General features: G+C 39.5%; 1 protein-coding gene across 1 annotated transcript; it reads left to right on the top strand.

The window, feature by feature from the left end:
* Positions 1 to 27,396: 27,396 nt before the first annotated feature.
* Positions 27,397 to 60,189, top strand: LOC309393036 (uncharacterized protein). The gene is made up of 4 exons (XM_081954766.1): positions 27,397 to 27,439; positions 59,222 to 59,261; positions 59,350 to 59,466; positions 59,621 to 60,189. Exons 3-4 carry the CDS (start codon positions 59,418 to 59,420, stop codon positions 59,896 to 59,898), a joined length of 327 nt encoding a protein of 108 aa, XP_081810892.1. The 5' UTR covers positions 27,397 to 27,439; positions 59,222 to 59,261; positions 59,350 to 59,417; the 3' UTR covers positions 59,899 to 60,189.
* The last annotated feature ends 11,900 nt before the right edge of the window (positions 60,190 to 72,089 follow it).

Below are 72,089 nucleotides of genomic sequence, written 5' to 3'. Positions count from 1 at the left end.
TTAATTGGTACTTTTCGGTGGCAGTGACCAATTATGAGTCATTTTCCTCATAACTTTTTAAAAGACATTGGGAGGATCATGTAAAAATATTTATCATGAAATTTATCCATTATTTCCCAAGGCATTCACATTGCACAACTAAGAAACTGGTTTAATTTCTATAATTAACTGCCTAACTATAAAAAGTATATAGAAATATAGTTATTACAAAACATTGCAAAATGCAAATAAAAAATTCATTAGCCCAGGGTATTTAAATATGTGGAGAAATTGTTCCAACAGAAAAAATAAGGAAAGAAAAACCTGCACGAAAGGATTTATTTGTATTTTTTTCACAATTTACTGCTCGTATGAACACTGTTTTTTTCAAGTAGTTTACATTCATCTGTATATATGTCGCTCTGGATAAAACTATAGAATGAATAAACTATTGAATTTATTTAAAAATAGTGTGTCTTTTCCTAAGATCATGCATTATTATATAGCTATATTAATATTTATCCATATGGGAGAATCAGTTTGGTGTAGTGGCTAAGGCACTAAGCTAGAAACTGGAAGACTGTGAGTTCTAGTTCTGCCTTATGCACAAAGCCCGCTAGATGACCTTGGGCCAGCCGCTTTCTCTCAGCCCTAGAAAGAAGGCAGTGGCAAATTGCTTCTAAACAACTTTTCCAAAAAAACTTCCAGGAACTTGAAAGGGGAAAATATTCACAATAGATATAGTTCTATTATTTGTTTTTTACCTGTTTCTTTTTAACTCTGTACTTTTAAAGTTTTTTTTTCAATAAAAAAGACAAAAAAGAAGGAAAAGAGAAGCCTTTGAAAGCAAATGTTAAAGGCTACAAATTACTCAGAATGCAAGTTGTCTGTTTATCAGAAAATAAGGTATTGAAAGTGACATGAGGCAACCTCTTATTGATTGTCTCCCAGCAGTCATTATGAAGTCTGCAGTGTGCTACTTCAACTATTTTAGGCTATGATGGTGCAAGCAAGGATTCCGTGCATGCAATCTCAAAGGGTAGACATTTGCCCTTTCTGCAACTATGATAGAGCTTGACATGGGGTTTTAACAGTTTAACTCCATATTATCTACAATGGGTTCCTGGTGTATGCCAGAGGAAAAGAAAATGTTCACTGTGGGCAAAAATATCCAGTCACAAAATGGTTTTTCTATATTTTGTCCTAAGATTTTCTGTATTGTGGATCATCATTGCATAATTGTATATATGACATGAATATTGCCGCTGATGGATGATCTAGTAACTTTTTGTAGAACTTCCCTTTTCCCAGGTGAACGACATTAAATGGAAACTGAACTTAAATTGTGGGAGATTAAAAAGATGAAATCAATAAAAATGGTCAAAGAATGGCAATGATAAGGGAGAAAGTTAAAACAGAGGGAAATTGAAATAAGGAATAGACACTCCATGGAATACAGATGCAATGTATCTTCTTATGTCTTCTTGAAAAATGTGTATTCTTATGTCTTGACTTTAGACTTTCTCCATTATGAGGAACTGAGGAACAGTTGGTAATTATAAACTGGACTGCACTATCATCACCACAATTTTTAAAGAGTAATACATATATCTGTTGTGAACAAATCCTGCTGGATCTGAGGGCCTTTCTGTTCATTTTCTTGAGGAGAAAGCTATTACTGGTATCTATCCTGTCAGGATGAAACCACTAAAGCAAAAAAAATATTTTAATCATAAATATCTTTTATTACAACTAAGCAGAATCTCTGAGCATCTGGGCTTTTGGAATTACTTAATTTTTAATTACATTCCAATTAAACATTGTCTTTTATTAATATTAAGCCTTATTTTTTTCTAACATTAAACCTTTCATTAAGCATACAGATCCCTGAAAGACCAAAAAAGTGATGCCAGAAGGTGAGTAAAAAGAATAATAATCTTCTTCTCCTTTTCCTTTTTCCCTTCTCTCTTTCCTTCTCCTTCTTCCTCTTCCTCTCTAAATAGCTATTTGATTTAGTATATCTTCATGAATGCTTGTGTTTATAATTATAGAATATAAACAAATTCAAAAAACTCAAGTCGAAATATTTCTCTAAGGGCATAGTAATATCTATTGGATATTATTGGCATCTAGTATTTTAATCATTTGGATACCTCAGGCTTAAGAATGCGAATAAAATGCTTGTGATTGTTTAGCCTAGTATATACTTTCTTGATCCCTACCCAAATTCTTCTTTGGGGGGCAAGGTGTGGGTGAGAGTATTGTTCACATTTGGTATATTACTGCAATGGCTCTCACTATCAATTTAATACCAAGCCATGTTCAGGTTTTGCTCATGATGTGTAATGCTCCCCACAATTTCAAGCTGGAATAACTGATAGATGACAGGTGCAGGCTACGAACCTATTGTTACCACCAGGGAAGCTCTCAGTGTTGATTCCTTCAGTTGGGCATGTTTTCCCTCCCAAAATTCACAACATATAATTGCATATCATTTAGCATAACTTAAAGTCCTGTTTTTTCAATCAGGCTTTCCCACTTTGAATACTATATATTTTGTTTATATTTATGTTAATTTTGTTTCCCCCTTTTAAAATATATATTGTTTTTTCACATGGTTTTGTATTGCTTCATTTGTATTATTTATATTTTGTACTGTGAATGAATTTGAACTGCTTTCAGCTGTGTAACAATAGGAAGAACTATAAAATATTAAAGAATGAGTGAATGAATACATAATTTAGCTGACAGAAGTCAGTGGCTTGACATCATCTTCAAAATATATCATGAGCTGAGCAAAATCTAAAATCAAAATCTACAAAAAAAGAAAGAATAGCTTTAAGAAACTTTGCTTTAAAGACTTTTGGAGTACTGAAAATAACACTGGTCCCAAATTATATGTTGAATATGCTTATTCAAAAAGTAAATTGTTAGTGGAGTGCAACAACTTTAGATATCCAGCTTTAGAAAATTAGATCATTGGAATATTGCACTTCTTTCTGATGACTGAATTAGACACTTGACAGCTAACAAGAGTCCAGGAATTTATGTCAACACCAAGAAGCTGAAAAGCAGCAGGGAAAAGAGAACATTGGAGATGAACAGGTTTTAATTTCTTTCTGCTCTTCTCTTGCAAAGACCCTCAAAGTCTAATTTGGAAGAATAAGTAACAGGTGTGGAAGTAGCAACGAACATAGGAATACGTGTCCCTATCCTTTCCCCCACTGTTTGAGAAAGAGCTATCTCCTAGTTGCACCAACCAGTGAAGACATTTTATAAATGAAAGGATTTTCTCAAAAAAAAAAGCCCCTCACATGTGCTCTCAGTATGTTATTTTTGTAGCGGTGTTATAATTTCCCAATGATCTTCAAAGGAAATTTATATATGTTGCTTAGTCACAATTTTCAGGCCAGAAGACCTTTATTAACTGTCCTTGAGAAGCAGGAGGACAATTATAGTAGTAGTGTTGTAAAATCATCCCAGAAGATAATTCCTTCACATATCACAGTTAAGGCTTGACCAGGACCAATCGAAATGCTTAGCATGAAGAAGACACCAGTTTTGATTCTTGGTATCTCTAGATAGGGCTAAAAAATCCACACAACTGGAGTAGAAGTGTTTAATAATCTGATTCCAGATTTCTAGAAGAGAATATTTGATTATTTAGATTTCATATCTCTCAGTTTTATAGACAGTTATGATTGGAAGACAACGGATACCCTCTCTTGGCTTTGATCTAAGCCACATTTGACCTGCCTGTCTCAATATTCATGACAAAATCCCCCACAGTGTTATTCTGAGCACCTGACACTGTGGTCTAATGACAAATGATCTTTATTTAGAAGACATGTGTGTCCCTAAATGTTATAAAACAATGCTAGAGACCTAGAAGAAGGAGAAACCTCAGAAAAAAATAACATGCAATGTTAGAATCAGACAGCATGAAAAAATGAGATGGCAAGCATTGCAGATGAGTTGCTTATATATCTATATCTTTTGAGGGCACTGGGTCACTCACTTCCCCAAATCACTAGCAACTGCTCCTAAACATGAGTCACTTAGTGGTGCCTTTTGAAGCATTTCACTTTTAGGAAACATGATAAGTTGGCAAAGTGTCACATTCCTCTCATCAGCTGAGTATGTCTGCCTGTTGGGATGACTCAGGGCAAAGGTCTCCATTGCTCCAATTTAAGGACTTACATGCAATGCTTCAGCATTGTCATCAAGAAGTATCCAGATGTGCCCATGCTGATCTTGGTCCATTCCATATAATTGTTGTCCTCACATGCCTTTCACTGGGAAATCTGATGTAAAATGCTATAATTAAAATGTGGTGTTTGCTATCATTTAAGGTAGTGATGACCACCAATTTAGGTAAAGTTGAAAAGTAAGCTAGATAAAGGTTACTAGTCTTGAGGGCTTTATGTAATCTTCTGAATTACAAACAATCCACTCCCGAGAAGCTATAATGAAAAGATCTATTACCTTCTGATCTAATCTTCCGAGTCTCTCATTTTTGTTTGACCATTGTATGATCAAACTTGAGATGGGCCATTCATCAGATCCAATAGAGCTGATATCATGTTCTTAATGTTTTGACAGAGTAGTATTTATATTGGTGTACAGGTGAAACTCGAAAAATTAGAATATCGTGCAAAAGTTCATTTATTTCAGTAATGCAACTTACAAGATGAAACTAATATATGAGATAAGACTCATTACATGCAAAGCAAGATAGTTCAAGCCATGATTTGTCATAATCGTGATGATTATGGCTTACAGCTCATGAAAACCCCAAATTCACCATCTCAGAAAATTAGAATATTACATGCAATCAATAAAACAAGGATTGTACATAGAACAATATCGGACCTCTGAAAAGTATAAGCATGCATATATACTCAGTACTTGGTTTGGGCCCTTTTTGCAGCAATTACTGCCTCAATGCGGCGTGGCATGGAAGCTATCAGCCTGTGGCACTGCTGAGGTGTTATGGAAGACCAGGATGCTTCAATTGCGGCCTTCAGCTCTTCTGCATTGTTTGGTCTCATGTCTCTCATCTTTCTCTTGGCAATGCCCCATAGATTCTCTATTGGGTTCAGGTCAGGTGAGTTTGCTGGCCAATCAAGCACAGTAATCCAACAGTCATCCCATAAAACTTGTCTGCAGAAGGAAGCATGAAGTGCTCCAAAATCTCCTGGTAGACAGCTGCATTTACCCTGTTCTTAATGAAGCACAGTGGTCCAAAGTCCTGTTGCTCAGTGGTCCAAAGTCTTCTTTTCTGATGAGAGCAACTTTTGCATCTCATTTGGAAACCAAGAACCCAGAGTATGGAGAAAGAATGGAGAGCCAATCAAGCACAGTAATCCCACGGTCATTGAACCAGTTTTTGGTGCTTTTGGCAAAAGTTGCTCTCATCAGAAAAGAGGACTTTGGACCAAGGAGCAACAGGACTTTGGACCACTGTGCTTCATTAAGACCAGGGTCAATGCAGCCGTCTACCAGGAGATTTTGGAATACTTTCATGCTTCCTTCTGCAGATGAGCTTTATGGGGATGCTGACTTCATTTTCCAGCTGCCCACACTGCCAAAAGCACCAAAACCTGGTTCAATGACTGTGGGATTACTGTGCTTGATTGGCCAGCAAACTCGCCTGACCTGAACCCCATAGAGAATCTATGGGGCATTGCCAAGAGAAAGATGAGAGACATGAGACCGAACAATGCAGAAGAACTGAAGGCCGCTATTGAAGCATCCTGGTCTTCCATAACACCTCAGCAGTGCCGCAGGCTGATAGCTTCCATGCCACACTACGTTGAGGCAGTAATTGCTGCAAAAGGGGCCCAAACCAAGTACTGAGTACATATGCATGCTTATACTTTTCAGAGGTCCGATATTGTTCTATGTACAATCCTTGTTTTATTGATTGCATGTAATATTCTAATTTTCTGAGATGGTGAATTTGGGGTTTTCATGAGCTGTAAGCCATAATCATCACGATTATGACAAATCATGGCTTGAACTATCTTGCTTTGCATGTAATGTCTTATCTCATATATTAGTTTTACCTTTTAAGTTGCATTACTGAAATAAATGAACTTTTGCACGATATTATACTCTTTCGAGTTTCACCTGTATGTTCTCCTTGCAAAGTTCTAACCTTTGACCATGACTCATTCAAAATCAGTGAATCAGTGAAATGGTTTAGGACCAGGAGAACAGATAAGGGAAATTATTTTTTGCTAGGAGATACAATAAAGGACTATTAGACTTACGTTTTAAATAATATATAATATTTTATATTTAGTTTAAATAATGTTTTGCGAAAGTAGGGTTGTTTTAATCATTGTAGAAGAGTGATGTTAGCAGCCCCAGGATTTCTTAGAAATAATGCATTTTGTTTGTGAAATTATAGAAATTATACTTTGTTTAATTTAATAAAGGCTTAATATACAACTTTTTATTTTTAAATAAACTGATTTCAATATTCAGAATTTAATAGCAATGACATTAGACTTATATATTGCTTCACAGTGCTTTACAGCCTCCTCTAAGCAGCTTGCAGAGTCAGCATATTGCCCCCAACAATCTGGGTTCTCATTTTACTGACCTCGGAAGGATGGGTCAGGATCGAACTGCTTGTAGTGAGCAGAGTCAGCCTGCAATACTGCATTCTAACCACTGCGCCAAAACACATTCTAACCAAAACACATACATACATAGGGGTTTTTTTTGTCTTTGGGTTTTGCAAATAATAAACACTACAAATGTAAATAAGTAAGGTATGTGGGGAAAAATCCTGGTCCTGGTCCTGGTCCTGGTCCCGGTCCCGGTCCTGGTCCTGGTCCTGGTCCTGGTCCTAGTCCTAGTCCTGATTCTAAGCAGTATTTAAATTGCTCTCATCATGTAAAACAACATTTTCAAAACAAGGATATTTTTGCTCTGACTAGGTAGTAAAGTTTTTGGCCTCCAAACTCTTAACTTCTCCCTAGCCCACAAAAACTAGATATCACTCTTTGTACTCAAAAGTTGTCTAGTCTATGCTTGCTATTGCTAAAGATGGTTGGGAAACGCTGCTGATATAGATGGCTGCATCTGGCCCTGAAAGCAATGCATAAGACCCAGTTGCCATTGGATTATAAGGCAGAAAGTGAAATTATTGCCTACATGGGAAATAATTTTAGTAATCATACCCCAAAGATGCTTTTGAAAGGCAACTGGACTTTCTTGGTTTTTCTCCTTGAAAACATTTTTCTTCTCATCCAAGAAGCTTTTTCAGTTTTAATTGAATGGATGGATGAGAAGCAAAAGTCCAGTTGCCTTTGAAAAGCATTTTTGGGACAACCATGACCTGGATGACTGAGAATCTCCATAAACATACAATAACCATACTTCATTTTTCTTTTCCCATTGTGGCCCCTTGCATATTGTCTAAAGATCAAATGCATTCCTAGCTATAAACATGTAAAAACTCATCCCTTGTATAACTCAGGATCCAGTTTGGTAGAAGGTTCCATATTGTCACACAGCATCTACTGAAGTAGCCCATTTTCTGAGTTGGCATAATCCCTGCTGGGTCCAGAGCATCTCAGTTTGCAGGAGACGCTGAGCCAAAAAGACCTAAAAATATTAAACCAACTAAGCAAGCATGTTCTATATTTGCAGCCATGAGATTTTAACTGACCAAGCCAACAGAAGGCAGATGCTTTCAGCAAAGAAAGAAGCTAAGGAGTGCACTGAGCCTCTGATTTCTATGGAGTTTTACTTTCTTCCTTTTTTCCCCCTGACAATTTATCTTCAGGCTGATCTCAAGGCATTACCCCTTGTCAGCATTTGGTATGAGGATGAACCGCTCTACAGAGGAAGAGAGGCTGAATCATTGTTCACAGTACATCTGAAACAGCTACCTTTTTAGCATATGCTGGGTTGACAGCCATAAACCTATGGAGATATGTAGACTTGGGTTTTGTTTCTTTCTTCTTTCTTTCTTTCTTTCCTTAGTCTGCAAGATGTAGTTAATTCATCTCCTGAATATCTATATATAATGAGAAGATCCCTTAAAAATATATCGAAAGAAAAGAAAAGAAATCATGACACTTCCTATTGGATTGGGGCAGCAGGACTAGGGGACGGTCTTTAACTCTTACCTCTCATGTTATTTTTCCACCATAAAGTTGTTGGTGATTATTTGTTCCACCAAAACAACAACAACCTCAAACCACAGACTTGTACTTTTTAAAGGAAAGATGGAAAATGATTATAGCCAGCACATTTATTCTCTAGCACTGATCACTAGCATCGATGATGTTACCTAGTTTGGATAATGAAATGTCTACAAGAAAACAACCAAACTCAGAGAGCACCAAGGGCCCCTCATTTCAACCCTGAGCTACAAATATGATCCTCTTTGTTGTCCTTTTCCTTAAGACAAATACAGTGAATTGCCCTTACAATTGTCATTGTGAGTCAAGGAAAGGCAATCCACTTGCATGATGAATGTCATGTAAGATGCTGTAATGATGAAAGGACAAGAAACACAAAAAGCAGTATGTTCTGTGACTTACAAAATTTCATGTGAGTCTCCGTTTTCTTCCTTTCTGTGGATTTAGCATCTGTTCATATTATTTATGATGAAGATCCTGCTTGCAGACACTTCTGAAATCAAAAGGTGAACAAGATAAAGCATCCTTCATTACTTTGTTATGGGATACTTTTTTTAGCCTGCCATTTACTCTTCGGAGTGACACTGATCACCTTGACATTAGCTTGTAAATAGCCTCTATCTTTCTTACTAGTAGTAACTTGAACCAGCCACTTGGCTTCAGGCTAGCAGGCGGGTCTATGCTTATCTCCACTACAGTGCCAGAATTTCTCTCTAGCGCTTGCAAATGAGTTTTAAAAAATCTGACTTCTAAGAGTGAATGAAAACCCAGAGGACTTCCAGACTTAAAAATAGCAACAACAAACGGGTTGGCACGGTTCATTTCAGGAATGTTATCCTCACATCTTGGGTGGCATTCCTATTCTATGCAGGGGAATAATAAGCCTCACTTTGAGGGCTCTAATTATTTAACATAAGGCTGGAATATGGAGCATTTCAAGGCTTGCTCATGCAAGCAACTTCCTGTAGAATCTTTTATATAAACACAAATCATTTGACTTTCAGGTAGATTTTTGATAAAATTAAGGAGATTTGAAAAGAGATTGTGAGTTATTTTAAAACTGGCAATGGAGGAAGTATAAATGTAAAAATCTACATCATTTTAGTTAATACAGCCAACTTCTTCTGAAGATAAGAGTCCAAAAGGCAAACTGAAGGAACCCATCCATTGGAAGTGAGAGAGAGAGATAAGCTTTTAAAAATAATCTTCATTCATAATGATTTTATAAGGTTACATTTAAAAGATATATTTTGTGCTTTTTTTGCTCAGTTTAGGGGCTAGTTTAAGCACTGAGAATGCAGCACAGCATTGTGGTTGGAGTGAAGGAGAAGCAGAGTGCAAATGCCTGTTTAGAAGTGGTGATTCCAGTGCCTAGGAACATCTGACCAGCTTTCTTTCTGCCGACAATTCAGCCTGAGTAATTCTGCATGTCGTGAACAATTCTAATGTCTCCTACAGAGACACCTAGTGGGGTTAAGTAGAGTGCCATATTCTACTAGAAGTGTGCACGCTTTACATGGATTAACAATGCCTCTGTGCGGCTCTTAGGATGGGTGGATTTGGAGCAGGATTTATCCCATTTTTCCAGCCTTTGGACTTTGAAGCAATATATAGTCAAGACTACAAGTAGGCATCTAACTAGCAAGGTAGCTATCTAGTTATCCAAAATATTTCTGTGGAAAACAAGGTGATTGGTTCCAGCTAATCAATAGGCAAATAAAAATTTAAACCTAGAACTTTATATGTTTATTAATGATTATATGTACTCTTTTTATGTATTTATGGCTATGTTTTGTTTATTTTTATCCATTGTATTTGTGCCATTTTTTTCATGTGTTTTTCCTACTTGTTTCCTTGCACTTGTTGACAAATTTAAATAAATAAAGGAAATAGGATATAACGTTAAAAGGGGATAACCCATTTCCAGAGCATACTTCTTGTTTCCTGCATTCCGCTGTAATTCTTCAAAATTAATCTCTTCTCTTTTGAACTGTTCCTTTACTCCATTTTGTGCAAATGATGATTAGTGTCTGAAACCCCAACAGACACTGCTAACACATGTGCTAGCCTTAGCCACATGTGTGCTAGACTCATAGTAACTCAATTCTGGCTTACATTGAATGGGATCTGCTCTCAATTTATGAATTGTACAAAAATCAAATTTCACCCTACTCAAGCTTGTACTAATCATGACCTATCTGATTTAAAAAGTGGTTACAATACATGAAAAGTTAAACTTGTGTTAAATGATGGTTGTCAACAGTAAGCTCTGTGAATAAATATTTCGGTTGGAAATAAACCATGCTTTTATTTCTTCCCTGAAGATTAGAAAGAGTCATGGAGGATCTGTTACCTGCTTTTTTCCTCTGGGTCTCCTGCCCCCTGAAACGTTTACAAAAACAAATACAACCATGTCAGAAAAATTTCAGCAAGGGACATTAGGAAGTGTTTGTTTACAAGAAAAGTAATGCAAGTTCTAGTTATTTTTCCAACTTCCTTCAATCTTCCAGTTTTTCTAATGTGCTTCACTACAGTTGTCAGCATGCTGGATTGGATGAGAAAAGTTGTAAACCAACACAAACACCTTCTAACTGGGTGCTTCCAAAGGGATAGTTATATGCTCAGTAGACACATAGAGTATTTACACAATGAACCAGTGGAACAGAAGCTGCCACCAGAAATTGTGGATGCTCCATCACTGGAGGCTTCGAAGAAGAGACTGGATAGTTACTTGTCTGAGATAGGGTCTCCTGCCTGAGCAGCGGGCTGGACTAGAAGACCTCCAAGGTCCCTTCCAGCTCTATTCTATTCTATCCACTCCAAATGAGGAGATACTTTCCTTCTTTCTCTCACTTTGAATGTTATGTGAAATACCTCAGCTAAATTACTGGAATACGATATTTGTTGCATAACTCATTAGTTTTAAAATTGCTTGACCAATTGCCAAAGTACCTGAGTTAAATTAATATCCATTAAATGTTTATGTAATGCATGGGTGTCAACCTCATGACGTGATGTTACAGTCACGTGACATTTTGCAATGTTTTTTCCCTTCATGGAGCTGGGATGGGCGTGGCTTGCAGGTGACCCATCCAGCCTGCGGGCCACCAGTATGACACCCCTGATTAATGAATCCTTTAAAAAAAAACTATCCTTGTCTGTGGAAGATATATGGATGGACAACAGAGTGCTGGTCTTTTCTATTAGGACAGTAGTTGAATGCTGTTGCTATTAATTTAAAATATGACTCACTTTTCATTTTGTTAAAAAGCTTCTAATATTTGAATGTAAACAATATTGCAGTGATGTAATTCAGCAAATCAATCAATAGTAAACAATTAAAATTAGCCAGGGAATTCTGGCAGCTGCAATCCCAACATCGTTGGGATTTTTGCATTTGCGTTTATGCAAAGCTGAAGACGTTATTTAATTGCTGCCTTTTCTAAGTGAGGTGGTCATTTTACACAGCTGTCTTCAATGGAGATCTCCCTCTTCTGAATTTCAGGCATTAGATCTGACATGTTTCTCAACACTGGCAACTTTAAGATGTATGGACTTTGGGGAAGGGTAAGAAATATTACATTGGATAAACATGGTGTTATTTTCTTAATTTTTTAAAATTCACTTCTCACTGAATTTTGTATGCACATAAGCATATAAAAAAGTGTATTTAGTATAATAGCCATAAAGAAAGAGGACTGTCCATTCAAGAGTACATGATAATATGTAATTCATTCAAAGCATCATGAATCTAAGTATGATCGCAGTTATGCACTTACTAAGTATGTGGTGCAGATGCTATTAGACGATATATAAATGAGGGAGCACATTTAGGCAATAATCCCCTTTCAACACAGTCGTGATCTCAGTTAAGGGTTAGGCATTCATGCTTTGCATTGAAAGAAAAATCAGTATTCCCCTTGGCATGGTGCTCATGTCTGTGCATGCATTCATTACAGTTTTGAGTGTGGTATGAGTCAAGCATGTATGTCTTTATTATAAATCACATAAGCTGGAATTTCAGACATATTGACAACACTATGTTGTGCATTGTATTGTGTAAGTGCACTATATTTGACCATTCATCTTGGTATAAATATTAGAATCTGTTCAGCAAATTTTCATGTGTTGCCCTTATTTCTCTGCTACTGTTGTTGCTACATATGACGATGTCAGGGGTGGGTTGCTGCCGGTTTTACTACCGGTTCGCAACCCGCCTGTGTGCCAGACACGCGCCAGACCTGTGCTGTGTACGTGTGCACTGTTCAATGTAAATTGATCTCCGTGCATGTGCACAGCAATCTACAGTGAACTGCGCACGTTCAGTCCCTAAAAACCAAAATGGTGGCAGCTCAGTGGTGGCAAGGGAACCGGTTCGGGAGCATGGCAGGCCTGGGTTGCTGCGGGTTCTGCGACCCAGTGGGTCTCTCATTATCCAAGTTAAATAAAACAACTGATTGGTCTTTTTCTGTTCTTCTCAGTTGTAGGTAACCACAACCATGCAGAGATATGCCCAGAACTGGCAAATAAAATGAAGATCAGTGATTTGTTCCCTCAAGCCCTTATTTCATATCACAGAATCATCAGGAATGCACCCAATCAGAATTCATATATCAGAGTATGTCTGGGATCAATTGCTTTTCTTTGGAATATGGACCATTTTTTTCCCCTTGGGATATCATATGGAACATAATTGTCCAGCTGACAGGCTGGGATCCGGTTCTTTAATAGGCAAGCAGAGCAGGAACCAATAGTAGCCGGGGTTGGCGTTGCAATTGTTCCCATGAACCACTGGATGTGGGAAAGATGAAAACCGAGTGCCATCTAGTGCTCACTGAGGGCAAAGCAAATGCAAATTGTCGGTCCAAATTGTCAGGATGACAAATTTTATCTTAAGGGAAAAAAAAAAAAGAAATATAATAATATTGGAGGCTTGAACCATTTCTTGTGAAAAATATGTGAAGTAATTAAAAGCAAAAGTAGCTGTCCTGCCCAGGAGGTTAAAACCAAAATAAAACCCAAATCCATACTGAGACTGCTATTTATGTCATGCCTGCATCAGTTCACATAATGAGGTGGAACATGGGCATAATCTACATCAGTGTTTCTCAATCTTGCCAACTTGAAGATGTCCAGACTTCAACTCCCAGAATTCCCCAGCCAGCATTCGCTGGCTGGGGAATTCTGGGAGTTGAAGTCCGGACATCTTCAAGTTGCCAAGGTTGAGAAACACTGATCTACATATATGCAAATTGAATCTTATCAGGAACAGATTCAGAGACAGTATTAAAGTAAAGCCTTCTTTGAGTCCAGCTTGGCAATTTCATGAACTTGATTGTAAAGTCTTTTTGATAGCAGTGCTGAAGTAGCAGACCATTGCTTTTGTGTTTCTGCGTATGTGTGTGTCTGTGTTTTAAACTCCTATAGACCTAGGAGTTCCTGGTGAGCTCTCATTCTAGGTCAGCAAGGCAATATTTATAAAAAGCTGAGTATTATTTAGGAAATTGTGGTAAATAAAAAGAATCAATATAAATTGGTTATCAGGAGCTACTAAAGAAATGACACTTGGTTGTAATGTAAAGTAGTGAGTATACAGCTTGTATAGCAGTGTGAATGTGCTGTCCCCTCAAAATAATGTAACACACAGCCATTAATGTCTAAACTGCTGGCAACAAATACTTAAATATTTACAAAATGTGAGGGAGTGTACTCACTTCTGTGATATACTGTAGGTGCTCAGAGATTATAAACTCAACATAGGTGATAAGAATTTTTTCTTGTCCCGTTTAGTATCTCTGTTTAATAGCTAAATTTGATATTTCCTGAATTACAGACAAACTACCATATTAATCAAGGAAAAACAAATGTAGTATAAAAGAAACACCGTAGTATTTTTTAATGCTAGATTCAGATTTCTAAGAACTCTTCAGTCAGGCAAAATAATGAAAAATCCAGGAAGAAAAAAAAGGGGGAAAGAAAACATATGACCAGTTTATTACAATATATCAGCATTAAATTACTGTTTTAGATGGCGCAATTGATTGATACTCAAACTGTATCCTGTCAGATACTAGAAGTGGTGTATAGTTGTATTAAAACTTTTGGAAAGTTTGCTGGAAAATTTAAAAGTACAATAAATAATGTAATTCATCTAGAGGGTATCAGTTTGGATATTTGTAATCCTATACTTAATTTGGCTCTTCTTAAACATTTAAAATAGGTGTACTACAGAGATGGTATCCAGCCGATTGTCTCTGGTTCAGGCAAACCAGTAGCGGCGGCTGATATAATGGGCGACCTTCTGTGCATGCAAGTATAGCTTTCCTCCAAAGGTGCAAGCATCTTTTAATTTCATGACTGCAGTTGCTGTCTGCAGTTGCTGTCTGCAGTGATCTTGGAGCCCAAGAAAATAAAAACTGTCTGAACCTTCTCGTAATCAAATAGATTTTTGGTTCCAGGCTGTAGTTTTATCTACTGATTATATATAAATATAGATACAAATTATCAACTAATGCTCTCCAAATACATCTTATTCTTGGAGATAGAACTTGCATGGTTATACTTTATGAGCATCGTGGGAATTATAGCCCAGTGGCTCAAAAGAAGGCATCAAGTAAGAGTACATAGTTATACTATATGTCAGGGGTGTCCAAACTTGGGAACTTTAAGACTTGTGGACTTCAACTCCCAGAATTCCCCAGCCAGCCATGCTGGCTGGGGAATTCTGGGAGTTGAAGTCCACAAGTCTTAAAGTTCCCAAGTTTGGACACCCCTGCTATATGTGGACAAGAGCAAGCATAGCAATTTGCATGAATATAAATATAACTTGGTCATTATAACATCAAGATAATCAAGATACATTAAAAATATCTGAAATCTTTCTGAGGCACATGGGTGGTTCATAAATGTGAAAAATAAATAAGAATATTTAAATAAATAAATGCATTAATTCAATGAAAATTAAATGTGAAAAATCTGTACATTATTTGATTTGTGAAACATTTTAACTTCAGAGCCTTTGGTATAATACTATACTATACTATATATTATACCGTAGTATATAGTATATACACACAGAGAGAATGTACCCGGGATGGCGAACCTGTGGCACACGAGGCATTGCTCTGTCATTTGTCAGGCATTGCCCGAGGCATTTGTCAAGGCACACGAGGCATTGCCCTGTCAGCTGGCCAGCATGCATGCGTGCGCTGGCCAGCTGACTTTAGCCTTTTTTTTGAGGCCATTTTTCACCTTCCCCAGGCTCCAGAGACTTTATAGGAGCTTGGGGAGGGCGAAAGAAGCCTCCCCCCACCGGAGACCGTCCGGAGGCTTCAGGAGCTTGGTTTAAGCCCTGCTTGCTCGTAGGATCATTTTCCCTCCTCCGGAGCCTTCAGGGACCTTCTGGAGGCTTCCCTGAAGGTTCCAGAGGACGAAAAACGACCCTAGGAGTAAACCGGAAGTCATTAGGGCTGGTTTTTTTGTGCTCCAGAGGCTTCAGGTAAGCTCCTGAAGCCTCTGGAAGGCCTCTGGGGAGGGTGAGGCTATTTTCGCCCTCCCTAGTCTCCTCTAAAGCCTCTGGAGCCTGAGGAGGGTGAAAAAAGAATGCAAAAAATGGGGGGTTGCGCCTGTCATGCACACATGCACGCTGCGGGGGCCACGCATTGTATTATGGGTTTGACACGCCTGCACACGACCCCCCTGTGTTCCCCCCTCTTTTGGCACATAAGTCAAAAAAGGTTTGCCAACACTGGTATATACTATATATACACATAAAATATATAAATATTGTATAGTGTTATATATTACTATGATAAAGTTATAACCTTTAATGTAATAATATATGCAAAAATTAATAATTTTGCATATAGTCAAGTGTTGCATACATAGTATTTGTATTGTTATTTTACAAATTTAAGTGCCAAATGTAGAATTAAGGTACAGCAGGAGAACAACTGCTTTAAATTAGAGCGATGCTTGCTTCCTTCAGCAGTTTCTTGGTAACAAAAAGATCCTGTGCTTCTCACCTGCATGTAGCATTGAGAGGATTTAATTGCTCTCAGATCTTCACCATGGAGGCAATTCCCATTGGTTTTGGGGAAAAATTCATGCAGATGATGACACTTACTGATGATTGATGAGGCATAGAGATGTTTTAAAAAACATTGTACTATGGTGCTTTCATTGAATTAAAACATTTCTCAATAAATACCTGTGCAAAAATAAGATTGTGGTATCTAAGCAGGATTTCATAGCAACCACATCTGAGAAGATCTTGTCCTGTGGGAGGAGGTTTGTACTACATGAACTGTATCTAATTAAAGATAGTATTCTTGGAATATTTGTCTAAAAAGGAATAAAAAGAATGAACAAAACATTTGAATCCGACAAGGTTCTGAAGTCTGGCATCCTTGCCTGCTACTGTAAATTAAAGAATTGAAAAAGCATAACAAAATCTCTTCACTTCTAATGAGCTTCTTATGATTCCACTTTGGTAGCAATTTGCAACAAAAGATATTTCTAGAATTAAATATATTATTTATTTAGATTTTTTAAAGAAAAAACCCTCCTAACCTGTGACTAACCATGTTGTATGAAAATGATATAATATAAAATTATAATATTGTAATATAATAGTTATATCTTGTAAGATAATCTATAACTCGGGGAGGGGTGGTTCTGGAGAAGAAGAAATAAACCAACTTTAATGGTTCTTGAAAGATGAATTTATCGGAACCAGATCATATTTTTTCTCCCAGGCCCTTCTCTCTTTGGTTATGTACAGTAGCTTGAAAGTTGCAAAGGAGGGATTAAAAACAGCATCTGATAGAAAGAAGCCAAAGTTCTCCCTGCCTTCTTTCCTGTCCTAGAATTGTCTTCCAAAGCACCCTGTGCTCAGTTTATCCCTGAAACTGATGGATAGGTTGGCATGCCTAGACTTAGGAACAGTGATGAGCACAATACTTCTTCAGTATAGTAACTATCTAACAGTGTTTATTATTCACATTCTTGAAATTGTAATAATTAGATTCCAAATTCTTCAATGGAGCTCAAGATCCAGGTTTAGAATGCCTTTGGTCTCAGAATTACATACCGTGTTTCCCCGAAAATAAGACAGGGTCTTATTTTCTTTTGCCCCATGTAATATGGCCTTGGGCTTATTATAGGAGGAGGGCTTATTGTTTTGGGGTTGCTGGGCAGTTGCTCCCTTGCGAACTGGCTCCCGAAGAGCCGGGCACAGCCTCAGGGCCGAAGCAGCCATGAGGTGAACATGCTCACGAGCAACCGCCTGGCAAACCCCCTGTCCAGCTGGGCAGAGTGCCATTCACTGACCTAGGGGGTATCCCTAAGGCACCAAGGCACGTGGTGCTCTGCCCGCTCCCCAGCTCCCGCGGCTTGGCACATTAGGGTTACCCCCTTGATCAGTGCATGGAACTCTGCCCAGCTGGAGAAGGGGGTTGCGTGAGCACCTATTCCGCCCCCAGCAAACATGCCTCCCAGCCTCACCATGTCCTGGGCCAGCTGTTCCTGCAGGGCCAGGCCGCCGCCGCCGCACTCCGAGCATAACTTCTTCTCCAGCTTCCAAACTCCAAAACTCGGCTGCCAAGTCTTCCAGCAGCGGCCTCTCTAGGAGTGCACTCTATTGTTGTGGGCCGGCTGCTGGACAGAGAGTCTTCCAGACAGAGTGCCTTCCAGCAGCCAGCACACAACCATAGAACGCACTCCTAGAGTGGCTGATGCTGGAAGACTCGGCACCCGAGTTTTGGAGTTTGGAAGCCAGAGAAGAAGTTATGCTTGGAGTGCCACAGCGGTGGCGGTGCCCTGGCCCTGCAGGGAGAGCTGGGCCAGATCATGGTGAGGCTGGGAGGCATGCGAGATGGGGGCAGAACAGGCACTTGCGCAACCACCCTTTCCAGCCGGGCAGAGTTCCATGCACGGATCTAGTGATTATCCCTAATGTGCCAAACCGCGGGAGCTGGGGGGCGGGCAGAGCACCACGTGCCTTGGCGCCTTAGGGATACCCACTAGATCAGTGCATGGAGCTCTGCCCAGCTGGGTCAGTGAATGGCGCTCTGCCCAGCTGGAGAGGGGGTTGCCAGGCGGCTACTCATGAGCGTGGTCACCTCATGGCTGCTTCACCCCTGAGGCTGTGTCCGGCTCTTCGGGAGCCAGTTGCAAGGGAGCAGCCACACGGCAACTCCCCCCTCTGGCCAGGTAGAATGCCATTCCCTAACCTACCGGTATCCCGAAGACAGCAAGCAACGTGAGCGCCTTTCTCCCCCCTGACTCCCGCAGCTTGCCACCTTCGGGATACCGCTAGGTCGATGAGTGGTGCTCTGCCTGGCTGGGGGGGGGGGTGTTGTCCAGGGGGCTTATTTTCAGAGGTCGGCTTATATTTTTGCCCACATGAAAAATGTGGCAAGGTATTAGTTTCAGGACAGGTCGTATTTTTGGGGAAACACAGTATTCAAGATGACTTAGTTTTTCTATCGCCTTACAATGCTTTATTTCCACTTAGTAGGAGGAGGGTGAGATATATATTTTTTGAGACATGAAGCTATATTTCATGAGTAGCCCTTCTTTTTTCACTGTAACACTATTCCTTCAGGAATAACTAGTTTGATCACCACATCACAATTATATGTGGCAAATGTGGCACCAATAATAGAGAAGATGAGAGAAAGACAGCTCTGCTGATACGGACAAGTCCTGTGAGCAGCACCTTCCAACATTGCCAAGACTGCCTGCCAAGTAGAAGTCAATGGCCAGCGACTTCATGGGCACCCAAAACTGAGATGGCAAGACACCATCAATAAAGATATGCAAGCCAACGGCCTGCACCCTGGAGATGCAGCTGACTGTGCAAGGTAGCACTCAATGATCCAAAAAATGGACCCTGCACTTGTGGGAATACACAAGGGAGGAGGAAGAGGAGGAGGAAGAGGGGAAGAAGAAGAGGAAGAGGAAGAAGCAGCAGCAGCTTAAAAGCAAAAAATAACTAAAGGCTCAAGTCATGATTTTCTTCTCTTCCTGAAACCGTATTTCCCCCACATCCTCTGGAACTTTTCTTTCTCTTGTCCATCATGCAGCAAGTAGCCAGTAAAGATTTGTTGGTTTGTGTAATACACCAAGGAGGGAAAACTCCCTTGGGTAGAGAGTTCGTGAAGTACTTATGATCTTCCTTCCATCAAAATTGCTGGAGAACAATGGTTGCCCAATGTGCTGTACAACACAGCCTAAGTAAGTCTAAACCATGAATTTCATTCAAATTCACCATTGCAAGTGTTTTTAACCTAAATGCACTAAAGCAATGTCTCTTAAACTTGGTAAGTTTATGAAGTGTGGATTTAATGGCTGGTTAGAGAATTTTGGGAGTTGAAATCCGCATATTTTAAAGTTGTCAAGTTTGAGAAACACTACAAGGAAGCGCCTCCAACATTTTCATTTCCTCTTAATATGTAGCCACAAAAGTATGATTTGTAACTATCTCAAAGGGACCAGATTGGAGAAGATTAACTACATTCTATAGGAAGGGTAATATAGTCCATATTGACCAATGAGAGTTGACTTCTGAATTATCAAAAGACACTATCTGGTAAACTGAAGGCACTGTAATATTTTTTCTTGCAGATGTTCAGATTTTTGAGATTTGCTTTAAATTAATTAGTTTAAATTACATTTTAATTTCTTATTTAGTCCTTCTTGCTCTCTGTGTGTGTGTGTGTGTGTATTGAAAATAAGAGATTTAAATTGCTGTTGCTGGAAACAATTCACTATCTATTGCAATAGATAACTGTCTTGTTTTATATTTTGATGTGGCTTCCATTTGCCTTGCCTTAGCAGATTCTATTATCTCCCTACAGTCCAGTGGTGGGTTTCAAATTTTTTTTAGAACCTCTTCTGTAGGTGTGGCCTGCTTTGTGGGAGTGGCTTGCTGACCATGTGACCAGGTGGGAGTGGCTTGCCAGCCATGTGACTGAGTGAGAGTGGCTTGGCAATCATGTGACTGGGTGGGCGTGGCCAACTTGTAAAATGTGGTGAAACTCACTTAACAATGCTCTTGCTTAGCAACCAAAATGTTGCCTCAGAAACTCTGGCATTTGAAGCATGCAAGTCTTAAAGCTGTCAAATTACAAGACCCTTGCACCCCTAACTCTTTAGAAAAAAACCCAGGGGTGTTCAAACTTGGCAGCTTTAAGACTTGTGGACTTCAACTCCCAGAATTCCTCCTCTCGCTCTTCATCTTGATGATGTGCAGATGGGTGGGGGGACGGGGCTGGAACCGGTTCTAAATGGCACTGTATATTTGTGCAACCTCTTCTATAGAAGAGGTTAGAAGTGGCAGGAACCCACCCCTGCTACACTCCATCTTGCCATTATTTTGTCATGTGTCATTGCATTGCAAATCTGAAGGTCTGAAATTGCTTGCTTGGATGTAGAAGTAACTGGCCACACTCTTAGGAAATTTTGTCTGTGAATTTTGAAGCACAGAGGTTGTGCCTAAAATTTTGATGTTAGGAAGCAGTTATCTGGAGAATGTAGCATCTACAAAATTACCATAATAGAACAAGTAAGTAAAAGAAAGACTAAGAAACACATACAGTATTTGTCCCATCCTGCACTTTATATTTCACTATTTTTTTCTCATTTATATCATTTATATCTGATTTGCTATCTCAATTCTGAGTCTAGAAAGGCTAGAGGTAGTGTCAAAATATAATTAACATAGATAGTAGAATGAATTTGGATAATATCAAAGTGTTTTTTTAAATGGCACATTACTATATACCATCTGGCAGGTTTTTTTTTTTAAAAAAACCTCCAACATATGTTATATGTCATCAGATATAGCTTTACTTTTTTAGTGCAATAATCCAGACTAAAGAGAAGAATGAGTAGGCTGCTCTGTCTTTTTGGCAATGTCACTACCACTCAGTTATATCAAGAAAAAGTAGATCTACTTCATTTCCGGTCTCTGTCTGAAATGGCAAGACACAGAGGCAATTAAAAATACTCAATTGTAACTTTGAGAGCACGTAGCCCCCACTTAGTGATCCCAATTGGGATTGGCAACTTGGTCATTAAGCAATGCAATCACTAAGTGAAACTGTGCCTGTGCCTATGATCTTACTTCAGCTTTCCTTTCCTTAGACCTGCAAAAGTTACAAATATGAGGATTGGTCACAAAGGGTCTTTTTATCACTGTCATAACAGTGAACAGTCATTAAGCAAGGCAGTTGCTAAGACTAACTGTAAGCAAGTAAATATAAGAACCTAATAATTTTTTTTAAGGGCATCAAGTTTTCAAGTGCTTTTGATAGTTGAATGATCCCCTAATGAGTTAGTTCACCAGCTAGCTAAAGTTATTATTAGGTGGAATAAATAGTAGAACCAACTTGCTGCAGTTGCAGCTGCTGAGGCAGAAAGCTCTTCAGGAGTCTCCCCAGTCTTTCAATCTAATGGCTCTTCAGAGCAATACCACTGTGCCAACCTGTAATATATTATTCTCAGGACATCTTCTTGAGTGATGCATAAAGGACATATGGTCAGCGGTTAGGAAAGAACAAGTCAGGGAACAACAGCCTAAGGAGAGAGTAGGGCAGAGGTGGTATTCAGCCGGTTCCCTCTGGTTCGGGCGAACCGGTAGTGGCGGCTGTGATAAGCTCCACCCGTCTCAACGTAATGCATGAGCACTGCGCCTGTGCAGAAGGCAGTGTGCATGCGCAAATGGGATGTGTGTGCTCAGATTTGCGAATCGGTAAGAAAGGTAAGTGAATCCCACCGCTGGAGTAGAGGTACTAACAAAAGAGAAAAATTGTAGCTCAGGGCTGACATGAAGGGTTCTTGCTGCTCTCTGAGCTTGGTTGCACCAAGGACTCCTCAGAGAGTAGAGAGGAATTGATACAGGGTGACTCAGGAGGTGGATTTTCTTCAGACACTCACGGAGTTGATGACAATTAAGGTGACCAACCGTCCTCCTTTAGGGAGACAGTCCTTCTTTTGTAAGTTCTGTCCTCCCTCGAAAAGTGTCCTCCTGCATGTCCTCCTTTTCGATATTTGAAGGCTAATCTGTTGCGCATTATGTGACATATTTTATTAAACAGTTTTTAATGGTGTTTTTTTTACTTCATCGCAAGTATATTGAACAGATATTGAATCTTGTGTTGAATTTTTATCTAAAGAAATGCTAGACATTAAAATAGACAACTATTGTCTCTTTGAAGAAATTAGAAGACTGAATGTATATTTAAATTCTGAAAAATTAATACAATGGGAAAATCAACATGTTGAAATTGATAAAAGATGGGTGGATATTTTCAGCCATTTCAAAAATGAACATATTCCATGTGAACATTTATTTATACTTGTTCAATTTACGTTGTGCTGCTCTGGAACTAATGCAGCAGTTGAAAGAGTTTTTTTCAATTGCCAATGATTTTTCGACAAGTGAGAAATCGAGATTGAATGTTGATACTCTAGCTGCAGCATTTGCTGTAAAATTCAATATGAAGGATATTTCTTGTTCAGATATTTCCAATATATTGTTAGAAGATGATACATTGACAAAAAATATTAATTCAATGGAAAAGTACTCATTTAAATAATAATTAACAGGCATGTAAGCATAATTACAATATAAAATGTTGCAAATGTTTTTATTATGCATATATCATATTTTAGTGTATTATTGTTGCAATGAATAAAATATTTCTTTTATTTACGATATATTTTTTTCAATTTATTTGTCCTCCTTTTCATTGTAAAAAAGTTGGTCACCTTATGACAATAGGCAACAGAAGAGCCTCAAGCAGCAGGGGCCATCTTTAAATTCCCCACACTGTCCCAAGTTAGCATCTTTTTGCAATCTTGTGGGAAATGAAAAAGGCACCTAAGTATTTAGGAAAAATATTGAAGTGGGAAAGAGGTCATCTGGTTTTCTTCAAAATATGAAGGACGGTGCTCCTCCACTTTTATAAAATGTTTCAAGACCATCCTTTTTAGCTATATCAGTGTGATAGGCTTCATTTTGTTCTACATTCATTCAGCCCCAGTCAGTTTAAACAGTGATTTTAAATATTTTTATCAGAATATATACATATACATATACACGTTTGTATTTGTTAACTGACTAGTGCGGCCTGTGGATAGGAAAAAAATAAACCTTGTAATTTAGCAGCTACCTAAAGTGGCAGCCCTCCACCACTTTTAAATTTTTCATATGGTCCCCTGGGAAAATTAATTGCCTATCCCTGACATGCAGGCAGTGCAAACAATTTGTTACCTACTTCTAAAACTTTGGGTGCACAAGGGTGTTCCTTGTAATCTCACTTATTTTCTATGCTGACATTTATGACTAATAATTAAAGGTGCAATCCAAACCCCTTTGGAAGTTTGCAGTGCACAAGAAACACAATAATACATTATAAACAAGAGGCTGTTGAAGTTCCTACACAGAGTAATGAAAGGCTTCTTGGTTTTTTTATTGTTATTCAGGGATGGTCAATCCCCATATGATGTCTGTCTATCACCAGAGCTTCCTTCAGACCCCATTACCAACAATCAGAAGTAACTTCCTGCTATTTTGAGATAGAAAACATGCCATTCATGTGGTGTTATCTCTAAAATAGCAGAGAAAAGAGAATATCAACTCTAAAAGAGGGGGGGAAATACCCCACTAGCTTCCTCTCAAAAAATTCCAGAAAGCATCAGACTATCCTGGTGTGTAATATATGTGTATGAGAGAGAGTGGGAGGGAGAGTCACATCCACTTTGAATCAACATTATGTTCTCTACAGCCCCTGCCTTTCTTTCAAATGTTAGGTGCAACTAAGATGATCTGCAACATCTAGCCAAATACCTCTGCATAGTTCAGAAGCAAATCATGTGAATGCGACAGTCCTATGGTTTTGTTTTGTGCATTTATTATGGTAGCAATGTGGCTTTTCCTAGAAAATCTGCTTTTCCTAGAAAAACTTCTTGGAAAGCATGCCTGGAAAAAAAATTTATGCCGTATAGGAGAGTCAGGAGTTTGCAGATGAAGAAAGAAAAACAAGTTGGGGAGGGGATGTGGAGTGTGGTAAAACTAGATCAAAGTGTAGTTTGAGGCACAGAAGAAATGGTGGGAATCAATTAGCACATTCAAATGACATGCCTGGAATTGACATGGTAGTTGGGATTTAGACCTTCTGCCGGCCTTAAAATTTATATTGTATACTGTTCGGACAGTTCAAGTAGATTCCAGTTAAAACCAAGCAGAGATTTGAGTTTCACTTGTGACACATAGAAGATGAACAGGGCATAAATGAGGTTCATTCCTTCCAGATGAGTCATTGTGGAATAGCTAGCCCTACGGATTCCAACACAAGGAAATTGCAGCAGCACTTTGAGGCCCAAATAGGATACACTAGATCAAATTGCTAATCGGGCTGTAGAAAACCAACCAGATTTTCTGAACTACTTTAAAAAGTGTATATTACGCTCTTCAGTAAGCCATGCTCACACCAGTGAAAAATTCAGTTGGTTAATACTGGGGTAGCACTTTTATACATCTGATTATTTTGATTTTTCTTTTTAATCTTTTTAGTAGAACCTTTCTACTATTTTTAATTGAAAAGTGGGCATAAGTACTTTAAAGAAATGAAACAATGGGTTTTTATAAATCAGAAGAAAAATCTGGTGGTAGAAAATCGTCACACACATATGGCAATCATCAAACTATAATTTGAACTTTCCTGAGCAGTCCATCCCAATTTTCTTTCTTCACCATCCTCTTTTCTCTGTCAGTCTTTGTCCTGCATACTATTTATCTCTAATTCCCTCCCTTTAGAAAACAGCAACACTTGATATTTTGTTTGTCGTTTAATTTTTGCAAGTGATTAGACTTGACTGCAAAGGAAGGGGAGAAATTAGGACATCTCCTAAAGACAATTTTTCAAAAAGTAAATAGTGCTGGATTTGGGAGTCCTCCAGACTACTGGACTTAATCCTGTTTTTAATATTGTGACATCACATCTGGAAACCGTTGCTTGTGGCTTCTAAACTGACAGATTCCACATGGAATCTGAAGAGTTTCCTTGTGAGTTATTATTTTCCTTTGTGTGGGGGATTCTTGTAGCTGGTGTGTGTCTTTTCATCCTCTTGCTCATTGTAATGATGAGTATTTATGTAGTGCTTATATGAAATTATGATTTAGTTAAAGTTCTTCATTGCTGCTTGGTAAAAGAATGTTAGTTCCCTGTTTAAATCTTCTGTGGAAAACAATATAAATTAAATATGCTTTGATCACCCTTGCATGTACCCAGAAAAGCCTTCTTGATTCAATTAAACTTGGGTTAGTGTAATTAACTCTGATCTGTCTCTTAACTATGCTATGCTACTCTTACAAGCAAGCAATGCTAATTTGCGGGATCTTCTTAACAAACTTTCCTATTTCTCTGTTGTTTGGTTCAGAAAATCCTTCTTTTCAGCTAGCATTTATGTACACACAACAGTGAATTGACTGCCTAATTGTGTTTCATAAACCAATCTGTGCTGCCCTTTAATCTCTAGCAGCTGCAAGGACCAGATGAGAAAATGGTGACATAGAGAAACAGGAAACTTGCTTCTTTTAAAGCCACTTTAGCCTTTAGAGTAAGGAAATAAACTTGACAATAGTATTGGGATAACTCTATATTTAGGTTCATATCGTTTGGTAATCACTGTAATAGCCAATGGCATGTCGATTCCTATCAAATGGCTCTCTTTATAGCCAACAGATTAGGTTGCTTCGATGAAGGATTTCATACTAGAGTTTTGAAAAACTTTCCAAGTGAGACTGGTGTGTAATTTTAGCTTTGGGTGTAAGTTTCAACTTCCAAGTTTGCAAACCCTTGTTGGAGCAAAGCAGCTGATGGCTCATTAAGCAGTTTGATGGACATTCTGCTTTGTTCTGATCAAGGTTGTTGAAGTGCTGTTGGAGCAGCTCTGTGGTCTTAGGAAGAATGGCTGTTTAAAACTGAAAGTTATTATTTTTTTTTTAAAAAAAGATCAATTAGTTGTTTACTTACAGGACTGATGTACGTTTTACAGAATTGGTATAATTTTTTTTAAAAAAAAAACTCTATACAGGTAGTCCCAAGTTAATGTACAATTTAAGGACAACCCATAGATATGAATTGATTGCTTATTACTAAAAACTAAATCTGGCAGATGTTGTCATTCCTTGAGTTGACAATCCACTGAAGCTGTGCAATATTTTCAGGAGCCACTGAAGGGGCACATTTTCAAGATTCAGTCCGTTTTCAGAAATTTTCAGTGGTGACCGAAAGCATTGTGCAGCTTCAGCTGTTTGTCAGTTCAAGGAAGAACAACACCATCTGCCATTTTTACTAATAGGTAGCTCATTTTTAAAGTACAAATTCTAAGTTAAGTTTAAGTCAAAGTTAGCAAATGGATCTTGTTCTTAACCTGAGGACTGCCTATATTATTGTTACTCTTCATTGCATTTTCCCATTTCTTTGCATTAAAAAAAATTACACTGTTTTCTAGGTGATCATGAGCAGATTTATCAAAAACCAATTTACTTTTTTCACAAATCTTTATATTTACTTTTCATAAAACTTTATATTTATTTTACATGTCTAATGTCCACACAATAGGGCAGAAAGGCAAAATATCAAACAACGGGATCAATCAGTAATACTGCTAGTTACTTTGGGCCCAAGCATTTGCTCGGTAAGTACCACTGGGCCTTTGAGATGTTTAGGAGAACTGAAGTATATCCCACTTCTGAACACCCTTTAAACACATGGACTCATCCCAAAATAGTCTGCAATTATCACCATTGGAGCCATGGTGAGAATTCAGGATAAACTAACCAGAACCAGCCAACTAAGCATTCACCTCATCAATAAGAAAATGAAGAAAATGGTTTTCATCCAAGATCCCAACCTTCATCTTTGCCTTGTACCTGCTTTTTTAAAAACAAGTTATAACTGCAAAGCTTGGTCTGAGGATATTAGGGGGCTGCATCAACTTTGCAGTTGTTGGAGAAAAAGATTAAGAAATTGAGATATAGGGATTGGCAGCAGTTTCTGTCAAGGGGAAATCTTCCCTCTGTGCAATTCTTCAGGGTTTAGTTTCCATTTTGCAATTAGAACTAGGCTGCAGCAGAGCTGGCAAAAAACTGACTTGCTATGAGATTACAGGGCACATCTAGAAGGAAAGTCAAGCTACTTGTGGAAATGTTAGGAGTAAGCAACCCAAGGTTTGGATCTGGCTCACTCGGAAGCAGCAACTGTGTCTGGACTCTATCATTTCAGGTAAGGCTTTGCTGTGCCCAATTATTCTCTTATAGAAAATGATGTCTGCAAACAGAAGATACAATACTGTTAAGAAGATGATTTTAATTTTACTGCCTGGTTTTTATATCTAGGGAGATGCAGGGACTAGACTGATTTGTATGTTTTTTCCCCCAAATAATATTCCATTCTGTAAACTTTTGCTTGCAGCTTGATGTAGGCAGTCTTAATTTATTGCCTCTGTTGGAATTCAGAGTAGGTTTGAATCCTGACATCTCCATACCCATGGCTTATTCTTTTCTGTTAAGGGCTTAGTCAAGACTAGATGGTTGTTTTTTATTTAATTCTCAAATGTTTTTGTTAATTGAAACTTTTCATTAGAAAATCTCTAGCATCTGATTTAATATAATTTCCTACTATGAATGTTTTTAATAAGGTATGTGTCAGCCTCTGTTTCGCTATTTGCTTTCGGCTGCCATTGAAATGGGGAGGGGGGGCTGGTATTTGGGAGGGGAAGTTTAAGTACATGAGAGTTTGTAAAAAGGGAGTTTTGGTCTCACTGTCTACTGCACATGCTGGAGACTAGTGCTTGGTGTTGGTCCAGACCAGTGGTGGGTTCCTGCTGGATCGCACCGGATCGCGCGCGCTCCCTTTCAGCGCTCCACCTGGCTTGCGCGCTCCCTTTCAGCGCTCCACCTGGCTCTCGCGCTCCATTCCGGCGCTGAAACCGGAAGTACAGTCTTGCCCCGCCCCTGGTGAAGCAACGACGCCTGTCTGCGCTCCACCAGCTTGGCTGGGAACGGAGATGTTTCCTCAGCGGAGCGGAGCACCTGAAAAGACTTTTCAGGCGCTCCGCTCTGCTGAGGAAACATCTCCGTTCCCAGCCGAGCTGGTGGAGCGCAGACAGGCGTCGTTGCTTCACCAGGGCCGGGCAAAACTGTACTTCCGGTTTCAGCGCCAGAAGGGAGCGTGCAAGCCAGGTGGAGCGCTGAAAGGGAGCGCGCAAGCCAGGTGGAGCGCTGAAAGGGAGCGCGCAAGCCAGGTGGAGCGCTGAAAGGGAGCGCGCGCGATCCGGTGCGATCCGGGAGGAACCCACCACTGGTCCAGACCAACCGTCCTGCATACCAACCTGATGATGCTCCTTGAAGATAGAACTCACATGACACCTAAGGGATTTGCAGATTGGACAGTCGGATGAGAGTTACTAGGGGGAGGGGGTTGGTCACATATTGATATGTATGATTTCACACGCTTTTGCCTCAGATCTTGCTTTGCTTTGCTGCTATCTTTTCATAACCAGTAAAAGTACTCTTAATTCTGCAAAATGGAGTTAAGTGGTTTCTCTCTTGGTTGCTGAGGGAGGCCGGCTTGACAGTCTGATTTGGGGAGGATGCAAAAAATCCACCATGGTAGTTGTATAACACTTGGGTTGCAAATATCTGTGAGACTTTTAGAGACTAGATGGCAGCAAAGAATTTTACATATCTCTTTGTTACTATCTAGCAGCTATCCAGATGTTTGCAGCCCATTTGTGGTATCATTTGCAGGTATATATACACACAACAAGACCAAATTGGCCTCATTTGTAGAATATGCGGACACCTAAACTGAGGTGTATCAAAAGAAAACCAAAGAATGTGAATTAACTTGATGCTCTCCAATATATTGCTCTCCATACATGTGGGTTTAGATTCACAGTTTGAAGGAGCTGGAATAGGAATTGAGTATTGTCCTTCTGTCAAGCTACTGAGGATTTAATAGCTGCCAGCTGATGTAAAGTTGTAAGCTGTAATCAGTAAGCTAATGCAATGTGGCTGATGCAATGTGGCTGATGCAATGAGGCTGATTCATTGCAGCTACGGTATTGCCTCTTTAAGACTCTGGTGAGGTCTACACAAGTCATTCACTGTTTTAAGAGGAGTCTACATATAAGTGGCAATTAGAGGGTGTTTCTCTCTCTCAGCGTGTATTCAGTTTTCTCCTTGTGTCTGTAGTGAATGGTAAGGGACTTTATCTCCTGCATGTGTTTGCCTATATATATTTGTAGATAAACCACTGTTAATTGTCTTAAGGCTCTGTGTGCTGTGTTATTGCTCCTGGGTTTATCACATAATGCTAGTCACACTGCCAAAACTCCGACACATTCCATGCATAATGCTATTTTAGCTTTAAGATTCCATCTTTCAGGCAAAGAAAGGAATTGGACATTGCTTGGTTAATTGGGTTGACCCCCTTCCCTTTTCAAAAGCAAGTCTTTCCTTGTATCTCTAAGTGATTGATAAGAAGCTTGGACAAAAAGCAATAGAGATCAGTCTGTTATGTCTGAATGAACCCAGAATCTTATCACTCCTGAAACTATGGAATATCAAGTATTTCAAGCAAACCACAATTAGGTAAGAAAGCCTACTTTGGGATTATTCATTAACTAAACCACGATTCATTGTTTTAGCAGCACTAAAAGATGAGTGAGGTCAGTAATGGGATTCAAAATTTTTATTACTGGTTCTGTGGAACTAGCTTGGTGGGTGCAGCAAAGGAAGGTTACTGCAAAATCTCCATTTCCTCCCAGTCAGCTGGGATTTGGGAAGCAGAGAATAGATGGGGGCGGGGCCAGTCAGAGGTGATATTTTACCAGTTCTCTGAACTGCTCAAAAGTTCCGCTACCATTTCTCCAGAACTGGTCAGAACCTGCTGAATACCACCTCTGAGTGAAGTCAGAATACCACTCTGGTCATTTTTTTCCTTTTTTCCATATGAATAAATTGCAAATTCAATTTATTGAAGGTATACTTTTATCCCTTAATTGACTGTTCTTTGTGTGAAACTTTTGTACATTGACATTTATTTCTGCTGCCAAACTCAAGCTTGTTCAGCAAAGGAAAATCTCAGCAAGACTTACTTATTCTTCTACATAGGAGCAAAAGGATCCTAGAAACTTCCTGTATTTGGAAATGAATTAACAGGGCAATTTATTTTTGCCTGAAAAATGAGCTTGATTTTTTCCCCAAGTATAGTCCCCATTATTTAGAAGAACTACTGCCTTTTATTAAATTTGGCTGTCTTTTGTAATTGCCCAAAATTATCTTGTTTGTTGGGAATGAGGCGGTAAAAATATAACTAATGCAAACCATGTATAATCCTTGTAGACAAAATCATAAAGACAGCAATGATGGCTTGTCTAAGTGCTCCATTCTTTACACTTTTAATGATATATTTTACATGCAGTAAAACTTTGACTTCATACACTGAATTTGTGAGTCCTTCTAGGACAGTGATGGCAAATCTTTTCAGCGCTGAGTGCCCAAACTGGAATGTGCACGTGTGTACCACCAGCTGGCCAGTGTGCATGCATACACTGGCCACCTGGTTTCTGGCGCAGTCAGCTGATCTTTATGTGTGTCAGAGCCCTGAAAACCCAAAGACCAGCTGGCCGGTGCACATTCACGCACCGGCCAGCTGTTCTTCGGGTTTCCGGGCTCCAGCATGCGTGAAGATCAGCATGTGCACCGAAAACCAGAAGAGCAGTTGGCGATGGTCACGTGCCCACAGAGAAGGCTCTGTGTGCCACCTCTGGCAAGCGTGCCATAAGTTTGCCATTATGGTTCTAGGATGACCAAAAAATCATTTTCAATGTACCCCCTACTTTATATTTCAGTGAATTAGCAGAGTTTTTGAGCTTCATTCAAATATTACCTGGATGTTCTGGATTTAACAAATGTTTTGCCTCTTGGCAACAGCTAGCAGATCTCTGTCAAAGTCCTCTTCCTTACTTTCTTCATCAGGTTTCCTCCTGCAACAACACCTTTTCTGATTCTCTTTCCTGTAGTTAAGAGTTCCCTTCTGTTAATGTGACAAACTTTTAAAACTTTATCTAGAGCAATAAATATTCCTAGGTCAGGCTGAGACAATTTTTAATAAACAACAGCCACGGTATTGGTATGGCCTCACTGTAGCTTTTTTTGTTGCCTCTGAATCTTTTTATCACACAGAAAAAAGCCTTCTTCTGAATTAATTCTACTAATTGAGTTTCTTTTCATTCTTGTTCTGGAATCCCACTCTTATCTGTAATTGTAGTTTGGTTCCTAAAGAACTCGGTCCAGCACTAGGCCAGTGTGAAACTCACACTTCACACCAGAAAGCAATAATTGAAAATGTCTTTTGGCATCAACTTTAATGCACAATGCATCCAGCAGATTTGTGGTAAAATATAACTTGAATCAACATTTGTAGAATCCATAAAGCTAAGATTTTGTAGCTCCTTTGTGGATTTTATTATTTTAATTCACAGGCATTAGTTGTGAATTGTTATTACTTAGAACTGCAAATTGAGTTTCCAAGGCTTTGTATGATAGAACACAAACAATAACTGTTGCAGCTGTGATGGTCATAAAGAGCATAGGTTGATCAGTCAAAAGGCTATGACTCTTTGACAATTTGATTGACATTTTCTAAATTATCAAAATATATTCAATTCCATTTTAAAACAATGATTGAAATATATAGAATCCACATGTCTTGTTCAGCCACATGGAAAACATCTGTCGAGACTTCTTCAGTTTGAGCTGAAATATCTGAGCAGCTGTAGATAGTTAATTTATTGGTAGTTGAATGAAAAGAAGCCCAATTCGTTTCCACTGCTTCCAACAGGTCTCAGATGAGATTATACCTTCGGTGCATTTGTCAAGCATTTCAGACGACTTAACAGGAACATATTAAACTTGTATTATTCACCACCCTGGGAATGGCAAGAAGCTGCAGAACACAAATATCTCAAGACAGGCTTTGTACTGTTCCCACTCTGTTATACTTGAGAAATAGGCAGCTGATATACATTTTTCAACATTAATGGCTGAAAAGAAACTCCCAAGACTGATATCATAAAAAAGAACTTTCAGCCAGGGAAGGAATTTACAAAGCTGAGTTATATTGTACATTCCAAGATACTGTGATGGCAAAGATATGCCAGAATTAATAATCAAGGCATCTCCACTTACCCCTAAAATAGAGCTAAAACTATATAATTTCCTTCAGACTAGTACATTACCAGATTCATTTTCTTTAATGTCTAGGATTGCAATCCTAATTATATTGGGCACAAATCCCATTGAACTGCAGGAGTCAAGAGGAACATATAGGATTGCTGTATAGCAGCGTTATTCACAAATGGGATGATAATTACAGCTTTAATCAGCTTTAGTACTTTGTTGTGAGTGGATTGCCCAATTTTTCAATTACTCTTCAATTACACATTTTCCTCCTGTTAGTGATACTGTAAAGCCAGTCCTGCAACATACATAGAATTGGATATGTAGTTTGTGCTTGTTATAAATTAAGCTAGTTGTGTAATATAATCTCTAGCACACTAGAGCAGGGGTGGGGAACTGTGGCTCTTTTGCGACTTGTGGACTTCAACTCCCAGAATTCCTGAGGCAGCTATGTTGGTTCTGGAATTCTGGGAGTTGAAGTCCACAAGTCGCAAAAGAGCCACAGTTCCCCACCCCTGCACTAGAGCAAGACAAGAACCACTTATCTTAACACACATCACAACTGATCACACTTGTAATCAAGATACTTGCTGAAAATCAGAATTGCTACTTGAACTGGGGCAAGGGGGTGTTCATGCGAAGCTAGCTATTTATGGGAGCTGAGCAAATGCTGTTAATCTCCTTTGGTTGACTCAGTTGGCAGAGTCCAATGGCCTTCTACTCTGAATCAGCTGACTCATGGGGTCATTTGGGGCTTCTATGAGTTTTAATCTAGAACAGGAGTGTCAAACTCACAGTGTCATGGCAGCATGACGTGATGTATCAGGGCTTCCCCCCACCTTCGCTAAACCAGGTGTGGCCAGCATGTGACACATCTGGCCCATGGGGCGGGAGTTTGACAGTCCTGATGTAGAACAAAAGTGAAATATATTTTCTTCTGATGGGTCCTTCCTGCTCTCTGAGCTTGGTTCTTGCATTACCCAAATTAGATAATATCAGTGCTAGTAAGGAGTGGACTTTGCTCTCAGTTTATATTCTAGTGGCTTGTCCTGTCAATGTTGGTGGTCATAGAAATGCTTTGGTTTGGCTATTTATTTTTGGCTTATTTAACAGTTCCTTTGGGTTTGGGTTATTGTTTACTTGACTGTTAGTCTGATGTTAATCTTGGAGTTAACCTACGCTCCTCTGGGTGCTGATTGCTGGTGGGGAAGTGTTCTGGGGTTTTTTTGGTTCCCTTTTTGGCTTGTTGATTGTCTCTTGCATAGTTTGTAGATTTTGTTTGTGTCTATTGAGGGCTAATTTGTCAGTGCCAGGCTTCTAGAAATTCCCTAGCATTTTTGGAGTTAACATGGTCTAGAATGGTCACAGTTGAAATTATGATTAATTTCAAAATATATGGATGAACTTAAGAGTTTTCATCATGTCTTTTGACCGCTAGTTGGTGTTCATGGATTTGTTGTGCCAGTCTTCTGCCTGTTTGTCCTACATAGTGGCTATTGCAGTCATTACACTGTATTTTGTAGATGACTCCTGTTTTTTCTTCTGGGGCTGCTGGGTCTTTTGGTTTACTTAGGACATTTTATGCTTTAGTTGGCTTGTTTGCTATGATGATTCCATGTCCTTGCAATATCTGTTGGTGATTTCTGAGATGCTCGATATATGGCACTGTTATTCTTTTTATAAGGGATTTGAACTGCCAAACTACTGATCTTTCTAATCAACAAGCTCAGTATCTTAGCCACTGAGCCACCTATTCAGGACTTAGAGCAGTAGATTTTTTTTTTCCGAAGAAAAATCTTTATTGTTAACATCTACCAAGTAACAAAAGAAGTTTGACTATCATTGAATGTACATCGGAATTAAACTGTCTACATGGGACTTCTGGGCAAGGAATGGTGGACTGAAGATCACTCCATGAAACATAGAGTCAATGACTGCGGTAGAATGAAGAGATGACAAGTAGACCAGCTCTTTAATAATTTCTGATCCATTTATGTGGTCCAATTGTCCAATTTCATGTACTAGATATGTAGTTCAAGACATTGATTTGTTATCATATTTATATAATCCAGTACTTTCTTCCCAAACTTCATAAGTATGGGGCATTGTAAAAAAAATGTGCATACTTCCTTTTTTTCTAATCATTTTCAGAAATTGCTCATTAACTGCTTTTCAGCCATTCGGAACCTTTGGATTGGTAGCTTTTACAGCACTGGGTGACTTTCCTTGAAACCTTAGCAAAAGAAGTTTTAAATACAGGTTAAGGGCACATACACACAACACCCTAAATTTGTGTAAAATCACGTTTTAAATGCCCTTTTGCTATATATATTTCTTTCTTTGTTTCGAATGTGCATAGTTCCCCTCCCTATTTTCCACTAGAGGGAGCATTGATAATTCCTTCTCAAAAAGAGGCAGAGGACTCTACAAGGCACCACTTGTCTTGAGCAGGAGGAACAGATATCCTACTAGATCTGTTTCCTTGTCTCAAAGTTGGAAGTGTTTTGTATAAAGGGTAGATTAGCCAAAGTAAAATAATGTCATACAGTACATAAAATTTTAAGAAAGCTAATATTTGGGCAAAGAGGAAGCTTTGCAAACAATCAAGACTTTTAAGAATTAAAGCATTCTAGAATAATGATTAAAGATACTGAAGTTTAGGAATATTTAAAAACAAAACAAAAAATCCACTCTGTAGAAAAAAGGATGAAACACAATAGTCTATATGTACAAGTCAAGGTTTAGATATATATTATAAATATTTCAAGCATATTCTTTTCAATCTCTGGCTACCTCTGTGCTCTGATAGAATGAAAGGCAAGTATTCAGTCTCCAAACAGATGAAATTTTAAACAAGGCAATATATAACTTACTGATGCAATTTTTATCAAAGTAGAATACTGGTAAATTCTAGGAAATGTAGTGATTGAGGTAATAATAGTAATTATCTAAAACGTTATTGACTTAACTGAGGTCGTGGATGGGCAGAAATTGTGGATCTCGGAGTAGCACAATTGTGGTTGCATAACTTAATATGGTGGATATGCTTTCTGAGAAATGATGCATTTTTCCAACTATAAAATGTTTCATTTTGAATGCTCCCCACAAGCAACATCTCCATTCCTTTTCTTGCTCCTAACAAAAGAAAAGTACAATTTTGAAAGGAGGTATAAGATTCTATGAAAATAAGAAAACAAATATGAAGAGAAAAATATCCATAATTGTAGAATTGTCTTCATTGAAAGTTTTACAACATTATGTAGTATTGGAAAAAGGCAAGATAGATTCAACCTAAAACTAATGACCCAAGTTTACAATAGAGGTTGAAATTAGAATGATTGAAATCAGAAATCTGCCAACATTTTGCCTCTGAAAATGGAAAAAAGGAAAAAATCCTGCAGTCTTACAGCAGGAAAATGTTTAAAATTATTTGCTATTCATAAGTAAAACTTCAGGACTTGAAGATTTGGCTTCAGATAAAATGACAGTAATAAACTATGAAATTAATAATTATGGTGAATCTGTTTCTTGTTTTTACTATGATCTGAGATCACATTTTAAAATAGCTTGGAATGAGACATGTTAAGACAGTATAATAAAGGAACTAAAGTCTTAGCTTTAAATATATAATTTGAACATTTCATAATTCTGCACTCTACATGTATAAATGCAGTGATATATAATAACGTATGTCTAATGGAAATAGGAATTTATTGGAATTGGTGAAAATATTTTATGGAACCAGAAAGTCTAATTTTTAATCATTAAAATATGTCATTATATAATATTACTACTCCATTCATGCTACCATTGCAGTCAGTGTGTGTGTGTGTGTGTGTGTGTGTGTATGTGTACATATCTAGTGTTGATTTAATGTTTCTTCAGTATTTCAATATTTTTAATTTCTATAATATTACTGCTTAAAGTTCTACACTTAAAGCGAGTTTGATGTAGTGTTCAATCACTTCCCTGGCTGTTTTTGTGCCTGTTTGTCCAACAATCTTAGTAGCTGCAAAATTGAATGTGTGTCCTTGTTCATTGCACTGTGAGGCTACCAATGAGTTCGGATCTCCTCCTCTGACCATTCAGATATCTATGTCCAGAGCAATATATTTTCATCCCACGCCTGAAATTGTCTTCTAAGGACATGAAATGGAATTTTGAACATTTCCCCAACTATCCTTGCAAGTTTAAAAATACTAATGTGAAGAAAATACACCTTCATTTAAAAAAAAAAGCTATGAAAGGAGGCAATGCAAGGTTTTAGGAATTCTTTTCACCTTCTTAACCGGGAATCATGTAGGTGCATGGGCATATGTCTGTACATCCATGCACATTCTCTCCAGGGAATATGCAATTATGTGAGGGTCTGATCAAAGTGGGTACATATATGTTACCCTTGGGGAGGCTTGCAACTGTGGCTATGATTTATCTCTTCCTTCCTATTGTTGTTTAATCTGTACGCATATACTCTATGCCTGTGATGGCGAACCTATGGCACGTATGGCCAAAGTGGCACATGTAGCACCCGGCACCTGCATCCTTGCCTGTTTGTCTTCCAGGTTTCTGGTGTGCATGCACACGCGATGATTAGATGTCCTTTGCATGCGGCAATGCCAAAAACTGGTGTGCACATGCACGCCAGGCAGCTGATTGTCGGGTGTGCATGCGCACCAGAACCTGGAAATTTGGCTTTTCTGAAGTGTGATCCCTTTGTGCGTGCGCCCATGCTGAAAACTGGTATGTGCATATCCGCTGGCCAGCTGATTGTTGGGTGCACATGTGCACCAGAACCTGGAAGTTTGACTTTTCAAAATTGCGATTCCTTCGCTTGTGTAGCAGTTGTGAAAACTGGTGTGCATATGGGTGCTGGCCAGCTGATTGTTGGGTGCACATGTGCACCAGAACCCGGAAGTTTGGCTTTTCAAAATTGCGATTCCTTCGCTTGTGTAGCAGTTGTGAAAACTGGTGTGCGTATGGGCGCTGGCCAGCTGATTGTTGGGTGCACATGTGCACCAGAACCCGGAAGTTTGGCTTTTCCAAAATGCGATTCCTTCGCTTGTGTGGCAGTTGTGAAAACTGGTGTTTGTATGGGCGCTGGCCAGCTGAATGTTGGGTGCACATTTGCACTAGAACCCGGAAGTTTGGCTTTTCCAAAATGTGATTCCTTCGCTTGTGTGGCAGTTGTGAAAACTGGTATGCGTATGGGCGCTGGCCAGCTGAATGTTGGGTGCACATGTGCACCAGAACCCGGAAGTTTGGCTTTTCCGGAGCATGGTTCCGGTGGGTACATGTGTGCTCTTGCACAATGTTTCCATACAATCTTTTTGGCACCCTCTATGCACTGCTCTATGCCCTAGGAGTCTCAGAATACTGTCACATAACAGAAGGAAGGAGAAGGAAGGTTTATAGTGAAGCCCATTTCCCAAGCTGATGCCCAACTGTGCTTCCCATGTGGATCCATTGGGGACATTTTGGGGGATATGTTTTTTTCTGAAGTTTCCTTTGAATTCCATCCACTTTCAGACTGGATCTTTTTCTTCCAGCTTCTTTTTCTGTATCAGATTTGGTCCTATCTGATTCTGTTTTCAGAGAGTTTACCCTGCTACACACTAGCCAGGCAGGCAGAGACGTATCGAGAACCCTGAGTACCTTCACTTTCGTGAGTTGAAATGAATAAAAAGAAAAAAGAAATGTATCTTGCACAATACAGTATGTGCATGTGTTGATTCATATGCACAGAAATAAATTTAGACATAATTACTATAATTTTAGCAGAAAAGAATACAGCTTACAATTTTGGAGAAGCCTGCAGTCATGTGATTTATGTGTCTTCTCAGTTGGTTTCTCAAGATAATCATGGTTGGACTATTGTCCTAATTTCTCTTTTTAAAAACTCATTAACTGTTCTTGGACTGGATAATAAAGAACCAAGATGGACACTTGTTTTACACTGTAAACTCAATCTCCCAGCAATAATTTGCTCTGGACTATTGTTTTCTTTGTTTAGTAGGATCAGAGGTGGTATTCAGCAGGTTCTGACCAGTTCTGGAGAACCGGTAGCGGAAATTTTGAGTAGTTCGGAGAACTGGCAAATACCACCTCTGACTGGCCCCGCCCCTATCTATTCTCTGCCTCCTGAGTCCCAGCTGATCGGGAAGGAATGGGGATTTTACAGTAACCTTTTCCTGCCATGCCCACCAAGCCACTTCATGCCCACCAAACCACACCATGCCCACCAAGCCATGCCCACAGAACCGGTAGTAAATTTTTTTGAATCCCACCACTGAGTAGGTTGCAAAAACAGCCTACAGATGTTTCACATCCCCAAATTGGGAAAGGAGAGGACATCAGAAAAGAAAGGCAGGGCAGGGCAGGGCAGGGCAGGGAATCTCCAGTCCAACATTCTGAGGCGAAGGGAAGCTGCTTAGTAATGCATTTCTTAGAGACCAGGACCGAAGCAGCAATTAATGAAATGAAATGAAATGAAATGAAATGAAATGAAATTTAATTTGTTAGCCGCACCCTCTCCAAAAGGACTCGGGGCGGCGTACAATAAAACACATACAATATACATATATATACAATACATATACAAATACAAATAAACACATACACGTACATGTACATGGAGGAGGTAACACTCATAAAATATATATAAAATAGAATTAAAATAACTATTTAAAACACCCTCAGTTAAAATTACAAAATTTAAAAAACCCGTCAGGAGCGATAGGATAAAACTATGGTTGAGCCAGGCCAGCTAATTGGAAGAGGTGGGTCTTGAGCTTTACACGGAAGGAGCGGAGATCAGAGGTAATCCTGATATCAGGGGGGAGGTTATTCCACAGGGCTGGGCCCGCCACAGAGAAGGCTCTGCTCCTAGGTGTCGCCCCCCGACACTGTTTGGTGGACGGCACCTGGAGAAGTCCCTCTCTGTGCGAGCGAATTGGTCGTAGGGATGTATGGGGCAGGATGCGATCCCGCAGATAACTAGGTCCTGTGCCATGGAGCGCTTTAAAGATCGTTATCAGAACCTTGAAACGCACCCGATAGACCACAGGAAGCCAGTGCAGCTTGCGCAGGAGAGGTGTTACATGGGAGTACCTAGTACTCCCCATAATCACCCGCGCGGCCGCATTCTGGACCAACTGCAGTCTCCGAGTGCATCTCAAGGGAAGCCCCATGTAGAGAGCATTGCAGTAGTCCAGGCGAGACGTCACCAGCGCATGATTAACTGTGCGTAAGGCATCCCGGTCCAATAGGGGGCGCAATTGGCGCACCAGGCGAACCTGGTGGAACGCCCCCCTTGCCACGGCTGTCACATGGTCATCCATGGACAGCCGGGCATCCAGGAGGATGCCCAAATTGCGAGCCCGCTCCACGGGGGCCAGCTGTACGCCCCCAATGGCCAGAGATGGAGACAACTGGTTGAACCGGGGGGCCGGAACCCACAGCCACTCTGTCTTGGAGGGGTTGAGTTTGAGTCGGTTGCCATCCATCCAGACCCGTACGGCTTCCAAGCACCGGGACATCACTTCGACGGCCTCGTTGGGGTGGTTTGGGGTGGAAATGTACAGCGTACAGATGATATCCCACCCCGAAACCACGAATGATCTCGCCCAGCGGCTTCATGTATGTGTTGAACAGGAGTGGCGAGAGGACCGACCCCTGTGGCACCCCACAAGTGAGGGGGCTTAGGGTCGACCTCTGCTCCCCTGCCAACACACGTTGCGTCTGGCCGGAGAGGTAGGAGCCGAACCACCGCAAAACGGTGCCCCGAACCCCCAACCCCTCCAGTCGGTGCAACAGGATACCATGGTCGATGGTATCAAAAGCCGCCGAGAGGTCTAATAGGACCAGGATAGAGGAACAACCCCTATCTCTGGCCCTCCAGAGATCATCAACCAACGCGACCAAGGCCGTCTCCGTGCTGTGCCCGGGTTGGAAGCCGGACTGGCGCGGGTCTAGATAATCATTTTCCTCCAGGTGTCGTGGAAACTGATAAGCTACCACACTCTCTACAACCTTCGCTAAAAAGGGAAGATTGGAGACAGGACGATAATTGGCTAGCTCCGTTGGGTCCAGGGAAGGCTTCTTGAGCAAGGGTCTCACCACCACCTCTTTCAAGGCGGCCGGAAGAGACCCCTCGCCCAACGAAGCGTTCACTAGGCCCAGGAGCCTAGTCACGTGTAACCTCCCAGGATGCCAGTACAAGCCAGGAGGGGCACGGGTCCAGCAAACATGTGGTAGGTCGCAGCCGTCCACGCAATCTGTCCAAATCCTCGATGGCAACCAAGTCAAACTCCTCCCAGAGTGGTCTCTCAAGACTTGCCTCAGACGTCTCCACTAGACCACTGAAAGGGACCCATTCCTTCCGGATTTGAGCGACTTTATCCTGCAGATATTTCCCAAATTCCTCTGCCCTGCCCTGTAAAGGGGCTTCCCGCGGCCTCTGAAACAGAAGGGAGCGGGTCACCCGAAACAGGGCGGCAGGGCGGTTCTCTGCGGATGCAATGAGAGCGGCACAATATTGACGTTTGGCCGCTCTCAATGCCACAAGGTACGTCCTTAAATGGGTTCGTACCTGTGCTCGGTCAAATTCGGAACGGGAGGATCTCCAACGACTCTCTAGGTGTCTCTTGCGGCGTTTCATCACCCTTAGCTCCTCGGTGAACCAAGGGGCCAGGGTGGTTCGTTGCCGCAGGAGAGGCCGCAAAGGCGCCACTCGGTCTAAGGCCCCGGTAGTCGCATTTCCCATGTGATCACCAGGTCCTCTACCCGGTGGCGGGTCAGGTCTACAGGAGGTGGCCCAAGCTCCATCTGGAACTTATCTGGTTCCATCAGGCGCTTGGGGCGGAACCATCTAATATCTTCCGGCTCCGCCTCCCCGCAGCGGGGGGTAGCACCAGGGAAGTCAAGTCGGAGAAGTGAGTGATCTGACCATGACAGGGGAGTGATGGTTAAATCCCCTACTCCCAGATCACTCATCCACTGGCCAGAGACAAAAGGTTTAGGCACAGAAATCAAACTAAAATAGCATTTTGCCCTAGTTTTTATTACTGGGATCTTGGTTTGGATTTTGGTTTGGACATAGGAGAAGACAGCTCCCACAGTTACAGCACGGCTTTAGCCCCAGTTAGTACTCATTCATTTTTTTAGGATGAAATCATAGTTAACAGGATTATTCCTATTTTTATAAACTTAATCCATCTAGTCACACCTATTTGGGAGAACCGGTTGTTAACTTTCTAAGCAGTTCGGAGTTTTGGGGAAGAAATCTCATTTTGTTTTTTCCACTTTACAGGGCTAATTATGTAAGGAAGGCAGGAAGGAAACATTCTGGTGGTGTTTCTAGCCTAATCTTTATTGCTCTAGTTACAGAAACTGCCTCTCCGGTTAACCCTTATTACATTGTAACAGATAAGGTGAATCACCCACCCAGTCACATGACCACTGAGCCATGCCTATCCAGCTGTTCATTAGGGCTGGTTGTTAAATTATTTGAATCCCACCACTGATGTTATCCATACTAACATATGTATGTATGTATGTATGTATGTATGTATGTATGTATGTATGTATGTATGTATGTATGTATGAATGTATGTATGTATGTACTTTCCAGAAAAAAATAACTATCTTTTTGTTCTTGGAAAGATTCAGATTGTTTGATAGAACAATCTGTCAATTAGTAGAACTTAAAGCACCAGGTTTGGGAATTATTCTGATGGACCATTTTGAAACAAGGTATAGGTGGAGTCAGAGCCATTACTGTCAGCCGGGATCATTCTCTCTGACAATCTTTTTCCATTTGACATTCCTGATCTGTCCTCTTGCCCACTCCCATCCCTAGTTTTCTTTAACACCACCTTATCTCTCTCTCTCTCTGTCAAGTAACTTGCCCTGCAAGAAGGACAATTCTATCTTATCAGAGATCTAAATTGATCTTTTGAAGAGAGCTATTGAAATTAGGCTAAGAGGTTGAAGGTTCTTCAGTCCTATAGTAGATATGCTTATCTTCTACAAGATTCTAGGATGCCTGAACCAGTGCACAGCATAATCTGCACTGAGAATGCATGTCCATTGAAGAATGTCAAAGAACTGGACCTTGCAAAGAGAAGATCAGAAGCAATAGAAAAGGAAGTTTGTCTGCTGCTATTGGTTTCTGAGAAATCCATAATACACCAACAACAAATAGTAATATATAAAGAAAACATACTTTTATTAAGACAAGTGAAGGTCCATGAAATCACTGCAATTTTTGGAGAGTCAAGAACTCGTCATTACATTATTTGCTTAGAAAAAAAAAGAGGAAGACGCAAGGAAGGAATGTAGCTGGTCTCAGGACCATGACCTTATTAGATTTTGACCTGGTTGAATGATGGAGGGCCTCCAGACATGCAAAAGTGATTCTTATCAGACACAGAGTAGCGTAAGTTCTGGTTAAAGATCTCCAAAGCTTGCTGTAAAAAACAACTACAAGGTTACCACACATGACATTTTGAAATAGTTTGGAAGAATGCAATCGCGACTCAACTTTGTTAATCTTAGACAATCAATACAGACTGTAAAATGGTGAATATGACAAAATAAGGCATGGTTTGGCTTGTGCTTGGATAAATTTTAATGCCCAAGGGAAAAGAACTTCCTCCCAAAATCCAGAATGTTTTAGCAAGCCAAGCGTTCTGTTGCCTGAAATCCAGTCTAATTATTTGTCCAACTAGTGCAGTTATCTGCTGCCTGCCGATTTTTCCACAAGGAAAACACACAATTAGTAATGGCAAAATGGGCAGGAGTTTCCTCTGTGCTCGCAGTACAAATTCTGAAGTACCATTTAGAGATTGAATATAATGAACTGCAGAACTGTAGAAAGCAAATGCATTGCCAAAGGGAAAAAAAAAGAAAGTTGAAGGGGTGGGGGAGGGGGGGAGAAGAAATACTGTTGCATTCTGTGTGCATATTTGTAGACACACACATATATTTCTGGTCAGAAATGGCTAGTATAACAATGATGTCAGTCTGGGCAAATAGTGCAGAGATGTTTGGCCTTCGAAACTGCATGAATGAAAACATATGAGAACCAGGGCTGTTCCTAGCCATCTAGTATCTAAACCAATTCACGGTGGCTTTCAGCATATTTTTCTTGAGTGTCAGTTGTTATCAATACAGAATTCTCTTGGTCTGCAACTGAGGCCAGGCAGGAAATTCTTTGCAATAGTATTGCACAATGAAAATAATTTTCCTAGAATGACAATGTTTTGACAGGAAAGAAGCTGCCTCCTCCCCATCTCCCCCTCCAACACCACCTCCAGAATTTTCCACTAGAGCTGCATTTCGCAGGACAAACATTCCACATTAATAGGAATCTGAGAATATTGGGTGTATTCCGGGCCAGCATAGACATGACAATGTTGCTTTGGGGTTCAGCAGGCTTGGCTACAGTGAGTCTCTCTGATGGGGGTAATGGGGCATTGCTGGGAGGTGGGAGGTTCATTTGCAGAGCAGGCACGTTGACTTTTCTTCTGATTTAGAACAAAAAATGTAATTCAGGTCAAAAGTATGGAATTTCCTGTGGGATGGGAAACCTGATTCTTGACCGGTTCCGAAAGGTTGCAATAAAGAGGACAAGGGTCGTTTGTTTGCCTTGACCGCTCTGATTGGAAGGAGAAGCAACGGACTTAAATTGCAGGAAGGAAAACTGGCTTATGGGGTGCCTTTAAGTGAACAAGCTAAAAAAGAGATTAAGTGGAAATTTGATTTGATTAACTTTTGCCCCGAGATAACTTTTATCTTGTATAAAGTTTTCAGTGGACAAATTCTTCTGAACATTTCCCTATTAATTCTAATTTAGTTTTATGCACAAAAACAAGCTTTTGAAATTATTTTCAAAGGAAAACAATCTTGGAGAAGGTCTGCTGGGTGAGGCCTGGTATTTTTGCAGAGTAGTGGTTGGACTACCAAACTTGGAAACTTCACGTGCTCTGATTCAACTTGTTTAATTATTAATAATAGCAATAAATCTTCAAATCAAGCTGAGCTTCTTGTACGTGCAACTTTCTTTAGATGATATAGACGTGGTTTGCCATGGTTTGGGATATTTTTCTTCACCTTTCCACACAAGATTGCGGATTTCATACTCCCCTTTGCTGTCTCAATATTAACGAGGCCTGATTCTAAACTATGCAGACACCAAGTACTACCAAATTCTGAGTTCTGTTGAAATATTACCAAAGTCCAATATGTGCCTTAGAGACTTGGTTGTAAGGAAAATCAAAGTGAGTGTGGAGGAAATTTTATTATAGCCTGAACTTCAGAGAGGACTTTCTGAAATTGGAATCCAGGTCCATAGTTTATATAAAGCAAGGAACTGACTGTGCAAACAGAGGATTTGCTTCTATGTTATTGCCTGGTTCCTAATATGAAATCAGAGGACTTATAATTCCAGTCTGTATAAATAGAGGAGAATCAATAAAGGAGCACTCTGTTCCAGACTTACTCTCATAGGAGAAATATGCCATTAAGATGTTGTACCCTTGGGCGAAAATGTCTCCTGTATTTGCTGAAATGGCCTGGGCCTTGTTTAAATTTAGAGCTATTCACATATGAAAAGTTTTAGACAACCTGCTCAGCTGCATATATCCATTCAACCTTACAATGTCTTTACAGGAGTGAAATATATATTAAAAAAAACAACACATACAAAACCATCCTTCCCCTCTACAAAGAAACCTCCCCATACTAATACATACATTGATTTCTCCATTTTTATCCATATAAATGTATGTTTCTGGTTCTTGACCCCAATTATGGAATTCCTTCTCTGCCCCATTGTGGTTGGTGCCGTAGTTATGTTTTTGGATCAAATACCAACCATCTATTTGCCCAGGTTATTATCTAAATTAATGGTGCTGTGCCCTTTATTGAGTGTCTTTCATTGTTTTATGAGTTTTTAAAATAAAAAAATCTATAATATTGTAGGATTTTAACTTTGAATTCTCAGTGTATTGTCACATTTGTTTCCATATATTTTGCTTCGGAATTACTTTTAGTTAGAAATGGACCAAAACCTTGTTGGTTTATTATATATATACTGAGCATCTTTCTGTTGAAGAGAATGATAAGAATTAGTCCTAGTACAGTCTAGATATGCTACATTTTGACTATCTAAAAGGCTTTAGCCCAAGGAGAATTGATCCATATTTAAAATCATTGTATATTGGGGATAGTTTTAGGATTTAGTATTAGCAGAGAGGTACAAAAATAATTCTAGGCTTCACTAATGGTTGAAAAATTGGATTGCAACAATGAAAAAAATAAAACAGGTTATACAATGTTTATAATTTATAAAATAAATCATATTTTATTTTTAAGGACATATGCGTATGTGTCCATGAATTTGAATATATATTCTTTCCCTGTGTCTATTTCTCTCTTTTCTGGGAATGTCTTTGGTATTTTGTGGTATTTTGCTGTTGAATTTTTTCTATATTTTTCTCTTTGGAAAGGTTGTTTAGGATTTTAATATTTTGTCTCTTCACCCTATAGCTTTTAAATGTTGTATGTAACAGGTGTATTTTTTAAACTATACTCTATTTAATGTTAAGATTACATTGCTATTTGTCCCAAAAGTGTTTTTTCAAAAGGCAACTGGACTTTCAGTTTTTTTACTTAAAGAAGTTTTGCTTCTCATCCAAGAAGCTTCTTCAGTTCTGACTTGAGTACATTCACTCACAACTAAGGATACTTCTTGGATAAGAAATGAAACATCTTCAAGAAAAAAAACAAAGTCTAGTTGCCTTTTGTAAAAACACGTTTTGGACAACCATGACCTGGATGCCTGAGAATCTCCATTGACATTTAGCTACATTGCTATTTAACACCACAAACCATTCAGTTTTTAAAAAAGAAATGTTAATTGTAATGCTTTAGAAGTTGAAATTAAAAGTAAAAAAAATATAAAGTTTTAGGATTTAGACAGCAGCAATCTGAACTTCCATAATCTTGAAAACGTTTATAGTAGCTTAGTACTTCTGCAGAAGACGCCCAGGATTACACTGGAAAATTGGGGAAAAGATTTTGGCATAAAACAACAGCCAAGTGCTTCTATATTATTATCATGAAAATGTTGTGAATAGAAAGCCAGCAGGGGACAATTTTGACTCAAAGACGAGAGAAAAAAGAACGAACTCACAAAGTTATATCAACGGCTTTGATAGCTATATGAACTGGAATTTCTAGATTTGGAAGGTACTTGCCCTCAATTATCACTTGTACAGGATACAAGACAGTGGTGGGTTCCAGATCCCGTTGTAACCAGTATGGTGCAACAGGGCCTGGCGGCCACCACATAAACATGCACAGCGTGCGCATGCATCCTTACCTCATGCGATGTTCCACGACGCTCCACGATGCCCCAGCTGCTTGGCGGAGCGTTGCGCAGGTGCCATATGCTCCATGCGCGGAAGTGCTGAAGAGCTCAAATGCAGGTAAGGACAGGCGGGCGGGCGGGCCCTCGGGAGCACCATACTGGAACGGTACCCGGTGCTCCTGGCAGGCACCGGTATGCTTGTACCACGGCGTACCGCCTACAACCCACCACTGGTACAAGGACTAGTACTTTCATATGCAATGCAAGTCCAAGATTTCATAGCGTTTAGGTGAACTTTTGTTAGATAAATGCATTTTTATATATTATATATTGGTTAGGAAAGATTTGAGGTTTTAAAATCAATTCAGAAATATTTTAATTAGAACTAGAGGTGTTGTGCAGAAAGATTAATTTTCATTAATGAATTAGAAATTCCTCTTATAAAAATAATTTTAAATATTGTTTTGAATTAACTAAATTTTAACAGCATCCTTTGATGCTAGGATATTTCTGAAATAAATGTTAAGAAGAATTTTACTTGCAACAACAATAACAAGAGTCTTTCCTACCCGCTATATACAATAGATACAATAGCAGAGTTGGAAGGGACCTTGGAGGTCTTGTAGTCCAACCCCCTGCCTAGGCAGGAAACCCTATACTGTTTCAGACAAATGGCTATCCAACATCTTCTTAAATACTTCCAGTTTTGGGGCATTCACAACTTCTGGAGGCAAGCTGTTCCACTGATTAATTGTTCTAACTGTCAGGAAGTTTCTCATCAGTTCTAAGTTGCTCCTCTCCTTGATTAGTTTCTACCCATTGCTTCTTGTTCTGCATCAGGTGCCTTGGAGAATAGTTTGACTCCCTCTTCTTTATGGCAACCCCTGAGATATTGGAACACTGCTATCATGTCTCCCCCAGTCCTTCTTTTCATTAAACTAGACCGTTCCTGCAACCGTTCTTCATATTTTTTAGTCTCCTAATCATCTTTGTTGCTTTTCTCTGCACTCTTTCTAGAGTCTCTACATCTTTTTTACATCGTGGCAATCAAAACTGAATGTAGTATTCCAAGTGTGGCCTTACCAAGCAATTTTAAAATGGTATTAACACTTCACATGATCTTGATTCTATCCCTCTGTTTATGCAACCTAAAACTGTGTTGGCTTTTTTGGCAGCTGCTGCACTGCTGGCTCATATTTAAATAGTTGTCTGCTAGGATTCCAAGATCCTTCTTACAGTTACTACTATTGAGCAAGGTACCACCTATACTGTACCTGTGCATTTCGTTTTTCTTGCCTAAATGTAGAACCTTACTCTTTTCACCATTGAATTTCATTTTATTAGATAGTGCCCAATGTTCAAATTTGCCAAGATCCTTCTGTATCTTAAGCCTATCTTCTGGAGTGTTGGCTATTCCTGCCAGCTTGGTGTCATCTGCAAATTTGATGAATTCCCCATTTATTTCCTCATCCAAATCGTCGACGAAGATGTTGAAGAGTACTGGGCCTAAAGCAGAGCCTCGGGGTACTCCACTGCATACTTCCCTCCATGTAGATGCAGTTCCATTGAGGACTACATATTGGCTGTGGTTGGTCAGCCAGTTATGAATCCATCTGGTTGTGATACTGTCCAACCCACATTTTTCTACTTTATCTAGTAGATTGTGGTCTACTTTATCAAATGCCTTACTAAAGTCCAAGTAAATTATATCGACGGCATTCCTCTGGTCCACTAATTTTGTCACTTTGTCAAAGAATTCATAAAATTAGTTTGGCATGATCTGTTTTTGACAAACCCATGTTGGCTTTTGGCTATTACTTTGTTTACTTCTAGGTGTTCTCTAATTTGTTGCTTGATTATCTTTTCCAGAATCTTTCCTGCTATTGAGGTCAGGCTGATAGGTCTGTAGTTTCCTGGATCTATTTTTTTCCTTTTTTGAAGTTGGGAACCACATCAGCTCTTTTCCAGTCCTCTGGCAGTTCCCTGGTGCTCCAGGATCTCTGAAAGATATATTTCAGTGGTTCTGAGATCTCGTCTGCCAGTTCCTTCAGAACCCTGGGGTGTAATCCATCCGGTCCTGGTGATTTGAACTCATCTAGGGTAGACAGGTGCTCACTTACCATTTTCTTCCCTATTTCAACTTGTGTTCCTAATCTGATTTTTGTGGTGTTGTTTTTGATAGGTTGGACTGTTTTTTTCCCTTTGTGTAAGGAGAGATGCAAAAAATGAGTTAAATAGTTTTGCTTTCTCCCTGTTGCTTGTCACCTTCTTTCTCCCAGCAATGGACCAATTGTTTCCTTAACTTTTTTCTTGTTTTTAACATGTTGGAAGAAGCTTTTTTTTTTTTTTTTTTACTTTTGTAGCAAGCCTTTCTTCATTGTGAGCCTTAGCTTTCCTCAGTTCACCTTTACAGGCTTGGGCAATTTACTGATATTCTGCCTTAGTTATGTCCCCTTCTTTCCACTTTTTATACTTATCTTTTTTGTCTTTCAATTTGTCAGAGAGTTCTTTATGCAGCCATGCTGGTTTCTTTTGGGAGTTGTTATTTTTCTTCTTCATTGGCTAGACTGGGCTTTTATAATCTCATTTTTCAAAATTCCCCAAGCTTCTTGAGTTGTTTTCCCCTTGAGGATTCTCATCCATGGAATTCTTCCCAAGCTCTAAGTTTATTGAAATTAGCTCTCTTAAAGTCCAAGATACAACCCAAGCAGTTACATATGCAAATCAAAATACAATACACAATAATTTAGGTACAAGCAGACAGATTACTTGTAATGCTTTGTTTATTTCATAATAAGATCAAAGCCAAATAGTTCAACAAATTCTGATTTACAATCTATCCAATTGAATCTCTTAGTTCTACAGGTCTTAAAATATGGAATGAATTTAGTTAAATAATTCTGCATGAATATTACATGTTATACCACATGGAAAAGCCACATGTAAAAAAATCACTTAATAGAGGTTAAGACTTTCAGCCTCATCCTTCAGCACAATCATACAGTTAGGCCTTTGATTTATCATTTTGAAAGTCTTCTGTGTCTCATAGGGGCAGCGACAGAGAAGTATTCATTTATTCTGAGAAATTGTCCACATTAATATTTTCTTCTCTTGTCAACAGTTCAAGGTACCAACAAAGATCTTTTCTTCCTGAACACTAAGAGCACTGTTAGTTTTGCTGATAAATTAGTTGGCAATTCTGTCTGGGATACTATTTTAAAAAATCAAGAATATTAGGACCTGTAAGAGCATCTTCTGTTAAAAATTAATGCATTCATTTTGAAAATATGTATTTTGTTCATGTACAATACCCAAGTCACTGGGACTTTGGCAATACATAATTGTAATAAATTATAATTTTAACCCAAATGTGCACATACTGTTATGTACATGCACACATATGAAATTGTGTGTGTGTGTGTGTAGATTCTGCTGAACTTTCCAAATGATTCTGTTAGGGGTACCTTTGGCTTTCAGTGGGAGCTGATGCAATAAAGTTTGGAAAATAAGATATAGGGTAGCATGTAATTTGAAGCACTTGACAAATACTCCAACTTTTTCCATCTGTTAAGCAATTGGTATGCTATGGATTGCAGTTCTTCTTTTGGCTAAATATAGTGACACATTCAATGTGACTCAGTAGTGTTGCCATGCCAGGTTTTGACCCCATTCACAGTAATATCACAGCTGTGTCAGCAGGATCCAAGTCAAATTGGTTCATGCACAGAAAACACCAGACAATGCCTTGGCTATTGTGCGCTATGCATATGAGCTTCTCTTACAGTTAGATATGAAAGGCTGCCAAACAGCTTCTTTTGTCGCAGAAGCCCTTCTTTTAGCAAGTAGCATTCTCCTCTTTGGTTACTACTGCTAGGAATACTTGGTAGAAAGATTGACCCTTTTGGGCCTCTCTTCTTTCCATTTGGCTCTACAGAGATTTGCAAAGGCTTCCATCAATGTCACTTTAATTACACATTTTTAAGATGCAGCTTTCACCTCTTTTGAGATCTAAGCTATTAACCAAATATGCTGAGTTGTATAAACACCTCTATATAAACATCAGGAAACCAGGTATCAAATACCTGCTTTTTGAAAAAAAATATTGGGCAAAAGATAGATCTGTTAGTAATATACAATTAATCCATAATAGTTCCCAGGAGTTGAACAATACCGAGTCAAATTGCATATTTAAAACCGGTTTTATGCCATGCTATTTAATTCTCAATTACACTGTATCTTTTCAAAAATAGTTTTCCCTAGGTCTTTGTGCAGATGTTATCAAGGTATGCCTGTTTTGAACATCATTGGAAGAAGTGTTCCTGAAAAAAAAGAGTTGCTGCTTTAAGAGTTGGATATATTAGTGTATTCATTAAAGCAGCAGCATCAAGCTTGCCACGCTTTAGTAAGTAACAGAGACATATTATATCAAAGTCAAAAGTAAGTCTGCAAATTCCCAGTAGATATATTGAGAAATATAGCCAATTTTTGTGTCTTTCACATAAGATGCCATAGGCAATTAGGTTCATTCCCTGAACCCCAATTTTGCACTAATTCAGATATTTTCTGCAACTGAATGAAAGTGCTACCTTCCAGTCTTTGAAGTAACAGGAAATGATATAAGCATAACATTTGCTGCATCTACTAGTGATTCTGTCTAGAAGCACATGCCAACAAATGATACATTACACAATTTTGTAATACATGTTACAAAAATATGTTGAGATGGTGGAAAAAGTGCAAAGAAGAGCAACTAAGATGATTAAAGGCCCGGAGACTAAGACATATAAAGAACAGCTGCAGGATTTTGGTTTGGCTAGTCTAAAGAAAAGAAGGAGTAGGTGGGACATGATATCAGTATTCCAGTATTTGAGAGGCTGCCACTAAGAGGAGGGTGTCAATTTATTTTCCAAAGCACCAGAGGGCAGGACAAGAAACAATAGTTGGAAACTAATCAAAGAGAGAAGCAACCTGGAATTAAGGAGAAACTTCCTGACAGTGAGGACAATTAACCAGAGGAACAGCTTGCATTCAGAAATCGTGGCTGCAATATTACTGGAGGTTTTTAAAAAGAAACTGGACAGTCGCTTGTCTGAAATGATGTAGGATCACCTGCTTGAGCAGGGGACTAGACTAGAAGACCTCCAAAGTCCCTTCCAGTTCGATTCTGATTCTGATATGGGCTTTCACATATCAGCTCCTGCGCGAGCTGCACTGGCTGCCTGTGGTTTTTCAGGTGCGTTTCAAGGTTCTGATCACCATCTTTAAAGCGCTCCATGGCACAGGACCTAGTTACTTGCGGGATCGCATTCTACCCCATACATCCCTGCGACCAATCCGCTCTCACAGAGAGGGCCTCCTCCGGGTACCATCCACTAAACAGTGCGGGCGGGCGGTGCCTAGGAGTAGGGCCTTCTCTGTGATGGGCCCAACCCTCTGGAACGACCTCCCCCCCGATATTAGAACCACCTCTGATCTCCGCTCCTTCCGCAAGAAACTCAAGACCCACCTGTTTCGAGTAGCAGGTCTGGCTTAATTACAACCATAATCGTAACTGCATTTAACATCTATTCAAACCTTCCTGGATGGCTTTTTAAATTTTATATTGGGGTTTTAATGGGTTTTAAAATTGTTCTTAATATTTAATTGGTTTTGGGATTTTATAACAGACCGTGTGTGTGAGTTGTTTATGTTGCATGTCTTATGTCTTATGTCATTTTATTGTTTTGATTACGAATGGTCTGTACACCGCCCCGAGTCCCTACGGGGAGAGGGGGCGGTCTATAAATTAAATAAATTATAACTATAACTATAACTATATATACAGGGCACAGCAAAAACAGGGATTCTTTTGGCTTTGCTTTCCTTCTTTTTAATCATGCTGCTTTAAATCATGGACCTATCACTTTTCTTAGCATGGAATGGGGATGAGGCTAAAGAGGACATGAGTTTTGAAAGGTGCCTAGTCTTATGGGTTTAACACCTGTAAAAATTTGCTCTCATTTTGTTCAAGTGTTTTTACAAAGATGCTTTCTATTGGAGCCTTGCTAGACAGGGCTTTAAATTCTGTTTTGGTATTGTGCTCTTCCAGAATCCAGCTGATTCTCAGATGAAGCCATCTATGGAAAACACTTGTACGCATGGGCCAGAAGGAAAGACCATGCCCTGCCTATTGGTGCCAGACTGATCCTACCTCTCTTGTCATTACTGGTCAGGGACAAAAATCAATGGCCAAAGAGCAAATGTATATAGCATTTATAACAGGCTTGTTGCCTGTTTAAAGGGTAAAATACTTTAGTGGGTCATAACAATAAAATGCCTATTGCTAGATATGTTTGCGCCTTGATTAGGTGCAAAGAGGTTAGGGCCTTCGTCCCATCACTGTTTTCACCAGCTGCACTATAAGGCAAAATAAAGTATTCCATATAAACCCAAAATCTGCCCAAGTTTGATTTATAAGACTTTATATCTTCTGCCTGGAAAAAGAGTGAACTGGACTGAAGAACAAACACAAGAGACAGGGATCAAGATTCTGCTCTGTTCCATCTCTCTGTTGAAGTAGAAAGAAGTGGAGGGTGAATTCCTGTTCTGCTGGAAGCAAGGAAGTTCTTACAGAGAGTTGGCAAGCCAGAGCCGATAGCACTCTTTTTTGATCGAGAATTTCTGCCTCCTGTAGGAGTCACAGTTGCATTTTTAATTTGTGCAAGATAAAAGAATAGCAAGGACTAAGTTGAATCATATGCTGAATTGTCATTGCTGCCTGACTCACTGTGCCTTCCTCCTCTCTGTATGTTGTACAGCGAGCAAATTCATAGTCACTCTCTCAGTTTTTGGTTCAAGCAGAACTGATTCATTCTTTATTAGATTTTATTGATTTACATTTAATTACTGTAAAATTCAGCATCTTCAAAACAATGCACAAACAACCTGGAAGATGGGAGACACAGGGAATATCTCTGTTGTAATCTAGACTTGGAAGTCAAAAAAGCATTCCAGAAGAAGACACTAGCAAACCATTTCTAAATAATGCCAAGAAAAGTACATAGATGGCTCTAGGAAGTCATCAGACCTGAAGCTAAAATGAAAGATAATTGTTATATGATTTCACTCTTTCAGCTACACTTGAGGTAAATTGAAATTAAATGACATGTAATCTACATTATGATCTAATGATCATAATCTTGGCATATTCATTGTCCTCAGTTTTCTAGTTTTTCTATGTCTAAGTATGGACATCATTCAAAGATCTAACATACATTGATCATATGACTTTTACTGCATAATTTTGAGCTCTTTCTAAATTTTCTCACTTTTTTGAATTTTCAGGTAAAAACCTAGAGAAACAGAGCTAACAAGAAAAATAACTCTGTCTACAAATCTGAATAAAAAATAATTGGGTGACTTCATTCTGCTCTCAGGACTATTCGGGAATAGGAATCTCACTGACTCATAACTTTTGATTCATGTCCATATCTAAAACTTACAATTAACTCAATTTAGATGCCCAGCTGAAGCAAGCCAGCATCTATATTGGGCTGCAGTGATTTAGGTGGATATTGGAAGAAAATGAACACCTTCCTAACAATGACAAAGACATTATTTCATGGCAATAATATACCATGCCTGTAATTTACCAAGAAAACTGCATAGCTATACCCTTTAAAGTGTTTGATGATGGTCCCCTCTAACTACACATTGACATCCATTGGTGAAATTCTTTTTAAGCTCTTAGAGGGACAAATGAATAAAGAAAAATGGGACTAAAGCAACCAAATGGATCCACAATATAACAATCCAGAGTACTCATTTCAGACATAAAAGCAGGACACAAACTAGCCAAATTTTGGACACATTATGCAAAGACTAAGCACTTTTGAGAAGACTGCAATGATGGGAAGGTGAACTGAAAGAGAAAAAAGACAATGATCAGCAGAAAGGCAGCTAGACTGAATTCCAATGCCAATGAGGCACCACTGAAAGCTTCAAAGGACCAGTCTGGGGATAGATTGTCCTAGAGAAAATCTATTTATGTGATTGCTAAGAGTCAACACCTATATTATGACACATGATGAATCATCAATATGCTATTCCAATCACATTCAACTCTGAGAGACATACATCTTACATATAGTAATTAAATTAAAACAGAATATCAATATAGCTTACTTAATAGTTTCAAGAACAGCCAATACTTTCAGTTACCCTTTCACTCTATGAGGAATCAGAAATTCCAGCCAGGCTTTCCAAATTATTCTAAAACGGCCAGGTTTTAGCAGCTTTCTAAACCTTTAGCTGGACTACAACAGCCAATCAAATGTCTGAGAGAATGTTCTTCCAGTTGTGGCCCTATCTGAAGCAGGAGATCATGCATTTGCCTCTATGTGCTTGGACTACATATTGCTATCTTGGAAGACCACCTATGAGCTTCAATTGATGCAAAATCCAGTACCTCACTAGCTGGGAAATGAGTTCCCCGTGGCTTGGTCTCAAATTGGTAGTCCAGAGATATCTAACAGCAATTCAAAGTGATGATTTTAAGACACACATTCATACTTGAAGAGAGAGAGAGAGACAGAAAAGAATTCTAATGCTGTCATTAATTAAATGTTATTAATAACTTGGTCAAGCCACATTTTCCGAAGAACAGTAGTACAGAAACTTAGTCTGACTATAGCTATCCAGATTCAATAACTTTCAGAAGTCACATACTTTTTATAGCTGGGATTATCATAAAACAAATTACTAGTGAAATAAGTAAGCAGAAATGATGACTCAAGACTTTCAATGAACATTATGTTTCTATTAACAGAAGTGTAAGCCCTGATTTTCATGTGAAAATACACCGGATAGAAGAACTCAAAAAATAGAAGTAGATATAGTGTGTAGCTTTTCTTAAATGAAAATTATCAGTATTTTTGATCAGCGATGTCATCAAAGTAAACAAACCCACATGCTGATTACATCATCAGATCATGCCCCTAAGTGGAAGTGATGTGCACGGCCGCCACCCTCCAGATATGACATGCATAGCCCTCCTCCCTGGCTGGGATGTGCATAATTGACCCACGTGGTGCAGGGTTCACAAGGTCATAACCGGATACATTGTATTGGCCTAAGCCCATCATGAAAAGCATGAGTAGCCCTAACAGATAAGGTGTTGTGCAAGGTCCTAGCCCTATTTTTTCAAATAAGACGTGTTGAACCTAACCCCATCAAGAAAGATGCCAGGCCTCTGGGTACATGATCAATGTTCCCTCTAATTTTTTTTCAATGTGAGCAGAAAAGTATAGTGTTTGAGCAGCACATTTTCATGTCTGAGCACCTGAATTTTTTTCACAGATGTCACCTAAGACAACAACGAAATCAGTATTATTTGAAACTCAGTTATGTGTCTTCAAGGTACCCACTTAATTCAAAGTGTTATATAATATCAGTATCACTTAACGCTCCTGCTTAGCAACCAAAATGTTGGCTCAGAAACTCTGGCATTGAAGCATGCAAGTCTTAAAGCTGTCAAGTTACAAGATCCTTGCACCCCTAATCCTTTAGGGAAAAAACCCAGGGGTCTTCAAACCTGACAGCTTTAAGACTTGTGGACTTCAACCCCCAGAATTCCTCCTCCAGTCCTGTTGGCTCAGGAACTCTGGCATTTGAAGCATGGAAGTCTTAAAGCTGTCAAGTTACAAGACCCTTCCACCCCTAGAAAAAAACGCAGAGGTCTTCAAACCTGACAGCTTTAAGACTTGTGGACTTCAACTCCCAGAATTCCTCTACCAGTCATGTTGCAGCGACATCATCTGTGTGGATCTGCTCCATCTTTGGTTTCTTCATTGTGGGCAGGGCTGCTGCTGAAGATGCCGACGAGCTGCCACCAGAATAACTGCTGCTACCTCCTCCTCCTCCAACAGCACCACCACATTTGCACCTGAGCTCAGCGCCGCTTTACCCCTGCCTGTTCCTCCTCCGCCGTGCTTTTGAGGAGCCATGAGGCTTTTTTTCCCCCCTGCTCCCCCCGCCTTCCTACTGGCTCCTGCAACCTCATGGCTCCTCAAAAGCATGGCGGAGGAGGAGGGGGCAGGGGTAATGCGGCGCTGAGCTCAGGTGCCCCGAGCGGAGGGGAGGCGGCGCTGCCACGCGCGGGGATGCCGGCTGGAGCTTTGCTGGTTTTAACTCAGCTGCAGCGCCGGGTACCAAATCCAGCAGTGCTGTTAGAGAAGGAGGAGGAGGTGGCAGCAGTTATTCCGGTGGCAGCGGGGGCTTTGGGGCTTCACAACTACCCTCAGTCGCCCCGTGCTCATCAAAGCAAGTCCGGGGAAGCCCGTTCTAGCTGCCTGCAAAGGACTTCCCCAGCTTCTGGAGCCTGTGGCAATAGAAATCACTGCGCGGCAGTTGAAAACTGCTGCGCGGTGTTTTCTTGCCACATGCGTGGCCGCGCAGCCGCGCACCTTAGAGGGAATATTGTACATGATTAGCTTAACCCTAGACTATTTCTATGGACATTCAAGGGGGAGGGGGTTGTAAAATAAAAAATGTTTTTTATTTCTAATCATTCTCCTAGGGTCTGCATTTAACCCCACTTTTTCCCCCTTAAAGATATTTATTTCTAGGCAATGTTGGTTTTAATTTTTGTGGTGACAGGGCCTGTATTCAACCCACCTTTTCTTCTAAAAGGTATTTATTTCTAGATTTAAAAACATTTCCTTGAAGGCTGGGGAAAAAAAACACAGCCCTTTTAAACCCTGCAATTGGTTTTTACCTTTGTAAAATCTAAAGACACATATTTTGCCAATTGCACCCTCAAATACTCATGTAACCGTTTGAAACCACCTACAGGAAAAGACAAGGAATATTAACAGGAATTAAAATTTTCACAAGAGGCAAGCCACCAAGAGTTAAGCCTTGTTCAGGGGTTAAGCCTTGTTCAGGCATGCCTGGAACATGCCCCGGCTTGTCATACCCCACCCACCCCACCCCCTGTGTTTCTGGGCATGTGCAAGAGGCTTGTCAGGGATATGCTGGGGCATGTCTTACCCACCTACCCACCCACTGTGATTCTGAGCATGCACAAGAGGCATGCCAGGGATATGCCTGGGCATGTCATATCCCCCGTGATTATGGGCACGTGCAAGGCTCAAGGACTTGATATTACAAGAGCTGAGAACTTTGTGCAGGTAGTCCTTAATTTCAGCAGTTTCTTGAAGATGGCAACTTCAGATGGAGATTTGTTTGATATAAATTTGACCCCCAAACCTCCCAAGTGTGGGTGTAGAATACGAAAAAGACCTGGCTTCATTGAAGAGAATGAGCTTATAAAGCCTTCTTATTGCAGGTTCTGCAAAATATCAAATGGTAAGTCAATATAAAAATTAAGAAAACAGTATTTTAATTAGTTGAAACAGCCAATCTAATTCTATGTTATTTCCTGCTTTAGAAACAGTGGAGCCTCAAAATGTCAGCATGCCACAGATTCTGAAAGCGTGTGTTATTAAAATAATACATCATTGTTTAATAGACTGCTTAAAATCAGAAGATAATTTGGACGGTAACAGTGAAACAGAGCTTATTAACAGCTTATGTATTAGACTTTCTGCATGTTCTCTGGATCATCGTATCATTGACAAAGTGAATAAATTATATTTCACCCAGGATTCCCTTGGTGAGCTCAAGACATTCATACAGTGTATTGAGAAGAGCAGTAAACTGCTGCCATTAATGTCAAAGATTGAAACTGAATTGCCATTGGCTCTGAAGAGGTCCATATGCCAGAATGTAACAGAAATTAATTACAACAAACTGTTAAAGCTATGAAATTTATAATAAAATGTGATTTACAAATCACATGAAAGAAGTATTATATTTTTTTTCTTTTGCTGACTCTCCTGTTTAACCTTGTCAGATGTTAAACACAAGAGATACAGTTTAATCAAAGCTCATGTGATATTATTCATTTGGGATTTCCTGATGCTGGTGGGGGAACCTGGCCAGTGGTTGCAAAAGGTGTGAAGAACTCACCAGCTCTGATGTGATTAATTTGTGACATTATCCACTATTCAAATGCATCTTCCCAGGTAGGCAGGGTGGGCAGTTTTGCAAAAGGTGTGAAGAGCTCCCCTTTTCTGATGTAATTAATTTGTGATGTCACCAGCATGTATAAAAGTAGAGCCCATACTTGTCCAGTCATGTTTACTGGTTTCTGGCATAGCCATACCTCCAGAGCCATTTGATCCGCTAAGAAGAACCCTATTCAGAATGGAAGCTACTATTGTAAGTAATTTTATGCCTAATTTTGAAACACTTAGCTGCAAAATGGTTTTTAAAGCATTCTTGAGCTACAATTGTAAGTAGTTTTATGGCTAATTTATTGAAACACTGACCCCTCTTAGATGTAAAATGTGTTTATAACATTTTTGCTTGCTTGCTTGTTTGTTTGACTGTTTGTTTTTTCACTAGAATGAATTGACAGACGCAGAATGTTTGAGGGCATATGAAGGTATTTGTCTTTCATACTTTCATACATTTAGATTCTTATAAAAATTTCTGCAACAATTCTGACCATTGAGATTTTTCTTTTCCTTCAGAATGGGAGGACGATCAGCCAGTCGTGGATCTCACTATTCCTGCAAAGCACCAGGGACCCCAGCATGACATGACTCCTCAGTCTTCCACAAGCCACACAACACGAATGATGTTAGGAGGTATAATATCTAGCATTTTATCCAACCACAAAACTATTAGTATTATTTTTTAGAAACTAAAGGTGTGTGTGTAGTTGTATGTGTGTAGTTGTATGGTATTACTTTATTAGGAATGTTGGTGATAACTTGTTTGTTTGTTTGTTTGTTTAACCAGAGCTGGCCTACAACAAAGCAAAAATGCATGGTGATGGACTTCCTGCATTTCCAGCAGACAGTGGTAGTTGTGATTCTATGATTGTATCTCAACCAGAAGAAGATATATGTCATTCTATGTCCCAGCTACAAGCCCCTAGCTCTGCAAACTCTCAGAATGTGAACGGTTTTTATCTGGATATGGTGCAGGCTTGGGGAAGCCTATCTGAAATTTCAGAGCTGTGGAATACTATCATCGATATAGATTTGTTAATCTTGACCAAATCCAGTCTTTTGTAGTTGCTATAGAGACTATTCATAATGTGTTACAGATTCTTTTGAATAATGTGGCTATGAACATAGGGCCAAATGATTTTGTTCAACTCCAGTTGGATGCAGAGGTGTTAAATCATCCTCTCTTTTCTCTTAAGAGGCCTGTGAATGATTTAAATGCTGATGATTTTCTGACCAGTGTTGAAAATCTGCTTCAAAGTAAGGCAGAGATATTGTTGGGGGGGGGGGTAATTTATAATTAGTGGTTACCACCATGAAGAACAAGGAGGGGGGAGGGCTTAGGAAGTTAAACACTGTGCTGCTCACCCGAGTACTGGAGAAAAAAAGACAGCACCTAGTAGATTTCAATGTGGAAGGTGAATTTCTTTGTTTTGCTAGCTGTTTGCTCTGTCTGATTGGTGCAGATGTTAGAAATCAAGAAATTATTAAGGGGGCAGGGAACTTCACAGCAGAATGGGTATTTCTACAGAAAACAGGATTGACTTTTCTCAGATACATATCTTTGAAGAATATTTATGAGTCACTATAAAATTTTTATTTTATATGCAGGACGGGTGGTGTTTATTTTTTGTCACAGGTCACCCACAACAAGAAAAAATAGTGTTTATATTGTTACATGACAAGAATTACTATGGCATCAAAATATCAAGGGCTTCCTGGGTGAACGCTATTTCTGTCAATTTTGCCACATGCTCTACCACCATAAATTTAGTCATGGCTGTAAATATATTTGCAGAGCCTGCCTAAAGCAAGAATATCAGCAGGTTGAGGTGGAGAAGACGTGCTGCTGTAGGTGCAAAGTGTCTTGTCGGTCTAAGGAATGTTTTGAAAGACACACACAACTCGCTGTGGAGGGAAAAGTTGACAGTAAGAATAAAGAATATTGTGAAACGTGAGGTTTACATCTTTACCCACCACAAAAAGTGCAAGGAAGTTAAGTGTGGGCAGTGCTCTGAGAAGGTTGAAAGCTTGGAAGGGCATTTATGCTTTATAAAATCGTTGGACCAACCGCGAATTGGCAAAAGATACATCATTTATGATTTGAATGCTGCCAAGAGACAGACACCCATATATCTAATTATACATGTGCAAGGGATATGTTGAAGGATGGGGACGATAAAGATGTTGTGAGGTGGGATTGTTATGGTGTTAGATGCCTGAAGCAGTTTGTAAATAAATTTATAAATCATAAGTTTAGGATGTAAAGGATGTACTTTTATCGCTCACAATACCAAAGTTTATGACAGGTAACTAGTACTGAGACAGCTGATCCGTGAAAAGGTTAGCATTCAACTTATAAGTCAGGGGGAAAAACTTCTGTGTATTACCCTTCCAGATTATAAAATTCAGTTTATTGATGGCCTCTCATTTTTACCACTTAAATTAAGTAAATTACCCAAAACTATGGGGTTTCAAGTCAGTAAAGCAGTGTTTCCCAAACCTTTTCAGTCCACCACCCCCTTGGTGCTACAAATTGATCCTCAGAGCCCCCCACCCAGTTGTGGAATTCAAATTTTTTACTACCGGTTCTGTGGGCGTGGCTTGGGGTTTGTGGCTGCGGGGTCATGTGACTGGGCGGTTTGCACGATGGAAGGAAGATAGTAACAGTAAAATTCAAAACTGTAGCAATTAATTGCATGTTTATTCAAAATCCAATTTAAAAACCTTTTTAGTTAATGTTAATTCAACAAAATTGAACTTTCATGCATCCCTTCCACAGTCATCACCTATGATTCATATTATATTTTACATCAAATATATTTATATACATTGCTATCATCATACCTCATCCTTCATATGACTATAGTTGTTTTAACGTCCCATTATAACAAACATTCCAAAATTTAAAACAAAGCCACATAGTGGCATTCCCTTATCTATTTTCAATATCATCCAGCCACACCATATCTTTATAACACATTCAAAATAAAAATTAATTATGTTTAATAACAAAAAAATTACACCTCTTTTCTTAATAATTGTTTACAATTTATATCCAATTTCCCTTTTATCATGTCAAAACAAATTATTACATTATCATTATCAATCATTTATTTAACAATAGTTTGACTAAATTTAATATACTTTCCCCCCTTTTTTCACCATTTAAAATTTATACCAAATTTCCTCTTATCAAACCATACATATGTATACATTGTTATCATTATCAATTATTTATCTAACTTTATCCATTATCACTAAATTTTTAACATGCTCTAATTTTAACTAATTTTAACTAGTATTTTATTATTAATTTTCATATCTCAACCTGTATCTTTCCAGTCAATATGAATTATTACATTATCATTATCAGTCATTTATTTAACAATAGTTTGACTGTGTAACGTACTTTTTCCCCTTTTTTTCACCATTTAAAATTTATACCAAATTTTCTCTTATCAAACCAATACATATGTATATATTGTTATCAATATCAATTATTTATCCATTATCACTACATTTTTAACATAATGCTCTAATTTTAATTAAATTTAACTAGTGTTTTATTATTAATTTTCATATCTCAACCTGTGACTTTCCAGTAATAGTGTAGTCCTATTTCTGTTGCCATTTCTGGTTATTTCCTTAATCAAATTTGTTTAGACTTCTCTTCGCAACTTGTTGCTTGTTACATATGTTGTAAAATCTCGAAACCCTCCATCAGCTTCTTTAATCAGCTTATCTTTGGTTATCAGTAGTGTTTTTGTCAAAGTTTCTCTCCTTAAGTCCATCAATTCTTCTCTTTTTTCTTCTTCTATATCTTGAAATCTGTAGTAAAGCACCTTTTCATCTATCTCCCTTTCTTTGTTTCACTCTTTCTATCTCCAGCCACATGGTTATCTTGCCTCTTTGTTCATTTTTCCCTTGGGATTTTTGGACTCTAGCCTCCACTTTTTCCATTTGCTGGATATCTTCCATTTTTCCATCAGGTTTTGCCACATTACAATTTATATTTTCAATATTTTCCCATCTCTTCTCAATTGTCTCTGTTGTTTCTAATAATTTTTGAATTCCAAACAATCTGTTGTAATGTTATGGTTTCTTTTGATGTCGTGCCATCCTTCCAGTTAGCAAACACTGCCACTCTGGTTTAAAAACAAATCTTTGTTTTTACTTCTTTCCAGCTACCAATAAGCATCCAAGGAGCACCTGTGTAAACAACCCATGCTCTTTTCCTTATTTCTTCTATAAACAAGCTGAAGCCTTTGAAGTGCAATGTCAGAATGATCAAAGGGAAAAAAGAAAAAGCAATGTTTCCAGGTCTCAACCTCCAACCTCCAAGTGGCAGTGTAATTTCTTTTCCCTCTAAGATTACTACCCTCTTTATATTCCTTTTATATATTCTTTATGTTTCAGGCTTAGAAGAAACAAAATTCTTAAATGAAACAAAATAAAAATAAAAAATCAATCCCAAACAGTATAGTAGAAATAAAGGAAAAGATTTAATCCACAAGTAAAAAAAAGAAATAGAAGAAGAAAATCCGATACTTTCACTTTAGTAAAAAATGTTTACAAAATTTCCATCCATAGAAAAATAAAATAAAATAAGATAACACACTGTCCAATAATGCTTAATTTCACCGCTTATTTCCTTTCCTTTACCAGATTAATTTAACTTCAATCTTTTTTGGGCAGTCTTTTATAAAAATAAGATTTCCTCACCAGATGGACACACTTTCTCTTTCCGCTTTCCTCCTGTTGCGGAGCTGTCCTGACTTCAGCAGCTTGAGACTGCGCATATTGTCAACGGCAAGAAGAGATTCTCTTGGATCAATCAGGGATTTTGCGGTGTCCCTGAGATCAGCAAGATGTACTCTTCCCTGTCACCATCACTTCGGGATGGTTTAGGTCCAAATGGACCGTCCAGTGGCAAAAGTGTCCACTGTGATCTCATGTCGTACCGTCGCAACGTCAGCTCCTTTCTCCCCTGTTCAGTAAATTCTTAATGTGATGGATGGGCTTGATGAAGTGATACCAGTTTCCCAATGTCTGGTTTTAAGTCACTTAGCAGGAGTCTTAAATCACCACATTCAGTAATCTGGAGTCGATTTCTTTGCTTGGAGAGAAGTTGAATGACCACACTGAAGCCACGTTCCACCAAATATGATGTTGGAAATGCAAAAAGGAGCTTCTTAACCACTCTCCATAGTGCAGGATAGCGATCAGAAATTTCTTTCTGTAACCAAAACTCTTGGTACAATTTCTGAAACTTTGGCTTCAGCTCAATGTCATTTTGCAGCTCTATGAGTTGTTCCTCCACCACCCTGTCTTCCTCAGTATCTGAAAATGGATTTATCACCCAATCTGGAATTTCTATCAAAAGAACATCCTGATATCGCTCAGACAAATCTTTATGCAGCATGTCCAAATGGTCACAAAAACTTGAGGGATCATCATCTTGTATCCCAACTTTCTCTTCTAGCTCAGACAAGCTCAGAAATTGGTATAGCTCTTGATGGCCTATATTGCGCTTGAATAGAGTTAACTTTGAAATAAAAGTAGAGATGATAGATTTGGCCTTAATAACATTGACCTCATTTCCTTGCAACTGCAAATTCACTTCATTGAACTTTGCAAATAGTTCTGATAAATAAGCAATGTCATGCCTGATCTCTTTGAGTTCACCACTGAGCAAAGCATTCTTGTCTTCAAAAATCTCCATAACAGTGTCAAAAAGATTGTAAAAGCATCTCACACATTTGCCTTTTGATAGCCAACAAACTTCTGTATGAAGCAGCAAACGATCAAAATCTTTTTAAACTGGATTTTAAACTGAATGCTAGGCTCAGCTCTGCAAGGAAGAGAAATAGCTTGGAAAAAGAATAGATACCTTGGCTTGGGTGTGGGGGAAGTGGCTAGAATAGATAGAAGCAAAGGAAGACTTACCAGGCAGAGATCTGCTGGGCTGTGTGGTTGAGATAAGCGAGGGAACCAGGGAGCAGCAGCAGCAGCACCTGTGCCTCTAGGCAGGTGAGGTACGAAAAGGAGTGAGTGGGAGGGGTGGGAGGTGAGGGTGGATATATTAAGAGAGGCCTGTATTCGATTTAGGGATCAGGTGATAAAAATGACTGAGCATGAGTGCCACAGTGGGATCAGGGGGGATATTGTTGAGGAGATTCGATGCATTGACCCCTTCCAATATATCACATTGGCATCTGACTGCATGGCAAAGTACCTGTTCATGTATTTGAAAAGCAATACCATTCCTTTAGATCCTTTGGACAATTATCACAAGACACAGAAAAGGTATTCAGCTCCATTGATTCAATGGTTGTTGCATATAGAGCACACTGAGGATCTCAATATTTAGCATGCTCTGAAGGGCGGCGAAAAGCAAGTAGGCAAATATTTTTTGGATGGTTTTGCGGTCATAAATGGAACTCCCACAGTTTTTGAATTTCACGGTTGTTTTTTTCATGGGTGCCCTGTCTTTTACTCTGAAAAAGACTTCAACAAATTACTTGATTCAACATATGCTAGCACAGCCGTACTAGGATTAAAGAAGAGTACCTCAGGGCCTAGGATTATGCTGTGCGTTGCATCTGGGAACATGAATGGCGGGCCATGGTGGAGGATGCCACCTCTTTGAAGCAGTTTCTAGTTGAGAATAAGCTTCCAACTCCTTTGAATCCTCGAGATGCTTTTTTTGGTGGTAGAACAAATGCTACATGCCTGTACTACAAACCAAAATCTGGTGAACAAGTCTTATACTATGATTCACTAGTTTGTACCCTTTTGTGAATAAGACCAAGGAGTATCCAATTGGGCACTCACAAATCATCTATCAAAACTTTGGGGACATAAAGCAATATTTTGGGTTAGCTAAAGTAAAAATAGACCTGCCAAGGAATCTCTATTTCCCAGTCCTACCTCACAAATCAGGGGGAAAATTAATGTTTAGTTTGTGCGCAACCTGCACAGAAAAACTGCAAACCTCCCCCTCTAAACACAGTGATGAGGAAAGAGCTCTGACTGGGACATAGTGTACTGTTGAATTGAATGTAGCCTTAGAAAAAGGTTACAGAATTGTTGAAATCTACAAGATCTGGCATTTTGAAAGAACATCAAATGAACTATTTTCAGGATATATGAACATGCATCTCAGACAGAAACAGGAGGCCAGTGGTTACTCTGAATGGTGCAAAACATATCAGGATACAGAGCAATATATTCAGGATTATGAAAAGATGGAAGGCATCCGCTTTCGATGTGACCACATTCAAGTAAATCCTACTAAAAGACAGATTGCCAAACTCTTTTTAAATTTGCTGTGGGGCAAGTTTGGCCAGAGCACCAATCACCTGACCACATCCATGGTGACAAACCCTGAGGATTTATTCAAAAATCTTTTTGTAGCCTATTATGATGTTTCCTCATGTGAGTTTGTGGATACAGAGACAGCCGTAGTGACATGGAAAACAGCCAAGAACCACCCCACCAAATCCACACGCAGTAATGTATTCATTGCCAGCTTTACAACCGCTTATGCACGGCTGGAATTATACAGGCTATTGGAGGGGCTGGGCGATAGGTGTCTGATTCAGTCATCTTTGTAAGTAGAGAGTGGGCGTGGACACCCACTTTGGGTGATTATTTAGGACAACTGACAAGCGAAATTCCACCAAACACTACGATAACAGAGTTTGTTGCAGCCGGCCCCAAAACATGTGCTTATGATTTGCCAATGGTGAAGCGGTGGTAAAAGTGAAGGGGATCATACTAAATTGTGGTAATAGCAATAAAGTTAATTTTGACAGCTTGAAAGATTTGGTAGATGATTATTGTCTGTCTGATGCAGAGCAAAAAAAAGAGACCAGGGTAGAAGAGTTGGGGATTGTCAGGGTTAAGAAACAGTGGATCCTGGAAATGTGAGTCCTCCGAAAAACTCTGAAAGTAGTATATAATAAAAGATTATTAAATAGTGAGAATTACTGTATGCTGCCTTATGGCTATTAAGGATTATGGAAAATATTGCACAATTTGTACACCCTTTCTCCTGTATTATAAGTGGACCATCCAATTCTGGCAAATCTTTTTTTATCAAACAAATGCTAGAACACGGCGATGTGGTATTTTCTCAAAGGCCTCAAAATATTGTATGGTTTTATAGCTGTTGGCAACCTCTGTACAAAGAACTGCTTAATAAATTCCCTTATATTAAGTTTATGGAAGGTCTTCCGTCTTCTTTTGAAGATGATGATTTATTTCCATCAAATCACTCTAGCTGTGATAGATGATCTCATGGCATCTGCCGGTGACAGCGACCAAATAGAGAAGGCTTTTACACAGTACGTTCATCACAGAAACCTGAAAATTATTCTCATACTACAAAACCTATTTTTTCAAGGTAAGAAAATGAGAACAATAGCTCTGAATTCCAAATATTTGGTTTTATTCAGGTGCGAATTGTCACACTGGCCAGTCAGATGTACCCCACTAACACAAAAGTATTTTTTAGAAGTGTTCCAAGAGGCCAATCATAAACCATACGGGTAACTATTGGTAGATTTGGCAGCCACCAATCCAGAATCCTATAGGTTGAGAACAGGCTCTTCCCCCCTGATTGGCCTACTGTTGAACACAATGAAAAAGAAGTTTAAAAAGTTGTAGCCTGGTTACTTAGCACTAGTTGATTTAAGATGTCAGAGAGGGTACGTAGAAATTGTGGCTTTTAAAAATCTTAGTAAAGGCTGGACCAAGAGAAACCAGAGAAAAGCCATCTTATGCAATGTTAATAATGACCTGGTGGAGGCAATAGCAGAAATAGCACTGAACACCCTAAAAGGAAACCTTCCTCTGAAACCTTCCTAATTCCGGTCTCTAAAGAGAAAGAAAGGTGTCATTAAAAAGTTGAGTGCTAGAAAGGTTTCACTCAAAAAGAAGAAGCAGATCATACTTCAGTCAGGTGGTTTTATAGGTCCTTAATAGGGGACAGATATTCCGCTGTTGACTAGCCTGTTAGCTGGATAAACCATAGACCACGCCGAGAAAATGTATCTGGTGTCACGTCATCAGACGGAGCAGCTACAGGGCAGGATGCCTACTATGGGGGCTACAGCCACTAACTGGTTGGATGATGAGATGTGCACCATTCTTCAGAGACATGATTTGTGTGAGGATGACAAGATTACCCTACTGACAGCGGCTGGGAACTCTGGTTTCAAAGCGAGAGCAAGACACACGGCCGGTAGTTGTAAATGGGACCTACTTGGGCCTCTGCATAGCAATCTGTTTTTTTTAAGACAGACTGCTAATTAACAGCATTGATGTGAAAGTCAAATTCACAAGAAGCAGAAATGAATTTTGCGTGATGAAGGATGGCAATGAGAATTACAAAGTGCAACTCTTGATGGCTTCTCTCTTTGTAAAATGTGTAAAAGTAGCCCCGGGAGTGCACCTTGGCCATGCAGAAGCTTTGCTCACCTCCAATGCCAAATACCCCATTAATCGAGTGGGGATAAAGGTTTACAGCATCCTTGCAGGTAGTCTTGTGTGTAATCAGGAAAATTGTTGCCTAAACAATTAGTGATTGGGTTTGTGGACAATGCATCTTTTAGTGGAGATTATGAAAGAAACCCATTCAATTTTCAACACTACAATGTCAATTTTTGAAGCCTGCATTGTGATGGCGAACAGATCCCCGCAAAACCTCTTCAGCCTGATTATGAGCATGGTTTTTTTGTGAGAGAGTACATGCAGATGGTGCAAGCAACAGGCAAAGGGATGAAAGACAGACCGATGCTAATCAGCGGGAAGAGTTTAACCGAGGGTATACTTTGTATTGTTTTGACTTGAGTCCTGATCAGGGGTGCTTTGAGCACTATTCATTGACTCAGAGCTGAAATTAGATTTGCACAGCCCCTCCCCAACACAGTCAGCATGACTCTCTATGCAATTTTTGAAAACCTTATTGAAATAAGTCACACAATGAATGTACTTTTTGAGTATATGTGAGTATGGACACACAGCATCTCCTCCACTTGTTCTCTGGAAATACTGCCTTTCTAGAGGTCTACCCTTGTGACCTGCTACCTCAGAAACAAATCTCCAAAAGACCTTTTGGATTAATCGTAACTACACATCCTCACACTCTTCCTGGTGAACTCTACTTCCCATCTCCTCGATATGGCGAATTTTTTGATTCTTATGGAAGACCTCCGGATAGCCCTAACTTTCCTGGCTCTATAGTACTGTTTTTAGAGCAGCAAGATGAGAAGTACACATTTCACCAATGGAAACTGCAACTCCCCAGTGCTGTGACTTGTGGACAACACTGCACATTTTTGGTGAAAGGCACCTCGCAACACCGAGCCCCTTCTGAGAAGCGGAAACCTAAAGGATGGGATGCCTTTCACCAAGTCTAAAATATTAGTACCAGGAATAGGGACACCTTTGTATAAAAAGGTACCGCGATCATCCCAGGTTGAGACGTCCTGGTGCTGTTTCATTTTGTTCAGCAAAAGTTCCGCATTTTTCCTATAATGGTGTGAGCGCTGCTTAGGATCTCATTCACCACTGTTTCCTGTGGAGATGACTGTGGCAGTTGTTCTGGTAATGTTGGAAGTGGATGAGGTTCTCCAGGCGGATAAATGAGATTCAGTTTGTCCTTTTCAGACTCATTTTGCCTGGTCAGTCTTAGATACATCTGCAGTGCAAAATTGTAGAGCGTACTCTCCATGAGGTCCGAGTATTTGTAAAAAAACCCAGAAGTAAATTGGGTACCCACCGCATCATCACCAATGATGGATCTATGTAATGAGCCGATCTCCCAAGGTATCATCCAGCTGGTTAAACAGTGATGCTATGGGGTAGTTGGTCAGGGCCACCCTTGCCCCATCATCAATATCCGACCCGTCAGCCTTTTCAATCTTGCAACTCACATACAGCAGGGTGTTGTTTAAATCCATGTAATGCTCATGATGAAAAATTCCAGGTGGGCTTTGGGCATTAGCGCTGATAAGGGAGGGATCTTGACATAGGTACTCTTTTCAATATTGGTCTCTGTAGGTGCCAGTTGAAAAAGATCCAGTTTCGATTTAACACATTCCTCTGAAGCAGAATGAATAAATAACATATTGTCTTAGAATATGTCTTCCTTGTCACAGGGTTTCCTCTTCTGTGCACGTCTCTTCTTGGTATAAGGGGGCTTTTTCACAAGTCTTCTCTTTTTAAATGGAATAGGTGGGCCCAATGCGTAATTCTTCCAGGCTATGACCAGCCCTGATCTATCCTGCCCACTCTCAATAACACGGGATACAAGATGCCCCGCAACATCTCTGGCAATGTTTTTGGCAGCAGATTTCACATGTGGCTTAATGATTTCTAATCCTTGCCTCAAAAAAGGCATCACTTTTCGAAAAAGTCCACAGAACAACCCAGCTAAACTGGTCCCGTACATAATGGGGGCTCCTCGGAAGCCTGGAAGGCTTCCCTCGGCTTGTGCCCTGTAGTGAGCCATGTAGTCTTGAGGTCTCCCGTGCTCCTTGTTTACAACCATCCTTCACTTTTCCGAGGCCTAAAATGAAGCTTGACAATCACCTTCCCGTGATAAAAATGCACGTTTTTGTCCTGGTCGGTTTTGATTTCTATAGTAACGGTATCGATTTGATGTTTGCTGACCGACACATAATGTGGATGGTCATAGGTCATAGTTATGAAATCATTGTCTTGTCCCTGCACAGCCACACAGCGTAGTAATGGCACATAGAAGTCACCTACTATCTGGAGCTCTACAATGTTTGTGTAAACATATAAGGTGCTGAATCCGGGGAACATACCTAACAGATGTCCAAGTTCTCCGCTAACTAGAATGGTATGAGGTTCATCTCCTTTAAGATTAATTTTTCAAGCCACTGAATCATAATGTAGGGTTGTCTTAGGTCCATCCTTGACATTAGATATAAGCTTGTTCATATTTTCTAACAGTTGTCGGATGCTATTATAGTACCCACTTCTCAAAGAAAAATGCCATTTCTTTCTCTCATTAGCAATTTCAAAATATCCAGGAGAAGTTAATGTGTGCCAACTATGCGGATATTGTATCTCTGCTAGACCTACTTCTCATGACCCTGGAAGATCCAACGCTCTTGCAATTGAATAGTAAAATTAGAATTTTTGTTTTGGACAAAAATTGCTGCTGATGCATTGCTGGGAAGGGTGATGTAAAATTCTGCCATATCAAAGATGTTGTACTTCAGTAGCCTTAACCCAACTATTGAACTCCTCTGGCCATCCAGTCCATTTGACTAGAAACTCTCTGTGTCTCTCCCGCCCTCTTTTTCGGATCTGCCTAGAAATAAATACCTTTTAGAAGAAAAGGTGGGTTAAATGCAGGCCCTGTCTCCACAAAAATTAAAACCATCATTGCCTAGAAATAAATACCTTTTAGAAAAAAAAGTACTGTGAAATGCAGGCCCTAGGAGAACATTGTTTATTTCACAACCCCCCTCCCCCTTGAACATCCATAGAAATAGTCTAGGGTTAAGCTAATCATGTACCCAGAGGCTTCGCATCTTTCTTGATGGGGTTAGGTTCAACATATCTTATCTGAAAAAATAGGGCAGGACCTTACACAACACCTTATCTGTTAGGGCTACTCATGCTTATCATGATGGGATTAGGCCAATATATCCAGTTAGGGTTATAACCTTGTGAACCCTGCACGACGTGGGTCAATTATGCACATCCCAGCTGGAGAGGAGGGCTATGTACGTCATATCCAGAGGCTGGGGGCTGTGCACATCACTTCCACTTAGGGGCATGATCTGGTGATGTAATCAGCACGTGGGTTTGTTTACTTTGATGACATCACTGATCAAAAATGATAATTTTTATTTAAAAAATACACTATAGTATATAGTGTATACACTATATCTATTAATAGCACATTGATGGTTCAGGATAAATAAGAGTTCAAAAAATGTTATTGCGGTGAAACACTCAATACGCAAACAGAATTAGAGAGAGATAGAAATGAACCAAATTAATTCTTTGCAATAGTGTAGTTATCCGAGAAATCTTGTAAATATTATTCAAGTATTCAGCTGATACTCTGTTGAGAAATGACAACAGATACGATGCACAGAATAGCTCAAGCACACATTTCTTTAGAGAGAAGTTCCCTGAGGATGGGCTCCATCATGAGTCTGAAAGCTCAGAAGACTAAACCTCTGGTCCCAGTGACCGACCCAGATTTG

Source organism: Natrix helvetica (genome assembly GCF_964273705.1).
Source record: "Natrix helvetica genome assembly, chromosome: 5".
Classification (NCBI taxonomy): Eukaryota; Metazoa; Chordata; class Lepidosauria; order Squamata; family Natricidae; genus Natrix; species Natrix helvetica.
This window is presented reverse-complemented; position numbering and strand designations above follow the sequence as displayed.

Bases quoted from the DNA above. Each gene is read 5' to 3' on its own strand.
- LOC309393036 (XM_081954766.1), top strand. From the start codon at position 59,418: ATGACTCCTCAGTCTTCCACAAGCCACACAACACGAATGATGTTAGGA. The intron at 59,467-59,620 runs GTATAATATCTA...TTGTTTAACCAG, and splicing joins AACACGAATGATGTTAGGAG to AGCTGGCCTACAACAAAGCA.